The sequence below is a fragment of the Pinus tabuliformis genome, chromosome 9 (genome assembly GCF_031772625.1).
Source record: "Pinus tabuliformis cultivar Carrire ecotype Pingquan chromosome 9, CPIR1, whole genome shotgun sequence".
Classification (NCBI taxonomy): domain Eukaryota; kingdom Viridiplantae; phylum Streptophyta; class Pinopsida; order Pinales; family Pinaceae; genus Pinus; species Pinus tabuliformis.
Window position 1 is genome coordinate 807,653,470 of NC_142307.1, and position 72,089 is coordinate 807,725,558.

Consider the following 72,089-nt stretch of genomic DNA (forward strand, 5'->3'; position numbering starts at 1 on the left):
AACAGAGAACCTACTTGTAACTTCTGCCTGTTCCTTATCTCCCTTGACTGATTTCACTGCTCCTTCCCATACTTAAATCGCTTGAGAAGTACCTGGACAACTTACAGAAAAAAAAAACCCGTCAAAGCATAATGATCTATTGTTCATAAATAGCACGAAATCGAAAGCATGATACACACATGAATGCATTTAACATTAACACAAACATAAGGGAAAAATCTCGAAAACTTTATTGATAAGAGGAAAGATTACAACCAATGCAAGTTCGATCCAGCGTCATCCTTCCAATTCAATCCTTCTTTACCTCATGAAAAGCAAGACATTCCAACAATATCACGATACTTGTACTCAATCCTAATCTCATACCACCAACATCTCCTTGCAACTCAATATTTTTTAGCCCTGATCTCTTGGATGAGTGATCTATTTATAGATGAGTGAAGGAGGTTGTGTCATCAATGATGATGATGAATGCCTTTCTAGTTTTAGAAATTAGTTCCATGAAAGAGGGGATAGGAGGTTGATGTTTCCTAATTCCTTTTGTCATCCAAGGGTGAAATCAGAGGGGCAAGTGGCACTTGAGAAACTTCTAGAGGCTTCCAATGGATAAGGAATCTTCAAACCCTCATGGAAATTTTCCCAAGTTCTCTCATCATAGGCTAAATAGGGACTAAGTGTGATGGATAGCACTCAGTCATTGTAGCTCCTACAATGCATTGCAGCCTGATAGAAGGCTTCCTGCGCTGATCTCCTTAGGGGTAATTTTTGGATGTTTTCTGTGATGGAACTTCTTTGGGAGTAAGAAATTTTGATGACTAACTTCTTTAGGGCATGTAACAACTGTATTAGGGGTTGATGAACTCTAATAACATCGACCTGTAAGTTGGGGTTGATATGCCCAAATGAATTTGTAACACTTAGCTTCTCTAGCATTGGCATATGAGAGAAGATGCTTCTTTGAGGAGGAAGTGGTGACTTAATGCTCCACTATTGGGCCTATTGTGGCAGCATTGTAGTTGTATATCTTGGGACTTCCACTTAATATATGAATCTCGAAGAGCCAACACATTTTCATGCTTGTATCATGAATATAGTAAGATTATTCTTTATGTGCTTGCGGTGTATGTTTTGTTCACATGTACTAAGGAAATTGAACTATTTCGTGGCTTTGGTACTCATCTTTTTGAAGTTGTGTTGTATTTGGTATTATGATCCTGGTTTTCTTCTGAACTACCTTCCATACTAACTTGTGATCCTCTTATTCTCTTATGTCTCTCTTTAAATATGGTACTATTATTTTCTTCTAGAGGCTCACTTTCTTTCTCCTTGTCGTAAAAGTACCTTATATGCATCTCAATTATTTGCCCCACAGTGTCAACTTACTTGATTGTTTCAAATAATGTTTGTATAATTGATTATGTTAATAATGGTATTTAAGGGAGATCCCTGAGGACAATGGAAACTGGTTGCATTTCTAGCTGGGTCTCCTACTCCAAATGGTGCGAGGTCTAATTGGGACTTCACGTCAGGGAGACCCCCTTGGTTGATGAATTTCTAGCACCGTCAATAGTTGGCCCTAGAAGGAGGACCAGATGACAAGTTGTGCTCATCTCTGTGCAACAATTTGATGACTTATATCAATTCAGGTTTTATGGTGAGGGTGGTACATTCATAGCCAAAATATTTCTGATTTTATTGGTTTTTGTAAGTCTCGTGAAATTGATGATGAAGGTGTTGTTTTTATATTATTCACCCTCACTCTTGAATGTCAAGTTAAGAAGTGGTGTCAAACTTTACCATCCGCTTCCATCCATTCATTTGATCAATTTCTCAAGGAGCTTCATCAAGCCTTTGACTAGTATGATTATTAAGGTGTGTGTAATATGATTGATCTACTCATAATAAAATTTGGTGAATCTGTATAGGATTTTACTAATTGGTTTCTTCACCTGTTTTATGAATTTCCTGAGGGAGTGCTTGATTCAGATTTTATTAGTGAAAAGTTCTAGAACTTGATTCTACTCTCCGTGGAATATTTTGAATCCAAACCCCCAGATTATGTTTCTCTACCAACTTATGCTATTCATGAGACACCGCAAATTTGTGAGGAACCTACTATTCCATTTTTTTCTTTTTCCTCCTCCTTTTCCAATACCAATTTGGTTGCCTCTTGGTGATCATGTTAATGGTGGGAGATATGAAAATCAAATTTTTGATCCATCCATTCAACCTCCACCAATTTCAATTGTTCTGCATCCTATTGAGGAGAACTTAGAATGGTTTAGAATTTACATGAAACCTAAAGTAAAAGTTGATCCCTTAATTTTTCAAGATCACATTAATGTGCATAATCATAATCTTGAATCTGATCCAATTGTAAACATAATTTCTCAAGGGATACCTTTCAACCTTTACTATCCATGTCTCATGATTCCTTGTTTCATGATCTAATTGATCAATATACTTCAACTCTTAAGGATTTTTAGCCTCTTGTTTCAAGCAATGATTATATACAAGGTAGCTTCATTTCACAAGTAGAGGAGAAAAGTGGTGAAGATATGTTTCATATTTTTTCCCCTCTTCCAGGGTGACAATCTTGCATTTTTGGCTTATCACTAATCTCACAATCTTGATATTATGTCAAATGATTCCATATCCTTCATTCAAGTTGATACTTTAGGCAACCATCACCATGACATCCTTGTTTCCATTAACACATGATGATGGATATCCAAGTACATCGAATGATAGATTTCCTTCGTTTGAACACTTGGATCTCTATGGTATTGATTCAGAATCTACTTTTAATAGTTTGTAGTCTCCATTTTTGAAATGGTAGTCTCTTTCAATTTAGAATGGTTTTGAAAATTATTCGAGACGTGAATATTCAAATATTAAATTTAAAGAAACAAATTGTCAAGATTTTGAATCTTTGGTATACCATGTTGAGGAATTCAAAGATCAATCTAAATTTTACATTGGTATGACTATATTTTATCATTATGTTGATGAAAATAATCTCATGGAGCATAACATGCATGTTGATCCATTGTTCTCACAAGCTCAATTTGATTTAGTTACAACTAGTGTTTCTCCACCTTAATATTTTAATTTTTCCTCTCTTCTAGCACACTATTCATTGTACACATATATGTTGGATAAATTTGTTAGACCAACATCTATTATTAATTATATGGATCATTTCCCTTATGCGTTTGATTGTAATCAGGTACATGATGGTGTGGTCTTGCAATCAGAAAATGAAAAGCTTGAATCTACTATTCAATTGTAAATATTTCTTATGTCAAGAGGAAGATGTTACAACTCAAAATGATCAAGGGAGTTTTCAAATTGAAGTAACTCAATTCTCTATCCATAAATAATTTGATATGCTTCATCTTAAGGCTGATAAAACTAGTGTCATTAATAGTGTTTTCATTGATACATCCAAAGATAATGGTGCACATTTACCTACTGATTTTTCTATGCCACCCAAATTTGATGATCCACCATCAAAAAGTTCAGAAACCTGTCAGGAATTTGAGGCACTTCATCCCTTATTGATGGTTATGTCATGCCCTCACAGTCATGTAACTTGAGAGAACCAAACTAATTTGGATCTGAATTTTCATGCATAACTATGTCCTCAACTGTATTCCACTGGTTGTGAGTTCATTTGTAAAGGACATTCGATATTTTCAAGTTGATCTTCACAATATTCAAGATAGAATTTCTGATAAGGTGAAATATTATTGTTTGGTTAATCCTTATTCATCATATGAATCCCTTGCACCACACTCGCGGTTGGGAAACATATCTTATATAGATACACACAACTTGAAAGCTTGTCATTTTGATTGTCAAATATGTTGGTCATTTTGGGTTGAAAGATTCATCGCTATTAAACACTTTTGAGATCGATCACCTTCCTATCACTTTCACACACGTCATATATATAATTATATGTTTTGCACAATCTCTCTTCTTGAGTGATAGTAAATTCTTGAGTCATTTGGAAAATTAAATGTTGATACAAATACCTGGTTTGACTTAACCTTTGCTTCCAATATTTCACCAGCCTCGTTTCCTAATTCATTTCCTGAATTTACAATGTTAGTGATTGTTTTAAGTGTCTTAAGATTTCATATTGTTGGCATGGTGTCTAATCAGATACAAAGGGAACCAAAGGATAATTGAGGATCTTATAGTCACCAATCTGATCATGATACTGGTTCTAATAACTATCTCTCAATTAATCATAGTCCCATTAGTATATGTGATGATAGTTGTCTTACATTGATTGATTCTGTTAAAATTGGTGATCTTTGAGATTCATCATTTCATTATTTAGATGCTTTTCAAATAGTTGAGTCACTTCAACATGAGTTGATAGCTATTTTAATTTCTCACCATCTTGTGAACATTTTTGAACCATATCAGATCAAATTCCCCTCAGAATATTCTCTTTGTGATTTGATTGTGTTAGTTGAAAATTCATTTTCTCATGAGCATCAGGGTTTTCAAATCCTTTGTTCTAAATATCGTGATACCAATGCTATATGGTTAGAGAAATATTACCTGCCATGCTCTGTCACAAATAACAAGTTTCTATCTTTCTTGATGTTTGTAAAAACTCAAAACACGAATGAATGTGATTTTGCAAGAAGCCTGAAAGGCTTGTATGATCGTCATTCAAAACAACAAGGTAAAGCTAGTTAGTATGGCACATCTTTCTATTGATAAGAAAGACCTTCAATTCATTGTGAAATTTTTCCCAGTTGTTGTCTTTTCTTTTTCACGATGTTTTATATTGCTTCTAATTGTTTGTATCTTTGTGATTGTAGGTCAGGAGCGGTTATGGTGGCTACATTGGAAATTCCATTATACTTATCCCTAACTTTATAGCTCGTTAGGTTAGGAATAGGTTTAAGACAATTTAGTTCTCTAGTTGCATTGCATGATCTTGCATGTCACCCTACACTAGTCCTTGCATTTGGTGTGTTTGTTTTGTTTTCCTCTCATGCTGGTTAGTCAAGGTTTACTTCCACTCTATTTTTCATTTGTCTTCTTGTTATGCATTTTCTTGTCTTTCTTGCTTTTGTTTAATAAGAATTTGCATGAAAATTCTCTCGCTTGCCTCAAAAGGCAATGTGGAAAAACTTGAAAAGGGAAAATGTGATGACGAACAATGTTTGGCTTATTTGTCATCCTCTTTCGTATCTTGGGTTTACATATCTTTAAAGTCAATGGTGTTTGAATGGAGAATACAATTCATTCGAATGGAAAACCTTTGGTCAAACTATAAAGCATGTAACTATTCTAGTATCTTCTTTACTTGACTCAGTATTGTAATTAAATGGTGTTATTCTTGCCAATCCACTCAAATAAAATAAGGGAAAGGGGAAATAAATAGCGAGAAAACCAATATCATAGGTATATATATATAAACTTCTCTGGGTAACAACCTATTATACTCTCAATAAGTTAGGATCCCTCTTCTGACCCATTGAAATTAGTAATTGCCTAAGCACAATCCTGTAAATAAATAAATAAAGGGAGAAAGAAGAGAAAGGCTTCCTGTGTAGAGAGGTGAAGCAAGTAACTTTTCTAGGGTATTGTTCCAGCTCGTTGGCAGCAAATAAATTCTTTCATTCTCATAGTGACTCCACCAAGGTATTGTACATGCCTACTTGTAGTGTAGCAACACCAGAGATGAAAAACAAGACTTTGATCTTCTTAAAGTCGTAATTTTATATTACCCTTCTCCTGAATCGAAAAAATTATGATTTGGAAATATTTGTGAATGCATTTAGCTGAGAAAATGAATAGAGGAGACTATATCTTTAAGCAGGTCAATTCTAAGGTAATCCATGAGATGAATCAATACTTCTTGAAATAATGAGACCTTGAACTTAAGGATAAAATATTAGTAGAGAAGATGGAGTTCTAGCAGTGTGTCACCAAGTGTTGAAGCTGCTATTAATACCCTCCAAAAATTTTCCTACACATGAATTTTGGAGCCTACTCAAGATCTAACGATCTATAATTACATAATTGATTCATGATAGATGTTAAGCGTTGAAGTATTATTCTTAGTTTCTAAGTGTCGAAGTCACTTTCTCACACATGTTTAGTCCGTAATAAGTTCATGAGCGCATTCTTTACGCAATATTGAACAGACATAACAAAATCCATCAAGACAATGCATGTACAATGCTTAACCGATTGTTACATCCATATAATACTAATGTAGCCCCCTTATTGTTTTTGTTAGTGTAACCCCCTTATTTTTATTGTTGTGCCCATGTAGCCCCCATATTTTTATTGTTGACATGCCCCATAGAAGCCCACTATTGTTATCGTTGTGCCCTTACATTATTATTGTTATGTAGGCTCTAATTATAATGTGACACCTTAGACTCCTATATATACAAAGGAGGTATTTTCATTTGTATCATCCAATAATTGTTCATTTATGTAATGTACATGAGGTTCCCCCCTCAATGAGGATAATTTTTAAGTCATTTATCTATCTTTTCTGTGAGCTGGTTGCATAGAATTTGGTATCAGAGCTTTGGATTTTAGGGTTTTGCTTCTTCAAACATGTCATCTTGTAATTTTCGCTATAATTTTTGTTTTACGTGGCTTCATCAGCTGAAATTATTACCACGTTGAGAATAAATTGTGATGAGCTTCACGTAAAAATTTCAGAGCTTGGTTCGCTATATTTGCGGAGATAGGATCTGAGGAATTTAGGGTTTTTGCAGGCTCTAGAATTCAATCTCAAATAGGGGACATAGGGAAATTCATCATAACTTTCTCTCTGAGCACTGGAATTGAATTTGATAAAATGTGACTAAAATACATGGACTCTAGTTTCTTGTGTACAGTTTTAAGGACCGAAGATGGAAACAGTAACACGTGGAATGCCATACAAGTTTGCTCTACCGAACCAATATATAATTATTTCATTGTGGGAGATCGAAAATAACTCTTTCTTGAAGAATCCAATCTCGGTCAGACTTGTGGGGTTGGAAAGAAGACCCATAGGGCTACCACTGGACAAAATTTTAGACCTTGGAGATCCAAAATTGCAAAGATACAACAATTTCAATATCGAGCTCTTAAAAATAAAGAAAAAGGTGAGTATTTTTTAATTTTGTATAACGTTTGTTTCAAAAATCAATTTGAAGTGATTGAAAGGGCATATTGAAACATAGATATCAGTATTTTGTTCTAAAATCCCTCCCAAAAAAAAGAATTCTACACCCATTAAGCCCTCAGAAAGCTCTACTATGACACATGAAGAGGAAGAAGTGCAGCATGATATATCAAAATAAAGGGACCAAGTGCAACAAATTTCGCTCTCATAAAGAGCAAACCAAAGGTGAACTAAAAGGGGAAATTGATGGCTTAAAAGGGGACACAGATGGTATAAAAGGAAACATGGATGTTTTTAAAGTAGACATGGATGCGATGAATCTCAAGTTGGAAGGGTTGAAAAAGTTGTTGCAAGAAAATCTTCCCAGTGGTGACAAGGTAGTCCATGAAAATCATGATGAGGACAAAAGGAATATGAATTATGATTTTAGAGACTCCAATGTGGGGTTTAAGAACCACCACATTACAAAGATAGATATGAGTAATTTGGATGGAAAGGAACTGGTAACATGGATACTATAGATGGAGCAAAATTTTGATCTACAAGATGTGGAACCCTCACAAAAGGTACATATCACATATTTATATTTAGAAACCAATCAATTTGTATGGTATAGATGGATTTGCTCTCGTAAACCACTTGTAACCTAGTCAATTTTTACGAAGGAAATGATAGCACATTATGAATATACAAAGAGAAACACCTTCTCTAGCTAATTGATCAATCTCAAACAAAAGAGTTCAATGGCAAAGCACATTGAAGACTTCCAAAAATTGAATATTAGGGTAACTGATATTCCAGAGGAGCATATGATTGATGTCTTCATAGGGACTCTAAAGGACAACATCCAACATGAGGTTCTCCTTTGGGAACCTGATTCATTGGAGAAGGCATTCAGGGTGGCAAGAAAAGTTGAAAGAAAAATTATGGCAACAAGGATGTGTACCACTCACAACTAAAGGTGGAAGTGTTGTTGCTCCTAGTCTTCCACAACCTACAATGTTGACAACACAATAATTGGAGGAAAAAGGAGCAAAAGGGATTTATTTTAGTTGTGATAAAAAATACACTAAAGGTCATAAGTGTGCTAAGAAGAAATTATTCTACATAGATTGTGAAGTGGAGGAAGAAAAGGAATGAGAAACATCAAAAGAGGAGGATATACACTAGGAACCAACCACAAAGAAATAAGAAATGAATCCGAACATATCTTGTAATGCATTGGCATGAATTACCACTCCTCAAACTATAAAGATAGAAGGATATATCAAGAATAAAATTGCAATAGTGTTGATTGATTCGGGTATTACCTAATTTTATTCATTGTAAGATAGCCAAGGAATTGAATTGCTTCCTATATCCAGCACCAGAGTGTCAAGTGATGGTTGCAAATGGAGGAACTATAAATTGCTCGGGAAAGTGCCATAATATCAAGCTAACCATGGGGGAATATTTATTGAATAATCCAATGATTTCCATTCCAATGGGTGGTGTTGATGTTGTACTAGAAGTCTAATGGTTACAATCTTTGAGGACATTAGCTTTCAAATTTCAAGAATTTTTTTTGAATTTTTTTTGGGAAGGGAGGGAAATTGAATTAAGGGAAATCGCAAGGAAACCAGGAAAGATAATCATATTTAATGGCATGACAAATCTTGTGAAGAAATAAAAATGGGGTGTAATTTCAAAACAAACATTGAAATCATCTATTTCTCCAAATATCCAAAAGTCTTGGACAATCATTCTAAGGTGTTTGAGACTTCGAAAGGAATCCCACCTATTTGTGATCTTGATCATGCTATTCATTTGATTCCAGGAAGTATTCCTCCAAACATCAGGCCTTACATATATCCTTATTCCCAAAAGAGTGAAATTGAATGTATGGTTGCATAAATGCTAGAGGTCGGTATGATTCAACCTATTCAAAGTTCTTTCTCTACTCCAGTAGTATTGGTGCACAAGAAGGATGGATCATGGCATATGTGTCTGGATTATAGGGAGATCAACAAGGTCATTATTAAAGATAAATTTCCAATTCTTGTCATTGATGGATTGTTGGATGAATTACATGCAGTAATTTACTTCACCAAGATGGATCTTCGTTCAATATATCATTAAATTAGAATGAAGACTGAAGACATTCCTGAAAACAACATTTAGAACTTATGAGGGTCATTATGAATTTTTTTTCATGCTTTTTTGCCTTACTAATGCACCTTCCACTTTTCAAGTTTTGATGAATTCCATTTTCAAACCCTTCCTTAGAAAAATTTTATTAGTATTTTTTGATGATATACTAATCTACAAAAAGTCTTGGAAGGATCATGTTCAACATGGTGGTAGGGTGCTCAAATTATTGGAGGAGAAACAATTATATGAAATAACCTCCAAATGTTTCTTTGGAGTACAGGAGGTGGAATATTTGGGTTATATTGTATCTCATGAGGGTGTTAAGGTAGACCCTAACAAAATTAAAGTCATTAAGGAATGGAAAATCCCCACAACCATAAAGAAGCTTCGAGGATTTATAGGGTTAACAGGGTATTATTGCAAGTTTGTTAATAATTATGGGATAATAGCGGCACCTCTAACATCCTTACTGAAGAAAGATGCATTTTCTCAGACTCCATAAGAAACTAAGGCCTTTGAAACTCTTAAAGAGGCAATGTGCCAAGCACATCTTAGCTACGCTAGACTTCGTGAAATTTTTTATTGTGGAATGTGGTCCCCCAGGAAATGGAATTGGTGTTGTTTTAATGCAAGAAGGAAGACCCATTACTTTTGAAAGTAGTTCAATCAAAGGAAAGTATATACACAAACCTATTTATGAGAAGGAAATGTTAGCAATACTACATGCACTAAAGCAATGGTGACATTACCTATCTAAAGATACTTCAAGATAAAAAAATATCATGATAGTCTTAAATATTTTTTGAAACAAATATTATCTTTAGAAGAGCAGAAAAATGGGTGACAACGATGTTGGGTTATGACTTTGAAATCATCTACAAAAAAGGGAAGCAAAATGTTGTTGTAGTTTCACTCTCAAGAAAGGATGAGGATGTGGAATCATTTCTTTCTGCCATCTCTATTATCCAACCTGAGTCTATAACTAAAGCAAGGGATGAATGGAAGAATGATGAAGAGGTGTGGACACTCATTCAAAAGTTGCAGCAAGATCCTAGTACATATGATACATTTACCTGGAAAATTTATTCATTATGGTACAAACATCATTTAGATCTTTGTAAGAATTCCCAAATCAAAAAAAATATTCTTTTGGAATTGCAAACCTCTCCCTTGGGAGGGCACTCAAGATTTTTAAATACTTACCATAGGGTCAAGAAGGAATTTTTTTGGGATGACCTTAAATCTAATATTCAGAAGTTTGTGGAAAAATGTTTGATTTCCAACAAAATAAAGTTGAGACAATTAAGACCCCGAGTCTATTACAACCTTTATCCATTCCAAATCAGCCTTGGGGGAGGTCTTAATGGATTTTATCATAGGTTTACCCATCTGAAGGAACGAGTCTCATCATGGTGGTAGTTGATAAACTTACTAATTATGCACACTTTTTTGCATTATCTTATCCTTTTAAATCCAGTACAGTTGCAACTGCATTTTTGGAAACAACTCAAAAGCTTCATGGAAACCCAAAGATTATAGTAACTAATAGAGATCCCATTTTCACTGGAAATTTTTGGATGGAATTACTTTATTGTCTTGGTACTCAATTAGCTCATAGCTCATCTTATCATCCTCAATATGATGGGAAAACTAAGATAGTGAACAAATGTTTGGAAGGATATCTTCCTTGCTTTTTATCTGCTAAAAAAACAAAATGGGTCAACTGGTTACCTCTACCTGAATGGCAGTATGACATTTCCTTCCATACTGCAACAAAAATGACCCCATTTATGGCACTTTATGGATATCGTCCACCATCCATCACATCATATTTAAGATAAAATTCTAAGGTTCAAGCAGTTGAATATCACATCGAGCATCAACAACAAGTTCTCCAACTCTTAAAGGATAACCTCACTCTGGCACATAATCGAATGAAATAATAGGCAGATCAAGATCACAATGAAATAAGTTTTGATGTAGGTGATTGGGTATTCTTATGGCTACAACCATACAAACAAATGTATCTCAAGCAAGCTAAGAAGGATAATAAATTATCACCCAAGTATTACGGTCCTTACAAGGTGTTGCAAAATTTTGGTACTATGGCATACAAATTAGAGTTGCCTACATCTTCCAAAGTACAACCAGTTTTCCATGTTTCATGCTTAAACAAAGTTGTCGGTGACAAGCTTCCAGTTCAAATAGTGTTGCTAGAACTTGGCAAAGAAGGAAAAATATTTTTTGAACCTGAAGTAGTCACAAAAGCAAGAACTCGATAGCTATAGAAGTGATCGATTTCAAAGTATCTCATTAAGTGGAAGAACTTATCCACTGAAGATTCCACATGGGAGGATGAGAATTTTATACAAAAGCATCAAGAACTACTCAAGCTTTGATGACAAATTTTTTTTTAAGGAGAGGGGCATGCTAGGTCCCTATAATACTAGTGTGGCCTTATTGTAGCATCTATAACCACCCTCCAAAATTTTACCTATGCTTTGATTTTGAGGCATTCCTTCTAAACCACTACAACTCATCTTGCATTGATTCAGGTATCCATGCTTCGAATGAGACTTATACTTTTCATTTTGGCTTGTGTTTTCTCACTTAGTTGATTCATTGACCCACAAGCTAATCTCCTTACTTGGTCCCACAACAGTTTTGGGCTTACCTTAGAAAACTGCATAATTATTCGGGATAATTGACCTTGCTGTTGGAAATTATGCAGTTTTGACTGCTAGTGAGACTTGAGATCTGGAAATACGCAGTCATGGAGGGGAAGCCCAGAAACTACAATGATCTCACTATGCTCAAAAACTGCGTAGTGCATGAGCCAGAGAGTTTCCCAGTCCTTCCGAGAGCTGTGCAATCTTTCCAGGTGATGCATTGCAATTTTATTGAAAAAAAGAAAAAAAGCAAAAAGTATCCCTAAAAAATAGGGACCTATTTTTAGTATCCCGAAGGAGACACTTGCGATATTTTTAGAAACTTCCGCCAAGTGTCCCTTTTTCCTTGATTTTAGGCATGCACGTCATAAACCCTAAATTGACCAAATCTATTTAATCAGCATTGCTAGAGCTCATTTGCACACTCGATATTCAAGCTCTATCATTCCCGAGGAGATCAAGGAGCATTCAGTGTGATCATAGTCGCCTTTCCGGGTGAGTTTTTCTTTTGTCGTCTTTTGCCACTTTTTATGTCACTTTTTATATTTTAGCTTGTGTGAGTGTTGTTTCACTAGTTTCTTTGCATTATTTCTGGTGTTTTAACTTGTTTTAGCTTGTAGAAGTGTTGTTTGAAGTTATAAATTGCCTTTCACAAGTGTCGCATGAGTTCTCTTGTTTTTGCACCAACAATAATCATTGCGTCGACTCTCCTCACATGCTTCGCTTTCCTTCAGTTTGATCAATTTTTGCACTTGTTTCACATGCATGCATCAACACTTAGTTATATTTTCACTCGGCTACACACCATCTTTCAGATCCACTTTTTTTTCACACTCCCCTTGCGAAGATCTGGGTCCCCTTGCCCAAATATCACTTTGTATAGCTTGCATTGCGCAATCGGGAGACTCAGGCCTCTTGCTTGGCTTCTGGAATTGTGCATATCATAGCTTGGCCTCACTCCAATTGTGCACTATGCAGTTCCAGGAGCCAATCTTCCAACTTGGCCACCAAGATTGCACAATGAGCAATCTCTCCCAAACCTTGGCCTAGACTAAACTATACATTACGCAGTTCAAGTCATCAAGCTCCCACACTGATTGTTGGGACTGCGTAGTGCGTAGTTCCCATAATCATTTAGTCACCCTTGTCAGACAAAACTATGCAGTCCTTTCCATCATGTGCTTGACTTGCTGCTTGAACTTGCCTTGAAGTTGTCTTGGTTTCTAACTAACATTTTCTTGCCATGAGTGTCCTCTCTGTCCCATGAGTACAACAGTTGTTGAGCATCTCTCTAGCAGTCACAATTAACATGGCATACAAGATATTTGCATCAAAGGAAACCACTAAGAGAATTATTGGAGAAGTTGTTGAGCAGACATCAGTTGATTCACTAATGTATGCAGATACTTAGTTGTTTATTGAGAAAGGAACAGCACTAACATGGAAGCAGATGATAGACACTTTTATATGAGACTTTAAGGTAGACTTAGAAGACCGATAGGTTTATCTTAGCATCCAAAAGTCAGGGTTATACAAGGTTGCATGCAGGTACCCCGCCTTACCATGTGCGGACATCATCGGTTGGATTGTCTTACATAAATATGAACAGACTATGACATTGAGCAGTGCCATGGGAGGAAGCTTGCCCCCTTCAGGGCAGAAGACTTTTAACAAATGTATCACTTTCCTGAGCCGGTAAAGTGCATGGGATCACTCTTCTATGCCACCCATAGGTATGTCAACACGATATACATTGTCAAGAATTCGGTGAAAGAGTCATCGAAGTTTAGATAGACACCCACCCATGTTTACAAGATGAAGTACCTCAGGAATGCTTACCAGTCCTTGATCATCTTTTCCTACAGAATATATGGTCAAGAGAGCACAAAAACCTTTCCTAAAGGGTGGGTAGTCTTACTAGAGCAGTTGGTGAATGATGGGAGGCCATTCAACTCATCAAATTTGTTGGATCATTAATTGAAGTCCCATGTGGCTAAGGCTCAGAATCCTCCCAAGAATGAGAAAGCAATGTTTTACATGAATTCATACTTTCTAGATGCAATTTGTGCCTAGCAGCAGTTCCCTGGCATGAGCTAGACATGGACACCACAAGAGATTGCCATGAACATCTATTGCAAGTTTCTTTCTGACTGGAGCTATTGAGGACTGATGGAAAGGCTAATTGGCCACTTTATCATCCCATTATACAAACTTATATTTAAGCAAGATCCACCTTGCATGTCCCAAGAAGCAATGGAGGCAATAATAAATATTTGGAGATTGGTATGCCTCACTAAGTGGAACCTTCATCAGAGTGTTTGGCGGAGAGAAGCCTCTGCATGTCCTATCAATGTATCCCACTGACAAACGGATCATTCAAAAAGTTTCATACCACCTCGCTATATGGTTGTCATTAGGACTGCATAGGAAGAAGAAAGAGCCATGGCATGCTCTTCATTTTCAAATTGGATTATACAATATTAAGAGCTCGAAGGATGCAGATGTCAAAGCTAAGGAAATAGTGAAATTCAAGTTCAGCACCAAGTATTTTAATCCATATGATCCCCATGGTATTTGCAAGGACCCTTGTACGAGAGTTTAATTTCCATGGATCCACGGGACATTTCATTGGCCAGAGGAGTATAGAATGAACTTGGAAGGTCATTCTATAGACAACAACATCTCTAGAAGAAATAGCAATGGCAACGAAAGGAAGCAATCTAGTGCAAGACAAAGGAAGACTGATAATGATCCAGAGGAAGATAAAAGCTGCAAAATGATGGAAGATCATATTATAGAAAAGGTAGATTTTTCAACGGAATCAAAGAGGGACAAACAGATGAAGAGATCAGAGTGGAGGAAGAGAGAAAAGCATAGGTTGCATGAAGAAAAACTGAAGTTGTAGGAGAGAGAGAAGAAGTTGAAGGGAGAAAAAGAGTTTAGGAGGAAAGAAAGAGAAGAGAAGTAGAAGCAAAAAGAATAACAAATTCAAGGCACAATGATAAAGGAAACAACACACATACAAGTTGATGAGGCGAAATAACCAGCAGTTGAGGAAGAGGGTGAACAGATGTAGGATTGGGAGCTTGCTCAATAGATTGAGCAATTGATTGAAGTGAAAGACATGGATTTGGAATAGGATTCGCAGTGGGAAGACACTGACCTAATGCTGAAAGAACCACAGGTCATCTCTCAGTCTCCACCACCTCCAGTAGCAGAGCCGAACCTAACCACACAAGGAGATTATGTTCTCCTTGATGATGATCTAGTCATGGATGTGTACAATCTATCATTTGACGACTTCCAGAAGAGGATTGTACAAGCACAAAGGAAGCACTTTTTGGATGATCACGCATCACTTGCATTCATCAAGGAAAGGGTGATAGTGTCAAACACAAGGAAGCATCCAACTGCCATTGCCTAATCCATCTTGGCATATGTAGGAGGAACAAGATCAAATGTTTAGTATCTAACAGCTAAGAATGAACAACTAGCAAAGAACTTGTAGGTTTCGAAGAAAGAGGCAAAACAACTTCAAGCATTAGCGCAAAATGTAGTTTCTACAATGGGGGAGATGAGGACAGTGATGCTTGTTGAAGTATCAACACTTTGTCATATCATGTGAAATCTTTATGACGGATTTGTCATCATACATAAAGTAGTTTTCCATTTGCATGGCCTACATCGAAGGAGCTAAGAGTTTTTTTAAACTATCAAGAACATATATGATTCCATCACCCTTGTACAAGAGTGGACAATGCAGTACAAATGGGTCCCACTTGACTTGGAAAAGAAGATGAATCCACAGGCAGAGTTGGAGAAAGCAAAGGTTCAAATGTTGATTCATAACAACGAGCAACTCACCTCATTCATTGGAAGCACACCGGCCTCATATGTGCGGTTGTATAGTAGTGTTGATGGTGTTGGACCCGTCAACATTCAAGGGGAACTTCCCAATAAGATCTCCCAACTAGACTTCAGACCGTTTGGAGTAGGAGTCCCAACAGTGGGTGGTAATGTAGTGCCTTGACCACAGTAGCGCGTAGAGGTAAGTGTGATAAGTTTTTTCGGAAGTAAGTGTGTGACCTTGCAACGAGTCCAGTGGGATGCATGGGAGTTCTAACACACAAAGGGGAAAAGGAAGTGTGTCCCTTAGAAGGCTGTAATAGTACGAAGCCTGAAGGGAACACACTAGCAGAATGACATCACAATTTGGAAGCAAAATAGTCTACAAACCAAAGTGACGGGTTAATCCAACAACACACCTTCAACAATATTCATATAATTGCATACAAAATAATTCATAAGAAAATGCATAAGTTAAACAACATGCATTTCTAAAGAGACCAGAATAGTCGAAATACAATAACAACATATGCATGAAAATGTGTCTACTCAGTTATATTATTAAGTGAGTTCCAACCATACATACACCATTGACAGCTACTAGCCCCAATAGTGGAACTTTACTGTCAACACCTCCTTCTCCTCCAAATACGTGTACTCGCTCTACACTGTGGAGAAGCCAAGGCTCATCACAATACTCCCAAGCCTTCTCTAAGCCTAAGCCTAGCCAAAATCTTGGCTCCCAAAAGCTTGTTCTATGAGTTATGATGTTCTATTTATAACAAAGGGTGGGTTGACCCTTGACATTCCCCTTTGACTCTCTGACTACCCTCATGACTCTTCAACTTCTTTACAAATAACTCATTACATTACATAGTGATTGCACTAATGACACTTGGAATTTCACTTACAACATATTCACAAATAATATACATTTTCCACATGTACCCATGTGAGACAAAATAGGCTAGAGATAGCCTAACAAGATAAAACACTATGATTCTGAAGCTTGGGGAAATACCAACTTGGCAACCTCCACTTGGTTCTTCTCGGTCACATGCTCATGCCAAGCATGGTACTATTTGATGATGTCTCCAAATTGCTTGATGGTGTCTTCCTAATAGCAAACTCTTGCCTCCATAGCATCTGGGTATATGGTATTAGAGCCTGTATCCAACTCATCCTGAAGCATGTGAAACATGTTCTTCACTACAACAGGACCAACGATGTACCTTTGCATGTTTTTTACACTCAGCTCTAAGTCATCGTTGATGGCCTCTCGCCTTAGCTGCTCCATGTACATGTCGATCTCTAGTTGGACTTAATTTTGTGCTTAGCTTCGGTGACGGAACCTATTGACGAGATCCTATGCATTCTCACCATGACATCCAAGATCTTATACAACCATGCATATGAAGCATGTATTCTATTAAAAAAAATGGAAAGATGCTCATAGTTCTGGATCAACATCCAAACCTTTTCTTTCTCTAGCTTTGCTTGTAGCTTCATCATCTTTGGAAAGTGAATTGGGGCCCCTTTGTACCGAATTGTCCACTCTTGCACATGGGTGATGGCAGCGTGTATGTTCCTAAGAGTTTAAACAAATTCCTTGCTCCACTACTGAAAGCCATGCACATGGACAACTTATTTGTGCACGATGACAAATTCATCATAGAGTTTCCACATGGTGGTCTCAAGTGTTGATACTATAGCAAGTATCACTTTCCTCATCTCTGTCGTTCTATAAACTATGTTACGCTCTCGATATTTTTCTGCCTCTTGCTTGGCTACCTATAAGTTCTCTGTCATTTTTTCATTCTTAGCCAACAAGTACTTGGAATTGGAGCTTGTTGCTATAACATAGGCCAAGGTGGTTTTGGCAAGGGTGGCTAGATGCTTCCTGCGGTTAGACACTATCACCCTTTCCTTTATGAATGTAGGTGACGCATGATCATCTAGAAGGTGATTCCTTCGCGCCTGTACAATATTCTTCTACGAATCATCAAATGACAAATTGTACACATCCATGATCAGATCATCATCAAGGAGGACAACATATCCTTATTTTCTTGGGACTGGCTATGACACTGGAGGTAGCGAAGACTGAGAGGTGGCCTCAGTTTCTCTAACTCCATGTCCATCTGCTAGATCAATTTCTAAATCTAATGAGCCATTTCCCGATACTACATATGTTCACTGTCTACCTCAACGGCTAGTTGTCCTGACTCCTCAACATGTATGGGAATTGTTTTCTCTATCATTGTGCCTTTCCTTTCTTCTTCCTCCTGTTTCTTCTTTTCTTATCTTTCTCCTCTTCTCATCTCTTGTTCCTCCTTCAGCTTCTTCTCCATCTCCTGCAACTTCAATTCTGCTACCTGCAAGCTCTCCTTTTCCTCTTCCTCCGCTCTATTGTCGGTGTCCTTTGCTTCCTTTTGCTTCTGCTACCAAAGCTGCCTGCATGAAGATTGAATGCACTTTTACTTTGCATATTTGTTCCCTATATTATGTCAACAAATTCCTCTTTACGTGATCTTGTACTGGATTGTTGCCTTCTTCTACTACTGTTGTACATGATTCCATGTTAGTATCAACTCCTTTTCTATGTATATTTGAGTGTCTGCATATATTGGTAAGTTAACTAGCGCTTGCTCAACTGCTTCCCCAGTACTTATTTCAGTGGTCTCTCTGAAAGTACCTCTCTTTGGTTCTATGGTACAATTACTATTGGAGAGAAGTGCTTCATGAGTGTGGTACCTGTGGGACAAAAAGGACACTCATGGAAAGCAAACATTAGCTCTTACAAATCTAACTTCACAACATGATCAAGCAACAATCAGGACATCTGATGAGAGGAATTGTGTAATTTTGTCTAACAGGGGTGACTGACTGACCATGGGAACCATGCATTGTGCAGTCCCAACAATCATTGTAAAAGCTTGATGACTGGAACTGTGCAATGCGCAGTTTAGTTTGGGGCAGAGCCTGGGGGAGACTGCGCATTGCACAGTCTCAGTGACCAAGCTAGGAGACTATCTCGTGGAACTATGCAATTCATAGTTGGAGCCATGCCAAGACAATATTTGTGCAATTCCAGAAGCCAAGGCAGAGGCCTTGAGCTTCCAGATTGTTCATGCAAGTGAATGTGTGATTCAGGCAAGGGTAGCCCAGAACTTCCTAAGGGGAGTGTGAAATCAAAAAGATCTGAAGGGTGGTGTGATGATGAGTGCAGATCTGATTGAGTGATGATGCATGCAAGTAAAAAAAGTGTAGGGATCAATCAAACAGAAGAAGAATGAACCATGTGGAGAGAGATGCCGCAATGATGACCATTAGTGCAAAAACAGGGTAATGCATGTGACACTTAGGAAAGGCAATGAAAAACTTGAAACAACACTTCTACAAGAAAAAACAAGTTAAAACTCCAGTAGGCATTTAACAAAACAAGTGAAAAAACACTCTCACAAGTTAAACAAGAAAGAGTGACAAAAAAGGCGACAAAATATGATGAAAGCAAAGCTCATCCGAAACAGTGACAATGATGCTCCAAAGGTTCCTTGATCTCCTCAGGCATGCTAGAGCTTGATGATTGAATATAAAAATGAGCTCTAGAGGTATCTATTACATCGAATTGAGAAAAATTGGAATTCATGACACGCATGCCTGAGATCAAGGTCAAAAGCGACATCTGGCATAAACTTCTAAAGATAGCATTGTGCCACCTTCGGAAAACTAATAATAGATCCCTACTTCCTAGGGATGATTTTTATTTTCCGTGAAAAGTTGTCATGCATTGCCCAGAGATATTGTGCAGTTATAAGAAGGACTCTGCAATCCTATGGCTTATGCACTAAGCAGTTGTTGAGCAGAAATATTTCTGCGCAATTTCTGGTTTAAGTGGCTTTGGGCTGTGTCTCATGCTCTGTGCAGTTTCCTAGCTGAAGGCTAGCTGTTAGTTGGCTCTATGCAATTATGGAGTTGAAGGCTCACTGCTGGATTGGACTGCGCAATTCTCGAGAGCAAGGCTAGTTTCCCTCAAGGATTGTGCAGTTCATTAAGGAAAACCCAAACGAAACTAGGTTGAAACAAATTCAAGAGATCGGCTTGTAGGTTAGACATTAAAGAAAGTAAGACAACACAAGCTATAAAGAAAAAGATAAAACTTAATGAAAGCACAAGTACCTAGGTCAGTGCAAGATAAGTTGCAGGGATTTTAGTAGGGAGGCTCCAAAACAAAGCGTAGGAAAAATTTTGGAGGGTGGTTGTAGCCACTACAACATTGGCAACACATTGGTAGAACTCTAGCTCTTTGTATGGACCTTGTCTCGTACAAAGTGAGTCTAACGCTTCTGGAAGTATTGTTCGATTCTTTGTTTATCATGGTTCCTTCACTAGCTTAAGTTAAAGATGTAGTCCCTACCATTCTCTTGATCGGAAATGATCCAGATTTAAACAGGAACGCAACAAATTACAGAGATAACCATATACACAAAGATGCAGCGGAAATAATACTTCATTTCATTAATGGAAAATACTGGCATATGCTTACAAACAGAAATGGCAATAAACTAGCTAGGGCGATGGTAGCTTATCTCTGAGAAGAGATGTGATGGCTACATGCCTCTGAACTGTTCTGAACTGTATTACAATGAGGCTCGAAGGCCTATTTATTGTTGAGAAACAATGGAAAACCCTTCACATACCGAAACCTAACCCTAGAAGATGAAACGCCAAATTGTGGGCCCCGTTTGGGTAAATTGGTACATCAATTTCCCGGGGTCGTAACTTTGGCATACGATCTCCGTTTGACGCGTACGATAGCTCGTTAGAAAGATCTATCCAAGTACTACCACTTTGGGAGGCAACATAGGGCTCGATCGCCCCAGAATTCCAAAAAAAACGTCGTTTAGGGCCTCAAAACGGCTCCGGAAGTTCAGGACCCGAAAAACTGCTAAAAATAGTAAACTGTGCTACAATTAAGGAAACTGAAAATGCTGAGAAAGGCAATGGTGGGGGTCCAGGTGGACCTGGCAGGTGGCCACCAATATCCACCTGGATCATTCCTCCCCCCTTAGGAAGCAATGGTCCCCATTGCGTTGAGCTCCTCCATGAGATGAGGAAACCTCTGCTGAACTTGTTCCCTGGTGAGCCACTTGCCCTGCTGAAGGAGTTGGCCTGCTTTGACAACTCGATACAGTTGGATATGTTGTTGGCGAGTGTTCTTCATCTGTGTGTCCATGATCCGATCAGTTGCAGCTTGTTCCATGCAATCTGGATTTAATTCTGTGGGTTTGAGCTGTTCTGCAATGTCGGATGTGTCTAGCAATGGTGGAAAGTATGGCCGAAGGCGGCCCACATTGAACACTGGGTGCAGGCCAAGGAATGGGGGAATGCTGAGCTCAAATGCATTGTCTCCCATAGCCTTAGTAATGGTGTAAGGACCATATCGAAGTGGTCTCAATTTCCAATAGGCTCCAGTAAGGCGTTCCTTTTGCAAATGCAACCAGACTTTGTCGCCCACCTAAAACTTGTGTGGCACCCGGTGTTGATCATGTCGCTGCTTGTACTTGGCATTTGATTTCTCAAGAATGTCATGGACCTGCTGGCGAATATGTTGGATGCGCTCAATGAAGCTGGTGGCCTTATCTGTTTCGGACTGGACATGAGCTAAATTCATGTGAGTAGCTACAAGTGGCATGGCCACATCAATGGGGCATAGTGGCTGGAATCCTAAACCCACCTGAAAAGGGCTATGGCCAGTGGAGCTGTGAAGAGCTCGGTTGTAGCTGTGCTGAACATAGGGGAGGCTCTCGTCCCATGTGCGTGGATGCTTTGAGTTATACATGCGCAGAATGTGCACAATCATCCTGTTGACAACCTCTGTCTGGCCATCAGTTTGAGGATGGAAGGCTGTGGACTTCGTGAGTTTGGTGTCCAGCATTGACCAGAGACTGGACCAAAATGTGCTGAGAAACCGACTGTCCCGATCTGAGATGATAGACTGTGGGATCCCAAAGTGCACCCACACTCGTTCAAAGAAGAGTTTAGCAGTGGCTTCTGCTGTGATATTCTTCTTGCAGGCCATCATAATGGCCATCTTTGAGAACCTGTCGACGACCACAAAAACACAGTCATTTCCATGCTTAGTGGAAGGAAGGCCTGACATGTAATCCATGGAGATGGATTCCCAAGGTCGACTAGGGGTAGGCAATGGGGTATAGAGGCCTTGCTTCTTAATGGTCGGTTTGGCAATGGCACAGGCAGTACATGATCGGATGTACTTCCCAACATCCTGTCGAAGATTCGGCCAATAGAAATAGTTTTGCAGTACTGCCACTGTTTTCTCGACCCCGAAATGCCCAGCAGCCCGACTGTAGTGTGCTTCCCAAATCATCTTGGCACGCTCGCTTGAAGGAACACAAAGGTGACCGAGGTGGCATAATAGGGCATCCTGGAGGTGAAAATCTGCAACCTGTCGACCCTCCAAGAGTGTCTGGTATGTGTGGCCGAATTCTGGGTCGCTTTTGTAGAGAAGTGGCCAATCAGAAGTCTCGTGCCCGCAAGAGTTGAGCACGGTGGTTAGCGCCATGATCGGTGGTCGACTGAGGCAATCTGCAACATTATTGGTGCTGCCCTTTTTATACTTGATATTCAAGTGAAACTGTTGCAGGTATGTAGACCACTTCTGATGGCGATCATTCTGCAATTTCCCTTGGGTCTGTATGAATTGCAGAGGTCGGTGGTCTGTGTGGATGACCGTTTCCTTCCCCAAAATGTAATGCTTCCATTGTCGGCAGGCCTGTACAATGGAATACATCTCTTTATCATAAGTGGGGTACTTCCGGACTGTGTCTGAAAGTGTTTCACTGTGATATGCCACTGGATGTCCATGTTGAGTAAGGACTGCCCCAATAGCATAGTCAGAGGCATCTGTCTCGACCTCAAATGGTTGTTGTAAATCTGGTAACGCGAGCACTGGTGCCGTGCAGAGGCGATCCTTCAACTCCCTGAATGCCTTCTGTTGAGATTCAGACCAAAAGAATTTTGCTTTCGCCCCGCCCTTGGTGACTTGACTCAAGGGCCAAGAAATATGAGAAAATCCCAACACAAACCTGCGGTAGAAGTTGGCAAGACTTAGAAAGCTGCGGAGCTCTGTTAGAGTGGTTGGAGAGGGCCAATCCCGAATGACTTGGACCTTGGCTGGATCGACATGCACCCCCTGTTCATCAATGATGTATCCCAGATACTGGACCTCGGTCATGCCAAAAGTGCATTTCTCCAAATTGGCACATAGCTTGTGTTGCCGCAGTGTTTGGAGAACCTGTCGGATGTGGTGGAGGTGCTCTTCCCAACTCTGGCTGAAGATCAGAATGTCATCCAAGTATACTACTACAAAGGAGTTGGTGAATGGCCGCAAGATGTCATCCATTAGCCTCATAAAGGTTGCAGGAGCATTCGTCAATCCGAAAGGCATGACCAACCATTCGAAGAGGCCCTCCTTGGATTTGAAGGCAGTCTTCCACACATCTGAGGGTTCAATTGGTACCTGGTGATATCCTGACTTCAGATCGATCTTGCTGAAATATTTCGCCCCCTTTAGTTGGTCTAGGAGGTCATCAATCCGCGGGATCGGGTACCTATTACGGACAGTGATCTTGTTCAGCGCCCGATAGTCAATACAGAGTCTCCACGTCCCATCCTTCTTCTGTACCAACACTATCGGGCTCCCACAGGGCGAAGAACTCGGACGGATGTGACCTTTCTGTAGGAGCTCCTGAATCTGCCTCTTGATTTCATTGTTCTCCAGAACGGAGCGCCGATAAATTGGTCCATTGGGTAGCGGCGCACCTGGGGTCAGATCAATGGAGTGCTTGACTTGACAGTGCAGAGGAACCCCTGCCGGGGAGGTGAAGATGTCTTTGTACTCCTCCACAATCTTGTCCATTTGTAGCTGCCGTGCAGAGGGACCTCGTTTGGAGGCCGCGGCCACTGTCTTCTTCTTCCCTTGAGGGCGTATCATCAGGAAAACAAATTTCCTGGTTTTGGAAATGATCTTACTGCATTGTTTTGCAGTAATCAAAGAGATGGCGGCAGGTGGTGGTACCTCTGGTATCCTGAACAACTTATTTCCCAATGTAATAATAACAGCACGGGGCCTTGATTCATACACAGCATGTCGCTTCCACAAGTATGGTTGTCCTAGTAATACATCACAAACTTCAAGGGGAGCAATGTCACACAATACCTCATCCGTGAAGGGCTTGATGTTGTATGGAAGGCGACACTGCTGGCTCACGCGAAGATCTCGCCCTTGGTAAAGCCACCCAATGGTGTATGGTTGTGGATGTGCTGTGGTCGGTAAGCCCAACCGCTTCACGACCTCTGCCGAAATGAGGTTCTTTTGACTCCCGCTATCAACAATGAACTGTATCGGGGAGCCCTTGACCACATCTGGGAGTGGAAGAGACGCTCCTCCTCCTCTGGATCTTCGGGTTCATTTTTCTGGATCTTTGCGGTAGCAACAGTGGCACTGGGATCCGCATCAATGATCTGCTTCCCTTTTTCATACCCCTTATCGGGTTCTGACTCAGAGTCGGAACATGCATCTGATTCTGAAACCTTTAGCTCAGCCACCAGTGACTGTTTGGCCCGACACTCACTTGTGTTGTGAGTGGAGCTCTTATGGAACTCGCACCATTTTCCAGTGTCCTTTCTCGGCTTCGCGGCGTTGCTCTTTGCTTGCAGCTTCAGCTGGTTGTCTTGGGCTGTCCCGCCTTGGCTTTGTCCTTTGTTCTGTGGTTTAGGGGCACCTTTCCCCTGCTTTGGATTCACAGATCCAAAGTCTCGCTTCTTTTGTTTAAACTTCTGCTCGACTTTGACGGCATACCGGTATGCTGCGCCGAGCGAGGGGATGTTTAGGAACTGTATTTCTTCCTGGATGTACTTGTGCAGGCAGCCACGGTATTTGAGTATCAAATGTTGCTCCGAATCCTTGATACCCAACTTTGTGCGAAGGGTATGGAAAAGATTGGTGAACTCCGGCACATCTTGGTCCCTTCCCTGCCGCAGCGTGGTCCACTTTATGTATTCATCCTCATAGCTTCTGACAGGGTAGTACTGCTCCTTGATGGCATCCCGGAACGAATCCCAGGTGGGTGCGGCTGAAAATAGTGAGCCAGTACTTTCATCCTTCTGCTCGCAGTAGGTTTCCCACCAGTCCTTGACGTGGGGGGCTGCTTTGAGAAGAGCAAAAACAATCTTTTCCCGACTCGAAAATTCATGAACAGAAAAATAACCCTCTAGCAGATTTAACCATTTATCTACGGCATCGGCGTCTATCTGACCCTCGAATATGGGGATTTCAAAATTAACTTGTACCTTAAAGGGTGTGGCGTTTCCAGAGGAGCTGCTGGAAGCCGATGCGCCGCTTCTGGGTAGCCGCTGAAGGATCTGCGCAAAGCTGTCCATCATCGCGTTCCGTTGTCGCTCGAGCGCTTCTTCGAGCAAGATTTTGATGGGATCTCCTGCCCCCTCGTCTTTCTTCTCGTCCGCCATGGGAGGCAGTCGGGATTTGCGAGGCTGGTCTTGCAAAGGTTCAACCAGTTCAAGCCCTAACTCCCTATATCCCGACCTTGTTGGGGACATGCAAAGAAAAACAGAGAAAAAGCAGACCGCTCTGATACCACTGATCCAGATTTAAACAGGAACGCAACAAATTACAGAGATAACCATATACACAAAGATGCAGCGGAAATAATACTTCATTTCATTAATGGAAAATACTGACATCAATTGGGTAAATTGGTACATCAATTTCCCGGGGTCGTAACTTTGGCATACGATCTCCGTTTGACGCGTACGATAGCTCGTTAGAAAGATCTATCCGAGTACTACCACTTTGGGAGGCAACATAGGGCTCGGTCACCCCAGAATTCCAAAAAAACGTCGTTTAGGGCCTCAAAACGGCTCCGGAAGTTCAGGACCCGAAAAACTGCTAAAAATAGTAAACTGTGCTACAATTAAGGAAACTGAAAATGCTGAGAAAGGCAATGGTGGGGGTCCAGGTGGACCTGGCAGGTGGCCACCAATATCCACCTGGATCAGGAAAGCACACATACCAAGTGAAGTCAACTGATTTGTTTCGATTATGGATGAGGGGTATATTGATGCACAAATAATATAGACTGTCAGAGTTTTAGTTTCATCTCTAGTGTTGCTCCACTACCAGTAGGCCTGGACAGTACCCCTTTGGAGTCACTTCAAGAACACAAGCATCACTCTGTTGCCATCGATCCTAGACAGTACCCCGACAGAGTTGCTTGCTTCACCTCTATACGCAGGAAGCCTTTCTCTTCTTTTGCCTTTATTTTATTTTTTTCATTTTTCATTTTTCAAAGAACTGTGCATAGGTACTTATTTATTTCATGAGGCGAAAGAGGGATCTCGACTTATTAAGAGAAGAAGAGGTTGTCCCTTCAGAGAAGGATGTTTATATATACCACTAACATACTTGTTAAGGTTTTCCCCCTCACCTTACTCTACCTGACTAAGTTGACAAGGGTTGACCAAAAATAGAAAACCAATTAGAGTAGGTGTATTAGTTAAAAGTTCAAGCATTGTGATTTCACCAAGACTCACTCCAAAAGGAACGTATTTTCCATCAGGGTATCATCAACTAAAGAAACGAAATATCTTCATAAGGAGAGAGAATAAATAAACAACCAAATGTTGGTAGTTGTACAAATCCTCTCGTATTTCACCCTACTTGTCTTAAGAATCCAAACATAGATTCATGGGAAGCTAATCCTATGGGTGCGTAAACAAACAAACAAGAAAAGGAAAGCAACGAATGAAAGAAAAATAAAACAGGAAAGAAAACACTACTCCTACTCCTAAGATAAACAATTCATGGGCCTTCTCACATGAAGTGATATTTCCAATGTAGCCATTGATGCATTGGTTGGCCCATGTGAATGATGGCATGGTTAACAAGAAAGATATTCAAGCAAACCAACAAACAAGAAAGATAAAGCAATGTAAACCAACACATCCGATGTATGAATTCGTCCACAGAAAAGAATAGAGTAAAATCACATGAAAGGAACTCTACGGATGTATCCTATTGTTGTATCACACTATGCGCAGATGACAAGCATGTACACACTTTCGATCTTGACTAACGAGAAAACATGCAGAAAGAAGAAAATTTTGTTTCGCAATAGAGCTTGCTACGTATGACTCCTCCAATGCATGAGCGATAGGATCATGTGATTCTGGTGGATGATGTGAAAATTGTAGATCATATTGATTTTCAATGTGAACAAGAGAATGATGAGGAGCTTGGGATTATTCAACAGTTTTTTGATCAAAAGTGGAACTAACCTCAAGACTACAAGAACCTAACATAACCATCAACTCAGGCTGAAGTGCCTCAAAAACTTGAGGGGTTTCCACTTCATCAGAAGATAGATCATCAAAGATCAGTGGTTTAGAAAGATCAACAGTAATTGAATCATAATCATGATCAAATGAATGAGCAAAAAGATTATGACAGCCACGACCAGAAAATTCAAGATGTACATCAACATCCTCATGATCTAACAAATCATACTGAGGGGTTGATGAGAAACAAAAATTTTCACCCTCTGAATTTCTGGAAATGAAAGATGAAATATTGGATGGATTCAAGGAGAAATATTTTTCCTCTCCATGATCAAATGATGGAATGACATCTTGTGTGTTCTGTGAATGATTGGAAGCAGAAAAATCTAGGGATAAACTTTCACAAGAACAATAAGAAGTGGAAGGATCACAGAATATGTCAGGATAGAGTGGATGAGGTGCGGACATAAGGAGTTCATCATTCACCACAACTTCTTCTTTAGATTCCCACACATACTCATAAAAAATGATAACGCAAGTTGGCTGCTCAACACCAACTTTGTCGATAACTTGATCCTAGTGAACATCACATGTGGAATCTAGAATGGATGAACATAAGACATTGAAATCTAAAGGATCAAAGGAACCAGAGGATGGAGGTTGAGAAAATGAGATCATGTGAAAACCGACAAACTCACAGTAAAAATATGCATAGAAGTATAGAGAAGGTGGGGTGGGAGGAGGTGATAGATCAACAGGTCGTTTTGAAACTTCTACCGCCTCGTCCTGCAGAGCTAGAGCTGTTTGATGAGCAGAGAATGGAGAGTCGCTTGTGACAATAACCTTGTCTTTCTTAGATTTGGAAGCTCTAACACCGAGGTATGCTGGGAGGGGTTTGAATGATTCTAACTCATTTGGATTGTTAGATATGTGAAGAAGATACTGAAATATTTCAGACATAAATTTCCAATCAAATTCATCTTTCAGGAATTGAAAAATGATATTATGGAAGTGTTACCAAAATTATCCAACAGATTCATAAGGTGCTTTAAGTAATTCCAAGATTTTGCGATTAAGTGCTTTATGGTCATAATGAAATAAAGAACTACCTAACTCTCTTATCATGTGATTGAAAGAGTGAATAGAGGTTGTTGGCAATGTGAGACACAATTGCTTAATGTGTCATCTGAATGTGTGAGTGAACAACCCATGGGCAATGTCATCTGAAGGGACTTCATTCCTATCACAGAAACTTTAAAAGGCAACTTCATGTCTTAACAAGTTTATTTTTCCTTCACCATTTTATTTCATTTGTGACAAGTCATCAATGACATCCTCCGACACTTCGAAATCATGAGCATGAGAAAAACATGTCAAAGTTGAGATTGTGATGTAAGTCATGAATGACGTGCAAAGATTCAAAATAGACTTTGAGGACTCAGATTGTAATTTTTCCCTCCTTCTAGCGCCAAAAATGTTGATGGTGCTAGACCTGCCAACATTCAAGGGGATCCCCCTTGTAAGAAGTCACAACTAGACTTCAGACCGTTTGGAGTAGGAATCCCAGCAATGGGTGGTAATGCAATGCCTTGACCATGGTAGTGCGTAGAGGTAATTATGATGACTTTGGTCAAAAGCAAGTGTGTGACCTTGCAACGAGTCAAGTGAGATGCATGGGGGTTCTAACACAGAGGGGAAATTAACTGTGTCCCTTAGAAGCCTGTAATAGTACCAGCCTGAAAGGAACACATGAGATGAATGACATCACAAGTTGGCTACATAATAGTCCACAAACCAAAGTGATGGGCTCATCCAACAATACGCCTTCAACAAGATTCATATAATTACATACAAAATAGTTCATAAGCAAATTCATAAGATAAACAACATACATTTCTAAAGAGACTAGAATAGTTGAACTACAATAACAACATATACATGAAAATGTGTTGGCTCAATTATGTTATTAAGTGAAAGTTCCATCCATACATACACCATTAACAGCTACTAGCCCCAATAGTGGAACATTATAGTCAGCACCACCTGCTCCTCCAAAGAATTGTACCCTCTCTACGATGTGGAGAAGCCAAGGCTAATCACAATACTCCCAAGCCTTCTCTAAGTCTAAGCCTAGCCAAAATATTGGCTCCCAAAAGCCTGTTCTATGAGTTATGACATTCTATTTTAAATAAAGGGTGGGGTGACCCTTAACATTCCCCTTTGACTCTTTGACTACCCTCATGACTCTTCAACTTCTTTACAAATAACTCATTACATTACATAATGACTATTCACATTCCACTAATGACACTTGGAATTTCACTTACAACATATTCACAAATAATATACATTTTCCACATGTACCCATGTGAGACAAAATAGTCTAGATACAGCCTAACAAGACAAAACACTATGATTCTGAAGCTTGGGGAAAGACCAACTTGGAAACCTCCACTTGGTGCTTCTCGATCATGTGCTCATGCACAACTTGGTATTGTGTGATGGTTTACCCAAACTTCTTGATGGTTTATTCCTGCTAGCGGACTATTGCCTCCATAGAATCTGGTTAGATGGTCTTAGAGCGTGTATCCAACTCATCTTGAATCATGTGCAACATGGTTTTGACTACGGTGGGACCACCGGTGTACCTCTGCATGTTTTCTGTGCTCAGCTCCAAGTCATCATTGATGGCCACTTGCCTTAGCTACACCATGTACCTGTTGATCTCTAGATGGACTTGATTCATGTGCTTAGCTTCGATGAAGGAACCAATTGATGGGATCTTGTGTGTTCTCACCATGACATCTAAGCTCTTGTAAAATTGTGCATATGTAGCCTATATGCTGGTGACGAATGGGGTGAGTTGCTCATAGTTCTGGATCAACATTGGAACATTTGCTTTTTCTAGCTCTGCCGGTAGCTTCATCATCTTTGGCAAGTGAAGCGGGGCCCCTTTGTACTGCACTGTCCACTCTTGCACATGGGTGATGGAACCATGTATGTTCCTAATATTTTAAACAAAATACTTGCTCCATTGCTGCAAGCCATGCACACAAAAAACTTCTTTGTGCACGGTGAAAAATTCATCATAGAGTTTTTGCATGGTTATCTCAAGTGTTAATACTACATCGAGTAGCACTTTCCTCATCTCTGCCTTTGCGAAAACTGTTCTATGATCTCGGGATTTTTCTACCTCTTGCCTAGCTACCTGTAAATTATTCGTCAGTTTTTCATTCTCGACCAACAAGTACTAGACATTAGAGCTTGTTGCTTTGGCATAGGCCAAGGTGGTTTTCGCAAGGGCAGTTGGATGCTTACTGTGGTCAAGCACTATCGCCCTTTCCTTTATGAATGTAGGTGATGCATGATCATCCAGAAGGTGCTTCCTTCGTTACTGTATAAGTTTCTTCTGCAACTCATCAAATGACAGATTGTACACATCCATGACCAGATCATCATCAAAGACGATAACATCTCCTTCAGGGAAAATTTTAAGAACCCCCCCTAAATTTATAAATATAATAAATGGGCGAATCTCCATGATATATAGGAAAAATGGAAGGCGATTTTATCAATAATATAATATGTATATATAATTTTTTGGCGAATCTCTCACTAGGCATGGCGAATATTTTACTCAATTATAAAATCTTGTAAGATCTTGGCGAGTCTTTCACTAAATAATAAAACTTTGTAAAGTCCTAGTGAATCTTAGCATAGGCTACATGCTGGTTTAATTCCCCCATTTAAATAGGCTACATTCCAGGTGAATACCATGGTTCAATACCATGTGCCATTATGGTGAATACCATGGGTCAATACCATGTGCCACTTTTATTTTTATTAATTCTAATATTAGGGTTAATAATGGTTTTTTGCATGGTATTAATAACAATCTAGTCCATGGTATTTGTCCCATAGTATTTTGGCCATAGGTTTCACCTAAATATAACCCATTTTTTGAGTGTTTGTAAATATAAGGTGACTCATGGAGTAAATATAAAAAAATGTTTTATTTGTTTACCATACCTCTCGTTTATTTATATTTTTATTAATTTACCATACCTCTTTTACAAATTGGTATTTGGCCCATAGGATTCACTTAAATAAAACCTCTTTCTTGAGCCTTCATAAATAGAACGAGGGTTATGGACTAAATATAAAAGGAGGTTTTATTTATTTACGATACGTCTAGTTTATTTATATTTTTATTTATTTACCATACCTTTTGAGTAAGTATAAAAAGACGTTTTATTTATTTACCATACCTCCACTTTACTTATATTTTTATTTGTTTACACCCTTACATGTATATAAGGTGACTTATGGAGTAAATATAAAAAATGTTTTATCTATTTACCATACCTCTCATTTATTTATATTTTTATTAATTTACCATACCTCTTTTATAAATATGGTATTTGGCCCATAGGATTCACTTAAATAAAATCCATTCTTGAAAATGGGCGAATGGATTCACTTAAATAAAACCTATTCTTGAAAATGGGCGAACGGAAGGTTGTAAGTCCTAATTTCAAGGGCTAAATTTACCTTTTTTACCCTCTCCCTTAAAATAAGGTGGGCTATTTGAGGTGATTTATAAAAATGTACTATGATGCAAAATATTCGCCCACTAAAAATTTAAAACCCCTTAATTTCGCCAAAGGGCGAACATTCGCCCCTAAAATTATCCTTGATCTCCTTGTTTGCTCGGGACTGACTCTGACACTGGAGGTGGTAGATATTGAGATGTGGCCTTAGGTGCTATCGGCATGAGGTTAGTTTCTTCATTTTGTAGCTTCTGTTCTAAATCCATTTCCATCTACTCAGCTCAATCCGTTGAACCATTTCTCGATCATGCATCTATTCACCGTCTACCTTAGTTGCTGGTTGTTTTGACTCCTCAACCTGTATGGGTGCTATTTTCTCTATCATTGCACCTTGCCTTTCTTATTACTCTTGTTTTTTCTTTTCTTCTCTTGCTCTTCTTCTCAGCTCTTTTTCCTCCTTCATCTTCTTCTCTGTCTCCTACAACTTCAGTTCTGTTACCTGCAAGCTCTGCTTTTCCTCTTCCTCTGCTATGTTGTCGATGTCCTCTGCTTCCTTTTGCTTCTACTGTCAAAGCTGCCTGCATGAATATTGAATGCACTTTTACTCTAAAACTTTCTTCTCCATGTATTATGTTAGCAAATTCCTCTTTTCGTGATCTTGTACTGGACTGTTGCCTTCCACTATTGCTAATGTACTTGCTTCCATGTTAGTGTTGACTCCTTTTCTATCGATAGTTGAGTGTCTGCATATATTGGCAAGTTAACTGGCACTTTCTCAATTGCTTCCCCAGTACTTTTTCCAGTGATATTTCTAGAAGCATCTCTCTTTGGTTCCATGGTACAATTAATGTTGGAGAGAAGTTCTTCACAAGTATAGTACTTATGGGACAAAAAGGACACTCGTGGAAAGAAAACACTAGTTGTTACAAATCTAACTTCATAACATGATCAAGCAGAAATTAGGACATATGATGAGAGGAATTGCACAACTTTGGCTGACAGGGGTGACTATCTAACTGTGGGAACTGTGCAATGCGCAGTCCCAACAGTCAGTGTGAAAGCTTAGTCACTGGAACTACACAATGCGTAGTTCATTCAGGGGCAGAGCCTAAGAGAGACTACGCATTGCGCAATCTCAGTGACCAAGATGGGAGACTGGCTCCTGGAACTACATACTGTGCAGTTGGAGCTAGGCCAAGACAGGCTCTACGTAATTCTAGAAGCCAAGTTAGATTCCTTGAGCTACTAGATTGTGTAGTGCATGCAAGTGAATGTGAGATCCGAGCAAGGGGAGCCCATATTTGCCCAAGGGGAGTGTGAAATCAAGCAGATCTCAACGATAGTGTGATACAAAGTATAGATTTGATTGAGTGATGATGCATGCAAGTAAAATAAGTGTAGGGATCAATCAAATAGAAGGAGAACGAAGCATGTGGAGAGAGAGTCACCACAACAACAACCGTTAGTGCAAAAACAGGGTAATGCAAGCAACAATTGGGAAAGGAAATGAAAAACATGAAACAAAACTTCTACAATCTAAACCAAGTTAAAACACGAGTAGTTGTTCAAAAAAACAAGTGAAACAATGCTTTCAAAATCTAAACAAGCAAGAGCGACAGAAAATGCGGCAAAAGACGACGAAAGAAAAACTCACTCGAAAAAGTGGCAATGATGCTCCGAAGGTTCCTTGATCTCCTCAGGCATGCTAGAGATTGATGACTGAGTATACAAATGAGCTCTATAGGCATATATTACATCGAATTAAGCAAAACTAGAATTCATGACGCTCATGCCTAAGGTTAAGGACAAAAGCGACACCTGGCAGAAACTTCTAAAGATAGCATTGTTCCACCTTCGGAAAACTAATAATATATCCCTACTTCCTAGGGATGCTTTTAATTTTTCGGGAAAAGATGTCATGCATTTCCTGAAGAGATTGCGCAGTTATGGGAAGGACTGTGAAACCCTCTGGCTTATGCAATGAGCAACTAATGAGGAGAAAGAATTCTGCGCAATTTCTAGGTTAAGTCACTCTAGGTTGGCTCTCATGCTCTGCGAAGTTTCCCAGCTGAAGGTTGGTTGTCAGTTGGCTCTGTATAATTCTAGAGCTAAAGACTTACTACTAGATTGGACTGCGCAATTCCCGTGTGCAAGGTTGGTTGCCCTCAGGGATTGCGTAGTTCACTGAGGCAAGCCTAGAACCTGGTTGAAACCAAGTCAAGAGATCATCTTATGGGTTAGATAGCAAAGCAAGTAATAAAACAAAATCTATAAAGAAAAAGATAAAACTCAATGAAAGAACAAGTACTTGGGTCAGTGTGAGATAAGTTACTGGGATTTTAGCAGGGAGGCTCCAAAACGAAGTGTGGGAAAAATTTGGAGGGTGGTTGTAGTTGCTAGAAAAAGTAGCTTGGATGTCATAGTGAGGAAACACCAGATCCCATCAATCGGTTCCCTCACCGATGCTAAACCCAAGAGCCAAGTCTAGCAGGAGATTGAGGAATACTTGGAATAGCCACCAGGGAATACTTGGAGCTGAACACACACAACACACAGAAGGATATCGGTGGTCCTGTCAAGGTCAAGACCATGCTCCTCATGCTTCAGAACGAGTTGGATACAGGTTCCAAGACCATATACCCTAATTTCATGGATGCTAGAGTTTGCTTCCAAAAATACACTGTCGAATAGTTTGGGGACACCATCACACAAAACCAAGCTTTGCACCAATATGTGACTAAGAAGTAGCAAGTGGAGGTTGCTGAGCTGGACTTTCCCCAAACTCTAGAAACATAGTGGGGTGTCTTGTTAGGATGTCTTATATGGGTACATGTGGAAAATGTAATATTTTTAATTATGTTGTAAGTGAAATTCCAATCGTCAATATTGGAATATGAAAAGTCATCATGTAACGTAATGTGTCATTTAGTGAAGAAGTTGAAGAGTTGTCAGGGAAGTAAAAGAGTCACAAAGGGGAATGTCAAGGGTCACCCAATCCTTTGTTATAAAGAGAACCTCATAACTCATAGAACAGGATTTTGGGAGCCAATCTTTTGGCTAGGCTAAGGCTTAGAGAAGGATTGGGAGTATTGTGAAGAGCCTTGGATTCTCCATAGCATAGAGTGAGTATACTTCTTTGTGGGAGCAGGTGTTCTTGACTGTAATGTTCCACTATTGAGGCTAGTGTTCATCGATGGTGTATGTATGGATGGAACTTTCACTTATAATAATAAAATCAGAGCCAACATGCTTTCATGCATATGTTGTTAATATAGTAGGACTATTCTTGTTGTATTGGAAATGTATGTTATTTAACTTACGCATATTCTTATGAACTACTTTGTATGAATTTGTATGAATCTTGTTGAATGTGTGTTGTTGGATTAACTCATCACTTTAACTTGTGGACTATTCTTCATTTTAGCTTGTGATGTCATTTCACTCGTGTGTTCCTTTCAAGCTATGTACTATTATAGGATTCTAAGGGGTGCACTTCCTTTTCCCGTCCATGTGTCAAAATCCTCATGCATTGCACTTGACTCTCTACAGGGTCACACACTTGCTCTCACCCAAAGTTATCACACTTTCCTCTGCGCAGTACTGCGTTCAAGGCATTACACTACCACCCACTGCTGCTGGGACTCCTACTCCAAACAGTGTGAGGTCTAGTTGGGACTTCATGTCAAGGAGATCCATTGAATGTTGGTGGGTCCAAGACCGTAAAAAAATTTGGCGCTAGAAGGAGGGCCATAAGACAAGCTAAGCCCTTGAAATCTATCTCGTATTTCTTCACACATTTCATAATTTCTTCCAAAATCAAAACCTTGACATGTTTTTCTAACTTTTCACATTTTGAAGTGCCAGCGAGCATCGTAAATGGATTTTCCAAAATTAAGTTTAATGGTGAGGGTGGAATAACCTTGCTTAGGCACACAATTTCTTTTGCTCGTTTCTGTGATAGGCATGATGTCCTATCTGATGATATTTCCTTGGGTTGTTCACTTTCACGTTGAAAGGGCACACAAATCAATGGTATCAAACATTGCCCATAGCCTTTATACACTCTTTCCAACAATTTTTTAGTGAATCATGTCGTGCTTTTGTTCTTTATGATTGTAGAGCCCTTAATAGTAAAATTCTGAAATTCTAAAAATCACATAATGAATTTCTTCAAGATTTTCATGAACATTTTCTTAACTACTGTTTTGAATTTCCTGAAGATGATGTTGACTGGGAATTCCTAGATGAAAGATTTCAATATCTTGTTCACATTTCTAAGAATCCACATGAGTTAGAATCTTTCAAACTTCTACCAACATACCTCGATGTTAGAGCTTCTAAATCTGAGACAGACAAGGTTGTTGTCCCAAGTGGCCCCCATACCCTTCTCAAATACTCTAGCTCCGCAGGTTGAGGTGGGAGAAGTTGGGAATCCACCTATTGATTCATCACCATCTCCTCTACCCCACCTGCTTAGAAGTTTTTCCCATATTTGGATTGTAACTCCGATGACTGTGTTGAAGTGCTATCTCCTCACCCTCCATCCTTCGGTCCCTTTGATCTTCCAGATTTTGGTTGTTGTGTTCATCTGTCTCAAATCTTACTTTTGATGTTCATGAGGATCAAGTTCTGGACAGATCCGTTGTTGAACAACCAACCTACGACATCATTTTTTATGAGTATGTGTGGGAATCTGAACAAGAATCTATGGTGAAGGATGACCTCCTTTTGTCCGCACCACGTCCAATTTATCCTAGCATCTTCCATGATTATGTTATTTTTGTTCAATGTTGTGAAAATTCATTTTCAAAGGTTTCTACTCTCGATCATTCGCAGAACACGTCAAATGCCATTTTTTCATTTCAATGTGGAGAGGAAAAATCTCTCTTCCAAAATCCACCCAATCTCTTATCTTCCCTTTCCAAAAACATAGAGGATGAAATTTCTCATTTTTTGTTATCCCCTCTGTATGATTTGTTAGATCACGAGAATGCCCCTATTTGTCATCTTGAACTTTATAATTGTGATTGTCACGATCTTTCTATTCATTCATCCAATCAAGATTATGATTTTCCTACTGTTGATCTTTCTAAGCCACCCGTCTTTTATGATCCATCTTCTGATGAATTGGAAACTCCTCAAGCTATCGAGGCACTTCAACTCGAGCTGATGGTTATGTCAAGTTCTCGTAGCCTTGAGTTCAGTTCCACTTCTGATAAAAAATGTGTTGAATCTCTCCGGGATCCTCATCACTCTATTGTTCACATTGAAAATCAATCTATCTTACAATTTTCACATCCTCCACCGAAATCACACGATCCTATTACTCAAGCATTGGAGGAGTGGTACATTGCAAGCACTATTACAAAATGGAAGTTTTCTTCTTTCTTCATGTTTGATCATTTTTCAAGTTTGAAAGTGTGTACATGCTTGTCTTCCACTCATAATGTGTCAGGAAATCATGGTACATCCGCAAAATGCCTCTCTTGTGCTTTCCATTCTTACTTTTCTGTGGATGCTTTCAAGCTTTGAACGTTATGGTTTGCATTGTCTTATATTTCTTGTTTGTTGGTTTACTTGTATATCCTTCTTGTCAGCCGCTCTCTTGCCTTCATGGGCCAACCAATGCGCCGATGGATACATTGGAAATATCACTTTAAGTGAGTTGAACCATGTTCTGCTTAGGTTAGGAGTAGGATTAGTTTTTCTTTTATTGTTTGTTTCTTGATTTTCTTACTTTTTCTTGATTTACCCCGCTTCTTTCCTATGTTTCTTTTTTTTTGCACCTATAGGTTAGTTTTCGCATGAAACCATGTTTGGCTTCTTAGACAAGAAAGATGAAGTTCAAGAGGAACTTGTACAACTATCAACACTCGGTTATTTGTCTATTCCCTCTTTCTATGTGAGTCTTGCATTTATTTTAGTCGATGATGCCCTGATAGAAAATACATTCCTTTTAAAGAGAGACATGGTGGAATCATGATGCTTGCACTCTTAAGTAGTACCACCTACTCTAATAAGTTTTTTATTCTTAATTAACCCTTGTCAACTCAGTCATCTAGAGTAAGGAGAGGGAGAAAACCTTAACAAGTATGTCATAGGTATACATAAATATCCTTCTCTGAAGGGACAAACTCTTCTGCTCTCAATAAGTCAGGATCCCTCTTCCACCTAATGAAATAAATAAGTGCCTATGCACAGTTCTTTGAAAAATTAAAATAAAAAACAAAAATACAATAAAGGGTGAAAGAAGAGAAAGGCTTCATGCGCAGAGAGGTGAAGCAAGTAACTCCACCGAGGTACTGTCCAAGCTCACTGACATTGGAGAAATGCATGTATTCCTGAAGTGACTCTTTCGAGGTACTATCTAAGCCTTCTAGCAGCGGAGCAACACCAGAGATGAAACTAAAACTCTAACAAACGATTTTACTTGTGAATATATATACCCCTCATCCCCAATCAAAACAACTCAGTTTGACTTGGCTTGGTATGTGTGTTGCTGATTAAGTGAATGGTAGGGACTACATCTTTAACGCAAGGTAAGTGAAGAAGCTATGATAATCAAAGAACTAAATAATACTTCCGAAAGATTTAGACTCGCTTTATATGAGACAAAGTTCATACAGAGAGCTGGAGTTCCACCAGTGTGTCGCCAATGTTGTAGCGACTACAACCACCCTCTAAAACTTTTCCTATGCTTCGATTTTTGAGCCTTCCGTCTAAACCACAACAACTCATCTTACACTAATCTAGGTATCCATGCTTCGACTAAGCCTTATCATTTTCCTTTTGGCTTGTGTTTGCTCACTTAGTTGATTCATTGACCCACAAGTTAATCTCCTTACTTGGCCCCACAACAATTTCGAGCTTGCCTTAGAAAACTACGCAATTCTGAGGGAAGTTGGCCTTACTATTGGTAATTGCAAAGTCCTAACTACCAATGAGCCTTGAGCTCTAGAAATGCGCAATCATGGAGGGGTCGCCCAGCACTAAGCCAAAAAACTACGCAAAACTCACTATGCTTAGAAACCGCACAGTGCATGAAGCAGAGAGTTACCAGTCCTTCCCAGAACTACACAATCTTTCTGGGTAATGCATGGCAGTTTTTCTAGAAGAAAAAAAAGAAAAAAAAATCATCCCTAAAAAATAGGGATCTATTTTTAGTATCTCAAAGGAGACACTTGTGTTATTTTTAGAAACTTCCACCAAGTGTCGCTTTTTCCTTGATTTCAGGCATGCACGCCATAAACCCTAACTTGACCAAATATATTTAATTGACACTGTTAGAGCTCATTTTCACACTCAATCTTGGAGCTCTAGCATTCCTGAGGAGATCGAGGAACCTTCGGTGCAATCATTGTCTCTTTTCTGGGTAAGTTTTGATTTTGTCATTTTTTGCTTCTTTTTTGTCACTTTTTGTTGTTTAACTTGTGTGAGTGTTATTTCAATGGTTTCTTTGCACGAATGTTGATGCTTTAACTTGTTTTAGCTTGTAGAAGTGGTGTTTCAAGTTATAGATTTCATTTCCCAAGTGTCGCATGAGTTCTCCTATTTTGGCACCAATGGTCGTTGTTGCGGCAATTCTCCTCACATGCTTAATTTTCCTTTAGTTTAATCAATTAGTGCACTTCTTTCACATTGCATGGGCTAGATCCAACTGCACACCACATAGTTCCAGGAGCCAATATTTGATCTTGGCTACTGAGACTGCGCAATGTGCGATCTCTCCTAGGCATTGACCCAGACTAAACTGCGCATTACACAGATCCAGCCATCAAGTTCCCACATTGAATGTTGGGACTGCACAGTGCACAGTTCCTAGATTCAATCACTCACCCCTATAAGAAAAAAGTACACAATCCTTCTCATCATGTGTCCGGCTTGCTTCTTGAACTTTCCTTGAATTTGTCTTGGTTTTTAACTAACATTTTCTTTCCATGAGTGTCCTCTTTGTCCCACAAGTACAACAGTTGTTCATAATCTCTCTAGTAGTAACAATTAACATGGTATCCAAGAGAGCTACATCATAGGAAACCACCAAGGGAGGTATTGGGGAAGCAATTGAGAAGACATCAGTGGATTTTCCAGTGTATGCAGATACTCAGTTATTTTTTGAGAAGGGAACAACACTAACATGGCAACATATCAAAGACACTTTTTCAAGGGACTTTAAGGTAGACTTAGAAGACCGATAGGTTTATCTTGGCATCCAGCAGTTAGCATTATACAAGGTTGCATGCAGGTACCCCTCCTTCATGTGTGTGGACATCATCAGCTGGATTGTCTCACATACTTGAGGAAGCTTTCCACCTTCAGGGAAGAAGACTTTCAACAGATGTATCACTTTCCTGAGTTGAAGAAGTGCATGGACTCTCTTCTATGCCACCCATTTCTATGTGGACATGAGATACATTGTCAACCGCTAGGTGAAAGAGCCATCGAAGTTTAGACAGACACCCACCCATGTTTAAATGATCAAGAGAGCACAGAAACCTTTCCTGAAGGGTGGGAAGTCTTACTAGACTAGTTGGCGAATGACGGGAGGCCATTCAACTGGTCAAATCCATTGGCTCATCAATTGAAGTCCCATGTGGCAAAGGCTCAAAATCTACCCAAGAACGAGCAAGCAAGATTTTACATGTCCGCATACTTACAGGATGAAATTTGTGCCCAACAGAAGTTCCCTGGCATGAGCTGGACATGGAAACCATAAGGGATTGCCGTGAACATCTATTGCAAGTTTCTTTTCAACTCCAGCTGTCGAGGAGTGAAGGAAAGGCTAGCTGACCACTTTATCATCCTGTTATACAAGCTTATATTTAAGCAAGATCCACCTTGTGTGTTCCTAGAAGCAATGGAGGCGATAATAAACATTGCAGATTGGTATGCCTCACCAAGTGGCACCTTCATCAAAGTGTTTAACGGAGAGAAGCCTTTGCATGTCCTACCAAGGTATTCCACTAACAAACTAATCATGCAAGAAGTTTCATACCACCTCACTACAGGGTTTTTAGAAGGACTTCATATGAAGAAGAAAGCGTCATGGCCCGCTCTTCCTTTGCGGATCCGATTATATGAGATTAAGAGATTGAAATATGCATATTTCAAAGTTAAGGACATAGTGAAATTCAAGTTCTAAACCAAGGATTTTAATCTGTATCATCCCCACAGTATTTTCAAAGACCATTACACGAGAGTTTACTTTTCTTGGATCCACAGGACATTTCATTGGCCAGAGGAGGACCCTTGAAGGTACTACTACAATGCCTCCATACTTAATGAGCTAGCCAATATAGCAAGAATTTGGAAGGATTCTCTACAGACAACAACATATTCAGAAGCAACAACAACAACAACAAAATAAGGCAGTAATCTAGTGCAGGACAAGGGAAAGAGGAAGATTGTTGATGATCCAGAGGGAGAGAAAAGCTAAAAAATGATGGCAGATCCTATTATAGAAAAGGTAGCTTTGGCAACAGAAGAAAAGAGGGAGAAATAGATGAAGAGAGCAGAGTAGAGGAAGAGAAAAAAGAAAAGGTTGCAGGAAGTAGAACTGATGTTGCATGAGACAGAGAAGAAGTTGAAGGAAGAATAGGAGTTGAGGAGGAGAGAAAGAGAAGAGAAACAGAAGAGAGAATAAGAACAGAGGCAGGAACAATGATAGAGGAAACAACTTTGATACATGATGATGAGATGGAATAACCAACAACTGAGGAAGAGGGTGAACATATGCAGTATCGGCGGCTTGCTTAGCAGATTGAGCAATTTATTGAAGTGAAAAACAACGACTCGGAACAAGAGTCGTAGTAGGAAGACACTGACCTGATTTCGAAAGCACCATAGGTCATATCTCAATCTCACCACCTCCAGTAGCAGATCCAACCTCGAGTGAGAAAGGAGATTTTATTCTCTGTGATGATGGTTCAGTCATGGATGTGTACAGTCTATCATTTGACAAGTTCTAGAAGAGGATTATACAGGCATGTAGGAATAACTTTCCGGATGATCATGCATCACCTACATTCATCAAGGAAAGGGTGATAGTGTCAAACACTAGAAAACATCCAACTACCATTTCCCAAGCCATCTTGGCCTATGCAGAAGCAACAAGCTCAAATGTTTAGTATCTTACAGTCGAGAATGAACAACTGACAAAGAAATTGCGCGCTTCCAGGCAAGATGTTGAACAACTCTGAGCATCAACACAAAATGCATTTTCTACATTGGGGGAGATGATGAAAATGATACTTGCTGAAGTATCAACACTTGGTGATACCATGCAGAATCTCCATGACAAATTTGTCACCATGCATAAAGAAGTTTTTCATTTTCATGGCCTATAGTAGCGGAGAAAAGAATTTGTTCAAACTCTCAAGAACATACATGCTGCCATAGCCCATGTACAAGAGTGGACAGTGTGGTACAAAGGGGCCCTACTCAACTTAGCAAAGAAAATGAAGCCACAAGTAGAGCTAGAGAAAGCGAAGGTCCAGATGTTGATTCAGAACAATGAGCAGCTCGCCTCATTCATCGGCAACACACAAGCCTCATATGTGTGGTTGTACAGTAGCTTGGATGTCCTAAAGAGAAAACACCAGATCCAATCAATCGGTTCCCTCACTGATGCTAAACCCAAGAACCAAGTCTGGCTAGAGATCGATGAGGAGTTGGAGTAGCTAAGACAAGAAGCCACCAAGGAAGACTTGGAGTTGAACACACAACATGAAGAAGTACATCAGTGGTCCTTTCAAGTTCAATACCATGTTGATCATGCTTCAGAATGAGTTGGATATAGGTTCCAAGACCATATACCTTAATGCCATGGAGGCTAGAGTCTGCTTCTAGAAAGACACCATAAAACAGTTTAGGGACACCACCACACAATACCAAGATTGCACCGATATGTGACCGAGAAGCAGCAAGTGGAGGTTACTGAGATGGACTTTCCCTAAACTCCAAAACATAGTGTTGTGTCTTGTTAGGCTGACTCTACCATATTTTTTCTTATATGGATACATGTGGAAAATGTAATATTTGTAATTATGTTGCAAGTGAAATTCCAAATGTCAATATTGGAATATGAAAAGTCATCATGTAATGTAATGTTTCATTTAGTGAAGAAGTTGAAGAGTCATGAGGGAAGTCAAAGAGCCACAAAGGGGAATGTTAAGGGTCACCCAACCCTTTGTTATAAATAGAACCTCATAACTCATACAACAAGCTTTTGGGAGCCAAGATTTTGGCTAGGCTAAGGCTCAGAGAAGGCTTGGGGGTATTTTGAAAAGCCTTGGCTTATCCATAATGTAGAGTGAGTATACTTCTTTGGAGGAGTAGGTGTTCTTGACTGTAATGTTCCACTATTGGGGCTAGTGGTCATCGATGGTGTATGTATGGATGGAACTTTCACTTATAATAATAAAATCAAAGCTAGCACGCTTTCATGCATATGTTGTTAATATAGTAGGACTATTTTTCTTGTATTGGAAATGTATGTTATTTAACTTACGCATATTCTTATGAACTACTTTGTATGCATTTGTACGAATATTTTTGAATGTGTGTTGTTGGATTAACTCATCACTTTAACTTTTGGACTATTCTGCATTTTAGCTTGTGGTGTCATTTCACTTGTGTGTTCCTTTCAAGCTATGCACTATTATATGCTTCTAAGGGGCACAATGACTTTTCCCCTCCATGTGTCATAACCTTCATGCATCACACTTGATTCTCTGTAGGGTCACACACTTTCTCTCACCCAAAGTTATCATATTTTCCTCTGCATGCTCTGGCGGTCAAGTCCTTACACTACCACCCATTGCTAGGACTCCTACTCCAAATTGTTAGGTACTTATAATACTAGTGATTCCCCCATTACTATTGTCATTCTAGCCCTTATTGTTATTTTTGTGCCCCTATTGTCCCCATATTGCTATTATTGTGCCCCATAGAAGCCCACTATTGTTATTTTTCTACCCTTATATTATTATTGTTATGTTGGCTTTCATTATATTGTGACCCCTTAGACTCCTATATAGAAAGGAGGTTTTGTCATTTGTATCATCCAAGAATTGTTCATTTTTGTAATGTAAAGGAGGTTTCCCCTTCGAAGAGGCTGATTTTAAAGTCGTTTACCTATCTTTTCTTCTATTTTTTGAACTTCTTGCATAAAATTTGGTATCAGAGCTTTGGATTATAGTGTTTCGTTGCTCCAAACAAGTCATCGTGGCATTTTCGCTATAAATTTTTCTCTACGAAATTTCAGAAGCTAAACAAAAAACCCATTTGAGCCAAAATCGTTCAAAACCTCGGGTCAGAATTTCAAATATTGTCTTGCTATATTTTCAGAGATATGATTTGAGGAAGTTGGGGTGTTTGCAAGCTCTAGAATTTCATCTCAAATAGGTCATCGTGGAATTTTTGGTATAATTGTTTTTCTATGAAGGTTCAAACTCTAAAATTAAAACCCATTTGAACCGAACACTTGGCTAAGCTTGGGATCACATTTTAGATCTTGTTTCATTGTATTTTCGTAGATACGATCCAAGACATTTAGGGTTTCTGCAGGATCTTGAATTACATCTCAAACAGGTGAACTTGGGAAAATCGACATAACTCTCTCTGAGCATTAGATTGAAATTTCGTCAGAAGTTACAGAAAGAGGATGGACTGTAATTTTCTATGTGTTGTTTGTAGGTTCGAATGCTAAACCCGTGACACGTGGAACTTCGTACAAGTTCGCTCTACTCAAAAAGTGTATAATTAGGTCATCTTGGGAGATAGGGTATAACTCTTTTTTGGAGAATCCAATTTTGATCAAACTGGTGGAGTTGGAAAGAGGACATAGAGGGCTACCACAATTTGTAATTTTATACCTTTGAGATCTGAAATTTCATAGATACATCAGATTCAGTATCAAGCTCCTACTAAAATAAAAAGGTGTGTATTCTTTCTAAAAATTTGCATGTCTTGTTTGAAAACTTAGTTTGAAGTGATTAAAAGGGAATAGTGAAGAAAATTATCATTATTTAATGCCCCGAAGAAAGAAAATGGAAACACCTAGTAATCAACCCGAAATATCTACTATGACACATGAAGAAGAGGAAGAAATTCAACATGATATATCAAAATTACGAGGCCGAGTGCAACAAATTTATCTCTCACAAAAAGTAACAGAAGCTAAGATGGATGGTTTGAAAGACAACATTGAATATTGGAAGAAAGATATGGATAGTTGGAAGGAAGGTTTGACAAATTTGCTACAAGAAAGGCTTCCTAAAGATGAAAAGGTAGTAGAGAAAACTCATAATGAGAGTAGAAGAAGTGTTAATCATGATTCGAAGAAGGCCAACATTGAAGATTTGAAGAAATATGTGGAAGGTTTGAAGGAATGTTTGACAAAGTTGCTACAAGAAAGGCTTCCTAATGGTGAAAAAACTCATGATGTGAACAAAAGAAATGTTAATCATGATTTCATGGACTCTAACTTTGGAATAAAGACCCATCATGTTCCAAAGATCGATATGAGGAAGTTTGATGGCAAGAATGTTGGAACATGGATACTACAGATGGAGAATTATTTCGATCTCCATAATGTGAAAAACACATAAAAGGCACACATTGCAACTTTATATTTGGAACCAAATTAGCTTGTATGGTATCGATGGCTTTTATCTCGTAAACAAATTGTCACTTGGGCAATTTTTATGGAAGAAATGATAGCACATTATGAGAAGACAAAAAGCAACACTTTTTTTAGCCAATTGATAAACTTCAAACAAAAGGATTCAATGATGGAGCACATTGAGGACTTCCAAAAATTGAATATAAGGGTAAAAAATATTTCAGAGGAGCATAGGATTGATGTGTTCATAGCACGGGTGCTTCATTAGGGGAGAAATATCATAGCACGTGGGTTCATATTGGGGGATATATATTGAGGTAAAAATGACATAACATATTGGGGGATATATAGGGGGTAAAGGGTTTTTATATTGGCAGGTATCAAAAATGGAGCTCAAAGTTAATGAAAACAAATAAAGGGGTATAAAAAATATTAATGAAAAAATGGATACCTGCAATATTTAGTGAAAGTAGGCTTTTTTTTAATTGGGAAGGTATATTGGGTACATATTAGTAGGGGGTAAATTATGTGATTTTTAGAGGTATTTTCCAATATGTATTCAAATTATGGGTATTATTTAATATGACACAAACACACGTGATATGTCAGAGGTTCATTGAGTGAAGCCCCTGTGGTTCATAGGGACTTTAAAGGATAACATCCAGCATGAGGTTCGCCTTTGGAAACCTGACTCATTGGAGAAGGCATTCAAGTCGGAAAGAAAAATGGAAAGCAAAATTATGGCAACAAGGAAGCCTACCACTCACAATTATAAGGATGGAATTGTTGTTTCCCCTAGCCTTCCAACACCTACAAGGTTGACACCCCAACAATTGGAAGAAAAAAGAGAAAAAGGGCTTTGTTATAGCTATGATAGAAAATACACTAAAGGTCATACCTACACTCAGAAGAAATTATTTTACATAGACTATGAAGAGGAGGAAGAAAAGGAACAAGAAACATCAAAAGAAGAGGATATACACCAGGAAAACACCCTAGAGAAAGAAGAAATAGATCCGACCATATCTTGTAATGCATTGGCCGGAATTACCACTCCTCAAACTATCAAGATAGAAGGACATATCAATAAGAAAAAGGTAATAGTGTTGATTGATTCGGGAAGTACTCATAATTTTATTCATTGTAAGGTAGCCAAGGAATTGAATTGCTTCATATATCCAGCACCAGAGTGTCAAGTGATGGTTGCAAGTGGAGGAACCATAAATTTCTCTAGAAAGTGCCATAATATTAAGCTATCCATGGGAGAATATGTATTGAATAGCTAGTATAGTTTCTACTGCATTTATGGAAACAATTCAAAAGCTACCTGGAAACCTAAAGATTATTGTAAGTGACAGAGATCCTATTTTCACTGGAAATTTTTGGACATAATTATTTCTTGCCTTGGTACTCAGTTAGCTCATAGCACATCTTATCATCCCCAATCTAATGGGCAAACTAAGATAGTAAACAAATGTTTGGAAGGATATCTTCGTTGCTTAATATTTGATAAATAGACACAATGGGTCAAATGGTTTCCTCTGGCTGAATGGTGGTATAACACTTCCTTCCATATTGTAGAAAAAATTACCCCATTTATGGCACTTTATGGATGTCACCCACCATCCATCACATCATATTTAAGAGAAAATTCGAAGGTTCAAGCAGTGGAAGATCACATCGATCATCAACAACAAGTTCTCCAACTCTTAAAGGATAACCTAACTTTGGCACATAATAGAATGAAACAACAAGCAGATCAACATCGCAGCGAAAGAAGTTTTGATGTAGGTGACTGGGTATTTCTATGGCTACAACCATATAAAAAAATGTCCCTTGAGCAAGCTAAGAATGATAATAAAGTATCACCAAGGTATTATGTTTCGTACAAGGTGTTGCAAAATATTGGTACTATGGCATACCAATTGGAGCTTCCTGCAGCTTCCTGAGTGCACCCAATTTTCCATGTTTCACGCTTAAAGAAGGTTATTGGTGAAAAACTCCCATTTCAAACAATATTGCCATAAATTGACAAGGAAGGAAAAATCATATTGGAACCTTAAGCAGTCACAGAAACAAGAACTCGACAACTACAAAATTGATCAATTTCAGAGTATCTCGTCAAGTGGAAGAACTTACCCATTGAAGATTCCACATGGGAGGATGAGAATTTTATACAGAAGCATCCAAAACTACTCAAGCATTGAGGAAAACACTTTTTTGAAGGAGAGGGGCATGTTAGGTCCCTATAATAATAGTTATTCCCCCATTACTATTGTCATTGTAGCCCTTATTGTTATTGTTGTGCTCCTATGGTCCCCATATTGTTATTATTGTGCCCCATAGAAGCCCACTATTGTTATTGTTGTGCCCTTATATTATTATTTTTATGTCGGATTTGATTATATTGTGACCCCTTATAATCCTATATATAGAAAGGAGGTTTTGTCATTTGTATCATCCAAGAATTGTTCATTTGTGTAATGTAAAGGAGGTTTCCCCCTCAAAGAGGCTGATTTTGAAGTCGTTTACCTATCTTTTCTTCTATTTTGTGAACTGGATGCATAACACAAACAGTGTGAGGTCTATTTGGGACTTCATATCAGGGAGATCCCCTTAACGTTGGTGGGTCAAACACCATCAACAAGCCCCCTTATTGTCATTGTTTTTCCCCTATAGCCCCCATATTGTTGTTGTTATGCCCCATAGAAGCCCACTATTGTTATTTTTGTGCCCTTACATTATTATTTTTATGTAGGCTCTAATTATATTGTGACTCCCTACACTCCTATATATACAAAGGAGGCATTTTCATTTATATCATCCAAGAATTGTTCATTTATGTACTGTAAAGGACGTTTCCCCCTCGAAGAGGATAATTTTTAAGTTGTTAATCTATCTTTTTTGTGATTTGGTTGCATAACACCTATGTTGATAGCTATTGTGCACTTCCATTGACAGTATCTCACTTTTGGTTGCGGTTTCACTTCTATTTCGGTGAATTTTTCCAACTGTTTCTTTTGCATACCTTCACTTTCGCAAGTGTCTCTTTCATGTTTACAACTTTCACTTTTTCTTGTTTTTACTTCAATAAGTGTTGTTCTCAATATATCTTCACTCTGGCATGTGCCTCTTTCAATGTCTTTCACACTTTGCAAAGTTCATTTGCAATTTTCTCTTACTGTTGCAAGTGTCGTCTTTTGGGCATAAGTGTTGGAAATAATACTGAGAGGGGGGGTGAATCAGTATTATCAAATTCTTTTCACTATACCTTCCAGATTTATAATTCAATTTATTCTTCAGATATTGACCATTAATTTGTATGTTAGTACCATATAATAATGAACAAGAACAAGAAAAATAGATAGTCACACCAAAGAGCACCAGATATAAGGTGGAAACCCAATGTGGGTGAAAACCACCTGTTGCAATATGTCTCTATCTTCTTTCAATTAGAAACCTCTTTGTACAATGAATCTCTACTGGTGCAGCCCTTTACCAGTACGCAGATTGTAACCTGCAGAGAGCTACAACCCTCTCTCGTTTTCCAGTCTCTCTTGGAAGGGAGCTACAACCCCCTTAGCTCTTGTACTAGCTGAGCTACTAGTACGTAGGTGCTGACCTACTTCCTTTCTTCCAAGGACCACGTTTCATCAATTTTCAGACTAAACCCAGAACTCTGCAGCAATAGACAAAAGGCAGCCAACAAATATTTCAAGAAAGTACGCAACTTCACCAATAGAAACCTGCAAATATCCGCACTTCTGTTGTGCCTAGCTTGCGCAGCACCGCACCTGCTCTGTCTACTGGACTGCGGACCAGGGAAAATTTTAAGAACCCCCTAAATTTACATGTATAATAAATGGGCGAATCTCCATGGTATATAGGAAAAATGGAAGGCTATTTTATCAGTAATATGATATGTATATATAATTTTTTGGCGAATCTCTCACCAGGAATGGCGAATATTTTACTCAATTATAAAATCTTGTGTTTATTGAATATACAAATGAAATCATTGCATTTCTTTAAAATATCTTTTGAAATCAAAATTACTGAAATTACATATCGATAACCTAGTGGGTGTAGGATAAAATTCACCCGCGCCATTCACAGAAAGCATGAGAAAAAACCTAATACTATATATAAAACCAAGAAAAATTCAAATTCATCACTTCTAGAGACCTCGTAAAATTACCCAAATTACAATCTGTTTACTCCAGCATATGTTGGAAAGTTATAGAAGGATGACTAGTGCAATCAATCCATTCCTTTTAGCCCTAGATTTGTTTCAGTTTAAAACAGAAGTATACAACTATACTTGTCCAATGTCTACGCTTTAACCATTCACCTTAAGATGTTTTTACAATATAATTTCCTAAGTCTATTTAATATCTTCATTATCATAAAAACCAACCTATATCCATCTTAACTCCACATCTACCACTCTTAGGGGGGATGAAATCTATTTATCCCTCTGAGCACTTGGTAGACCCAGAATTAAGATGGATCTAAGATGATAGAATTTCCCCTTTAAATAGTTTATGCTCACATGAATACCATGGTATTACCATGGGTTATCATAAACCTGGAGCTTAAAAATTACTATTAGTAATTTATAAAAATTAATAAAATTAATAGTTGATTTTTATTTTATTTTTTATTTTAACCAACCTAAAATGTTTAACCATACATTAAATTACAACATCCATTTTTACTCTTGATCAGATCAAATATTTTTTCACTCTATGCTAATTTGCATATCACGATATTTGATACCTCTCGAGGGTTAGTAGATCCAGAGTAAAGATGGATCTATGCTGGTTTAATTCCCCCATTTAAATAGGCTACATTCCAGGTGAATACCATGGGTCAATACCATGTGCCATTTTTATTTTTATTAATACTAATATTAGGGTTAATAATGTTTTTTTGCATGGTATTAATAAAAATCTAGTCCATGGTATTTGTCCCATAGGATTTTTCCCATAGGTTTCACCTAAATATAACACATTTTTTGAGTGTTTGTAAATATAAGGTGACTTATGGAGTAAATATAAAAAATGTTTTATTTGTTTACCATACCTCTCTTTTATTTATACTTTTATTAATTTACCATACCTCTTTTACAAATATGGTATTTGGCCCATAGGATTCACTTAAATAAAACCTCTTTCTTGACCCTTCATATATAGAACAAGGGTTATGGACTAAATATAAAAGAGGTTTTATTTATTTACCATGCGTCTAGTTTATTTATATTTTTATTTATTTACCATACCTTTTGAGTAAGTACAAAAAGACGTTTTATTTACTTACCATACCTCCACTTTACTTATATTTTTATTTGTTCACACCCTTGCACTACTTATATTTTTATTTGTTTACACCCTTGCATGTATATAAGGTGACTTATGGATTAAATATAAAAAATGTTTTATTTATTTACCATACCTCTCATTTATTTATATTTTTATTAATTTACCATACCTCTTTTATAAATATGGTATTTTGGCCTTTGGCCCATAGGATTCACTTAAATAAAACCTATTCTTGAAAATGGGCGAATGGATTCACTTAAATAAAACCTATTATTGAAAATGGGCGAACGGAAGGTTGTAACTCCTAATTTCAAGGGCTAAATTTACCTTTTTTACCCTCTCCCTTAAAATAAGGTGGACTATTTGAGGTGACTTGTAAAAATGTACTATGATACAAAATATTCGCCCACTAAAAATTTAAAACCCCTTAATTTCGCCAAAGGTCGAACATTCGCCCCTAAAATTTTCTATGCTGCGGACCTCCGCACCTGCGCCGTCTACTGGACTGCACACCTCCGCACCTGCGCCGTCTTCTGGTCTGTGGATCTCCGCACCTGCTCCGTCTACTGGACTGCACACCTCCGCACCTGCGTTGTCTTCTGGTCTGCGGATCTTTGCACCTGATCCGTCTTCTGGATTGCGGACCTCCACACCTGCGCCATCTTCTGGACTGCGGACCTCCGCACCTGCACCTTATTCTGGACTGCGGACCTCTAGATATAAACACTTTATCAGTCCTCAATTGTACCCCAGTCTGTCGAATTCACAGATCTAATCATGCGCCAAAGAGACCTCGACCTATCAGTAGATCTGCCTTATAATTCACGGTTTTCCTCTTGATTTAGATCTAGCTTCACAAACCAATCACCAAAATTTCAGATCTTAAGATATTCAATATTCACAAGTGTCTAGGCCAAATGATCTCCTTCCCTTTTTATAGTCTAAGCCTTTCTCAAACCATGGACCAAAACCATTGAGAAACAATACCAAGGACTCAATACTTGGGTTCAACTCTTTTGAATGCAATACCACGGACCAAAACCATAGGATCAAAAACATCGGACTAAATACCAGGGATCAATCATAAACATTCCCACGTGCGCGCGCTTCTCTGCATGAAAGTGAGTGAATTTGACATATGCACCTTTTGTTTGGAGAACCTACGGGTATGTCTGCACTTCTTGTTCGGGGCACCTGCGGGTCCACAGCTTTTATTAGGCTCACCTACGAGTATCTCATTTTATATCATTTTGAGAGCCTGAACAGAGATTTGCCACTTGAGTGAGTTGCCATCAAGGACAACACCTGTGCCATAGCGCCAAACATGAGTCATAATGCCAACAATCTCCCCCTTTGGACTTGATGGCAACCCCAAGATCCTCAAAGTCATTCTCCCCCTTTGTCATCAAGGGCAAAGGGTTATGCTCCCCCTGAGAACATGCTGAAAACTCTGTTCTGCTGTGCTAATCGTGCTCCCCTTGACTGTAGGCCAGATCTGCAAAAGAAATTTTCTTCAAGAAGAACCATAATCCACCATACACCATAAATGACCTTCCTATCACCAAAAGTCTCTATACATACATTCATCACCCAACCAAGTGGGGATCATCCTCCCAACCAAGTGGGGTTACATCAGAAATTTACATATGACAACCAAGTACATTATATCATTCATCCCAGACATAGGTCGTTACATGACCTTGACAAAAGAAATATAAGACATAGAGACAAAACATTAGCAGCAATATTCAGATCAGCATCCATGTTCTCCTTCTGTACTTGCTCCTCCAAGATCTTCTACAATAATGCCAACAATGCATTATTAGAAGAATATATGCTCCCCCTGAACCTGTGCCATTTGGTCTTTGACCAATCCATAAACCAACGAATGTACACGTATACTCCATATGAAACTCATGTACAACCAATAATCTCTAAAACAGACAAGATTCAACAACAAGATGATACATCAACTACCCCCAGCTTTTGCCTGAGGTATTCAAAGGTCTCCCTAGGCAGAGGTTTGGTGAGAATATCCGCAACTTGTTCCTTCGAGGGAACATACTCCAACTTGACCCTTTGTTCAAGCACTTGTTCCCGAAGAAAATGATACTTGATTGGTATGTGCTTGGTCTTTGAGTGCATGATAGGATTCTTTGAAATACTAATTGCACTTGTATTATCAAAGAAGATGGAGATAGGTAGAGTACAAGTGATTTGCATGTCTTGCAATGTTTGCATCATCCAAAGGAGTTGTGTGCAGCAAGATGCAGCAACTACATATTCTGCTTCAGCTGTAGATAATGCAATAGAGCTTTGTTTCTTGCTGAACCAAGATACTACTCTAGGACCCATGAAGAATGTACCACCACTAGTGCTTTTCCTGTCATCCACGTTCCCTGCCCAATCCGCATCTGTTTATGCATGAAGTGTGAGGTCTGTACCTTTAGGATACCATCATCCATAGTTTTGAGTTCCTTGAAGATACTTGAAGATTCTCTTAACTGCCTGAAGATGAGTTTCCTTTGGATTTGCCTGAAACCTTCCAACTATTCCTACTACATGCATAATGTCTGGTCGGGTACCTGTCAAATAAAGCAGACTTCCAATCATGGATATATAGGTTGGCTGATGCACTGCTAGTGATTCATCATTTTCACTGAGGCTGCACCCTGTAACCATAGGGGTACATACTGGTTTCGAATCTTCCATGTTGTATTTCTTCAAGATCTGCTTGAGGTACTTGGTTTGAGATAAAAAGATACCACCTTCATTTTGTTGGATTTGTAGACCAAGAAAATATGTCAGTTCTCCAAGCAATGACATTTCGAATTCTTTCTGCATCACCAAGGCAAAGTTTTGACTCATAGCTTCTTCATTGTTGCCAAAGATAATATCATCTACATACACAACAAGTATTAGCAATTTGTCATTTTCAACTTTTATATAAATATTGCTATCTGCTGATCCTTTTGAAAAACCTTGTTGATGAAGGTATTTGTCCAAGCAATAGTACCAAGCCCTTGGAGCATGTTTAAGACCATAGAGAGCCTTTTTTAGTCTGCATACAAGATTTGGATCATTCCTAAGGATGAAACCATCTAGTTGCTCAATGTACACTTCTTCTTCTAAGTCTCCATTCAGAAAGGCTGATTTCACATCCATTTGAAATACTTTGAACTTCTGAAAGCTAGAGAAAGCAAGGAACATTCTAATGGCCTCAAGTCTAGCAACAGGAGCAAAAGTTTCTTCAAAGTCTATTCCTTCTTGTTTGGCGTACCCTTTACAAAAAAGTCTGGCCTTGTTTCTAATTACTTCCCCATTTTCATTCAACTTGTTTTTGAAGATCCATTTTGTCCCTATGACGTTCTTATCTATTGGTCTAGGAACCAACTCCCAAGTGTTGTTCTTTTCAATCTGCTCAAGTTCTTCATCCATTTCCTTGACCCAGCATTCATATTTTCATGCCTCTCTTACATTTTGTGGTTCAGTGGAGGAGAGTAATGTCAAATAGCTTGAAGCTTCTGCAATTGTTCTTCTTGTTTGTATGCCTGCCTCCTTTTGCCCCAAAATTTGAGATTCTGGATGATTCATTTGAACATACCTGGATGGAGTCTTTTCTTCTATCCTTATCTGTTCCTCATGGGTTTCTTCTTCATCATGAATCTGATTTGATGTTGATGGATAGTCCTCATCATCTTTGAAGTCTTCAGATCTTACCTACCTGGGAGTGTTTTCTTTTTCATCCACCACTACATCAATGTTGTCGATAATTCTTCCAAGCTTTTTATTGTAACATTTGTATGCTTTGTTGTGAGGAGAATAACCAAGGAGAATTCCTTCATCTGCTCTAGATTCAAACTTGCCAAGATTTTCATCATTATTTTTGATATAGCATTTGCTTCCAAAAATTTTGAAATGTTTTACCGAAGGAGTCTCACCATACCAGAGCTCATGAGGAGTTTGAGTGCTGTTCACCCGGATATTTGTCTTGTTGAGAATAACAACTGTAGCAAATGCGGCTTCACCCCAGAAGGTTGTGGGAGTTCCAGACTCATCAAGCATAGCACGAGTCATTTGTTGAACCATTTTTTTCATCCTTTCCACTACAACATTTTGCTGAGGATTCCTAGCTGTAGAGAATTCCCTTCTTATTCTGTGTTCTTCACAAAAGTCGAAAAATTCATTCGAGGTAAACTCCCCACCTCTATCAGACCTAAGGCATTTGATTATGTGATCTGATTCGTTCTCCACCAAGGCTTTGAATGATTTGAACTTTTCAAAGGCTTCGTCTTTGTGCTTCATAAGTCTTATCCAACACATCTTGGAAAAGTCGTCAATGAATAATATGAAATATTCTTCTCCTCGAGGTGACCTTTTCCTAGATGGGCCACATACATCAGTATGGACAAGTTCAAGTGGCATGCTAGCTGATCCTTCCTTCTCAGGGAAGTTAGTTCTGGTTTGCTTACCAAAGTGACATGATTTGCAAATTGTATTGTCTGGAATTCCGATGTCTGGAAGACCACGAACTACCTGGTATTTACATGCTTTCCTTATCTGTGAGAAGCTAAGATGCCCCAATCTTCTATGCCATAACCAATGTTCATCGTTCTTGCTTAGATAGCATTGATGTTGTCCTTCTTTGAATATGTATAAATTATTTGGAGTCCTTATGCCTTTGATCACTGTTTTTCCTATATCAAGATCACGAACACTACATCCATTTGATCTAAATATTACCTCCGTTCCTTGATCACACATCTGACTGACACTTAATAAATTATGCTTTAACCCATCAACATACATAACATTTCTAGCTTTGACCTTTTCTTTCAACTGAACAGAACCTTTACCTTTTATGAGCACAGGGGTGTCATTTCCAAAAGAGACCTTCTTCTCCTTCTCTAAGGAACTATATGATTGAAGTTTTTCCTTATCACCCATCATGTGTTTCGAATAGCCACTGTCAATGTACCATTGATTTTCTTTCCCTTCCGCATATAAAGCTATACCACATCTCTCTGGTTGTGGTTCCTTCATTCTCCATGTTTTGACACTTGAGGATTGCTCCTTCTGAGTTGTCTGCCGAAACCTGCTCCTGCATTCAGAATCTTCATGACCGAAGTTGTTACAAATAGAGAATTCTATTTCATTTTCAAGAGCAGAAAAGTTATTGTAGGTTCTTTTCACGATCCCAGTCATACTCCTTTGTTTTTGAGCTTCTCTAGTCATGATTGTCTTATAGGAAACGCATTGAGTTGCTTTGTGGCCAAAGTTAAGACAAGAGAAACATTGGCCATTGAAGAAACTCTTGTGATTATCAAATCTACCAGCCAAATGATTGTAGTTTCTATTGACATCCATTCTTGAGGCAAATTGAGAAGGTTTTACCTGAGGCTAGTTGTAGCTTCTATTTGTCCTTAAAGTAGATTGCCCCCGATTTACCTGATAGTCTTTGTTCATTCTTGAGGTAAACTGTCCCTAATTTCCATGATGATTTCTATTAGGCCTTTGCTCGCTCCTCCTTGTTGCATCAAGATAACTTTTGGAGGTGGATGGTTGCTGCACTTGAGATGCTTCTTCATTATATCCCAAACCTATCTTGATTAGTGGAGAACGCTGCACATTGATAATCTCATCTAGCGTTTCAGATCCTTTAACAAATCTAAGCTTAAGAGCTTTTGTTTTCTCAATCTCTTTTCTAAGACCAACAATTTCACATTCTAATTTTTCATGAAGTTTTTCTTTTTCAGCCAATTGGAATTGCAGAGTATCAATAATCATATTTTTCTCTTGTAAACAAATTTTGAGTTTAGAAATCTCTTCATACAAACCTTCTTCATCTATAGCATCCATGAAATAATCATCTTCAAAGGCCATTAAAAGTCTATAATTGTTACCTTGTTCATCTTCATCACTATTTGAAAGTCCATCACTATCTTCATGAGTGTAATAGCTTTTCTTATTTACATTCTGTTTCTTGTTCCATCTGACAGGTTCCTTACCTTTATCAAGCTTATCTTTATGAGGACACTTTGCAGCATAGTGACCGACTCTTCCACAAGAAAATCATTTGAAAGGTAACTTACCTCTGAATCTTCCAGCACCCCGTTGAAGGTTCTTGACAAAATTTGATTCTTCGTCTTCTTCTGATAGATGTCCTGACTCATAGTAATCTCCTTTGCCTAAAGCCTTCAATGCAGCTTCTCTTCTGTCTAATGGTCCTCCTTTCCTCATTTCATAAGCAGTCAGAATTTCGTGCAGCCGTGACATGGTAAGGTTTCGTAGATTCTCTTTTTCCTGTATTGCAGAAACTTTAGATTCAAACCTAGGGGACAAAGATCTTAGAACCTTTTCAACCACAACAACCTATTTTATTTCTTCACCCAAGTTTTTCATACAATTAACAATCTCATCTACACGAAGGAAATAGTTAGCCACACTTTCATCATTGTGAATTTTGAGATTTTCACACTGAATTCTGAGGGTTTGAAGTTTTGCTCGTTTTACCTGTTCATCTCCTTCATAGCTCAGAACAATCTTATCCCATATTTCTTTTGCAAATTTATATTGCATAACTTTGACGAATTCTGATTGAGATAAACATCCCAATAGAGTATTGATAGCCTTTGCATTTGTTTCATATTGCTTCTTACCAGCCGAATCTGTAGGAGTTGTGGATGGAAAAGTGTACCTTGTATCTATGATATCCCAGACTTTTATACCAAGAGATTGAAGATATGTTGTGACTCTTACCTTCCAATAGACGAAGTTGGTCCCATCAAAAATTGGTGGTCTGATCGATGCTTCTCTCTCGTAGTTGCTCATGATGATGGATCTTCCTTCAAGTGATCAAGCTTCTTCAGAAGGACCTGCTCTGATACCAATTGTTGGAAATAATACTAAGAGGGGGGTGAATCAGTATTATCAAATTCTTTTCACTATACCTTCCAGATTTATAATTCAATTTATTCTTCAGATGTTGACCATTAATTTGTATGTCAGTACCATATAATAATGAACAAGAACAAGAAAAATAGATAGTCACACCAAAGAGCACCAGATATAAGGTGGAAACCCAATGTGGGTGAAAACCACCTGCTGCAATATGTCTCTATCTTCTTTCAATTAGAAACTTATTTTTACAATGAATCTGTACTGGTGCAGTCCTTTACCAGTACGCAGGCTGCAACCTGCAGAGAGCTACAACCCTCTCTCGTTTTCCAGTCTCTCCTGGAAGGGAGCTACAACCCCCTTAGCTCTTGTACTAGCTGAGCTACTAGTACATAGGTGCTGACCTACTTCCTTTCTTCCAAGGACCACGTTTCATCAATTTTCAGACTGGATCCATGAACATCAAATATTCATCAAGTAGATGTGAATCAACCAATCTCCTTTTACAATCAACTAATGAATCAACCAATAACTTCTCAAAATGCAGTAACCAGAAAAGCAATACCAGTAATCTAAACCCAGAACTCTGCAGCAATAGACAAAAGGTAGCCAACAAATATTTCAAGAAAAGTACGCAACTTCACCAATAGAAACCTACGAATATCCGCACTTCTACTGTGCCTAGCTTGCGCAGCACCACACCTGCTCTGTCTACTGGACTGCAGACCTCGCACCTGCGCCATCTACTGGAATGCACACCTCCGCACCTGCACCGTCTTCTGATCTGCGGATCTCCGCACCTACTCCATCTACTGGACTGCGCACCTCCACACCTGCGCTATCTTCTGGGCTGCGGATCTCGCACCTGATCTGTCTTTTGGACTGCGGACCTCCAAACTTGCGCCGTCTTCTGGACTGCGAACCTCCACACCTACACCTTCTTCTGGACTGCGGACCTCTAGATATAAACACTTTATCAGTCCTCAATTGTACCCCAGTTTGTCGAATTCATAGATCTGATCATACGCCAAAGAGACCTCGACCTATCAGTAGATCCGCCTTATAATTCACGGTTTTCCCCTTGATTTAGATCTAGCTTCACAAACCAATCACCAAAATTTCAGATCTTAAGATATTCAATATTCACAAGTGTCTAGGCCAAATGATCTCCTTCCCTTTTTATAGTCTAGGCCTTTCTCAAACCATGGACCAAAACCATTGAGAAACAATACCAAGGACTCAATACTTGGGTTCAAATCTTTTGAATGCAATACCACGGACCAAAACCATAGGATCAAAAACGTCGGACTAAATACCAGGGATCAATCATAAATATTCCCACGTGCGCGCGCTTCTCTGCATGAAAGTGAGTGAATTTGATGTCTGCACCTTTTGTTCGGAGAACCTGCGGGTATGTCCGCACTTCTTGTTCGGGGCACCTGTGGGTCCGCAGCTTTTGTTAGGCGCACCTGCGGGTATCTCATTTTCTATCATTTTGAGAGCCTGAACAGAGATTTTCCACTTGAGTGAGTTGACATCAAGGACAACACATGTGCCATAGCGCCAAACCTGAGTCATAATGCCAACAATAAGAAGTGTCGCACATTGTAAAAGTAGATTTTTGTTTCATTATGAGAGGCAAATTTGGTACCAGTGGGTCATATCTATCATATATACATGTATTAGACTCATTTCCAAAGTTTCGTGCATTATCACACTAGTGTCGTCATTGTTGTCGCAAAGTGTATCTTAAGTGTCGCATCTAGTCAAAGGGAGTCCATTGTACATTCTTAAAGGGACGTTCTGATGCATTCTCTTGTACTATTGTGTCCTATTCATCATAAGGAAATACATTAGACATATTCCCCAACTATTGAGCATTGTCGCACAAGTGTTGTCATTGTCATCGCAAAGAGTACCCTAAGTGTTGCACTTGGAGGAGTTTGTTGTATTGTCATCACATTAAGGGGATCATGTTGTTCTTGTGTACTGAGAGTTAAATGTTGTGTCATAAATTATTTTGGTAGTGTGTGACCATTCATAAGTTTAATCTTGGTCTTTCCTTACGGATCCTACACTTAGACAAATCCCGAAAAGCTTTTTGCCTGACCAACTTGACCCAAATTAGGCTTCTTGAAATGTGCATTGCATAGTGGCAAGGCTCAAGTCCCCCCTTACCTCCTGGAACTGTGCAATGTGTAGTTCCTTCCTCCAAGGACTGTGCATTGGTAAGTCACAGTGCCCAAGGATTTCCTCCTTGCCCTTAGAAACTATGCAATCTTACCTCCTAACCAGTCTCTTGTTGTGCATTGTGTAGTCTCAGTCATCAAGCTATCTCCATGAGTCCTTGAGCTATGAAACTTCTTAATCCATTGATTAGTCTTCCTCTAGAACTGTGCATTGTGTAGTCTCAGTGCTCAACCTTGATTCCTTGACCTCAACCACTGTATAGGTTACCCTTCCAGTTAATCTCCTTCTATGCATTACGTAGTGGAAAGCCTCAAGTTGTCTCCCTGCCTCTCTAAGCTATGCAATTGTGTAATCCATAGACCTCTCTCTCTTTGTACTGTGCATTAGGAAACTTCAAGGCTCAAGACTGCCTCCCAAGCTCCTCAACTGTGCAATCATCTTGCCCACGTCTCCTGAACTACACATTGCGTAGTCTCAAGCTTCAATCAATCACTCATGGCCCCTAGTACTATGCACTATGCAATCCCAGAGTATTCCTCCCTATCCAGTGCTCAATCCCAGCTTAATTAGTGATTTTCATGAAGCAAGATAGATTAGGATATTAATAAACTAATGTCGTCTTTCCATGAGAGGATTCCACTTGCAGGTACTACATCTTAACATGACAGGATAATTCTTGGAGAGGAAGAGAAGGCGATCATATGAGCAGACACTTGTGAAGCTGGAACCATTATTAAGTCATCGATCAAGAAGATGAAGCGAAACTAGCTTACCATAGAAGATCAAAGATCTAAATCACATGAAGACTCCATATTAATTAGTCCCCCGGAGGATGAAGATGACACACATGCTAGATCCATCATGAAGATGTAAAGAAAACAATAAAAGGAGCAACTTGGAAATGTCACATTATCATGAAGTTCCATGTCATCATTGTCAAGAGTCATCTCAAGACCCACATGTGTCATAGTGTCTTGCCACATCATTTATGGAATGTAGTAATGTAATTCCTCTAAATGAGAAAATGTAAATACCATGTAAGACCAAGGGTCCCACATGGCTATGACATTAGAGAAATTTTCAGGTCTAAAATGGCCTCAAAACAAAAATTTACAACCAAAATGAACTTTATAAGAACCAATAGGATTCAAGATGATGATGTCAACCATGGGGGACGATTCACCATTTTTGGAGTAATAAAGTAAAAATATTAGAAAATAGAAAAATTAAAAAACTACTTTATCAACTTATCTCCCTACAAATTTACTCAAATTTTGAGCAGGAGCACTCGTTGGATGCAGAATTTAATTCCTCATCCAATGAGTACCCATTTTGCATACTATCGATGGACGTTATTGCACGAAAAATGAGGAATACCTGAAAATGTGATTGCAATCACATTTTTCATGTATTTCTAATTTTTCATGCAACAGAGTCCATCAAAAGTATGCAACATGGGTACTCCTTGGATGAGGAATTAAATTCAGCATCCAATGAGTGCTCTCGCTCAAAATTTGAGTAAAATTGTAGGGAGATAAGTTGAAAAGTATTTTTTTCTTTTTTCCCTCTAAAATTTGATGATGTAATCTAACCTTATTTTATTATTTCCATTATTATTTTATAATATTCCTTAGGAGGCCCATTTTAGACCTCAAAATTTATTTAATGAAGAGTCACTATCGAATTCAAAAAGTAATTGTAGGAGCTCAAGAGTCATGAGGGAGCTCAAAAGTCATATGGGAGGTGGATAGTCACCTCATTTGTTATAAATGCACCCACATAACTCAAGTAAAGGACTTTTGGGGACTTGAACTTCCCACCTTGGCTTCTCTAGCATTGACATAGGAGAGATCTTTCTTTGAGGAGCAAGTGGTAACTTAATGTTCCACTATTAGGACTAGTGTGGCAACATTATACTTGTATATATTGGCACTTCGACTTAATATATGAAGCTCTATGAGCCAACACATTTCCATGCATGTATCATGAATATAGTAAAACTATTATTTACATGTTTGTTGTATATGTTTAATTCAGATGTACTAAGGAAATTGAACTATTTTGGTGGCTTTGGTACTCATCTTGTTGAAGGTGTGTTGTATTTGGTTTTATGATCATGGTTGTCTTATGAACTACTTTGCAGACTAACTTGTGATCCTATTATGCTCTTGCATGTCTCTTTTAGGATGGTACTATTAATTCTCTTCTAGAGGCTCACTTTCTTTCTTGTTGTCGTGAAAGTACCTCATATGCATCACAATTGTTTTCCCTATAATGTCAACTTACTTAATTGTTTCAAAGAATTTTCTTATAACCTCTTATGTTAATAACGACTGCTAAGGAAAATCCCTAAGGACAATGGCAACCAACCACATTTCTAGTTGGTCTCCTACTCCAAACGGTGTAAGGTCTAATTGGGACTTCACATCGAGGAGACCCCCTGGTTGATGGATTTCCAACACTGTCAACATCTTCTTATGTCAATTTATGAAATCTTTCACCCTTTGACATAAATAGAAAAGGTATATGGTTTCATACTCATGCTTCCATGATGGTATGTGGACCTGATCATGTTTATAAGCCAATTCTCCCCCTAAAATCATGTTGTCTAAGTGTCTGTTATATCTATTATCCTGCAATTTCCTGATGGAGTCTCCCCTTCAAATCATGCTTCTTTTCAATGTTCTCCAGCTTTTGAGATCTTTCTTGTGGATCAAATGGAGTCTCCATGGGATCATTCTCTTGTTATTCAACTGTAAATTCCCGGTTGGGCTCCTTCTCCAAACAGTGTGAGGTCTAATTGGGACTTCACATCGAGGAGACCCCCTTGGTTGATGGATTTCTAGCACTATCAACATCTTCTTATGTCAATTTATGAAATCCTTCCCCCTTTGAAATAAATAGAAAAGGTATATGGTTGCCTACTAATGCTCCCATGACTGTATGTGGACCTGATCATGTTTATAATCCAATTCTCCCCCTAAAATCATGTTGTCTATAAGTGTCTATTATATCTGTTTATCCTGCAATTTCCTGATGGAGTCTCCCCTTCAAATCATGCTTCTTTTCAATGTTCTCCAGCTTTTGAGATATTTCTTGTGAATCAAATGGAGTCTCCTTGGGACCATTCTCTTGTTCTTCATCTGTAAATTCCTACCTATCTTCTTAAAATATTCCTATATTTTGTAAATTAATTAACAAACAATGGAATGAAAAAAATATTTGCGAAAGGAAAACACAGAAAAGCATAAAACAAGAGAGACATAGATATACATGGTTCACCCAATTTGGGCAATGTCCATGGAGATACAAAAAGTCCTTCCTTTTCTATTATCTAGCAAAATGAAGAGATACATCCTACAACAAATCTGTTGTAATTTCCTCTTCGCTCTCACACAATCTCCACTCTAGTTCTTGTAGAGAATAATAATACACGTCCATAATACAATTCCCTCAAATAAATAGAGGGTTTCCTTATAGGGAAAAAACCTAAATTAATATAACTTCTACTATCAGATCTTTCACCTAATGAATGGCCCAGATTGACTATGAAATTACAATATTTTACAAGGAAATTTTTCATCTAATATTTTCATCAGGGGCGTTGCCCCTGAACCCTTGCCAAGGGGGGCTCCAAATAATTGCATCGAGACCCACTTGCCATCAATAGTGGAGGAGAAAGCCTCCCCACACCCCCCCATTAGGGACTGGTATCTAACAAAGATTGAAACAAATACCTCTAAACAATCAGGAAGATAATCAAGCTCCACACCAAACAATCTCCCATTTGTAGAATGATTACATCAACTCCATCGTTCCTTCACTTGCTGGAAAATGCTTCCACTTGGACCTGGTTTTTTCTCATCTTCACCATCATACTTGAAGGCCAATTGAAACTAAACAAAAACTTAGTTTCTCCCTGGTTACCACCTTTGTTAACATATCTACAGGATTCTAGCTAGTGTGTCTCTTTTCCAGCTTCAATTGTCCATCTTCCAAAACTAACCGTATGATATGGTACCTGAGCTGTCTATGCTTAGCCTTGGAATGAAATTCTTGTAGGTTTTAACCCCGTGCAGAAATACCTACATACGAATTCTAAAAATAAAAAATAAACAATGACGAGAGAATAAAACATGAAACAAATATACACAAATATTTTCCCCTAGATCCCAAAACCAGGGTTTCCTGATTGATTTTTCATTATATTCCTTTCAATCTTACAATACATATATATACATGCCAAAGAATCTAGAAACCTCAATCCATTAACCTTGGATTAGAACATAACCATAGTTCCCTTGACCGAATCTACAAAATACCATGGCCAGAAAACCACTATGCCCAAAACCATGTACGAAAACCATGCACAAAACCATAGGTAGGTCCACCCACCTAATATAGGGTCCAAAAAAAATGTCCCTAGGGTGTTGCCTCAGACCCCGTAGACGGGGGATATCGCCCACCTCAAATCCCATGACAAGGGGGGCTATCACTCACTCTGTGACCCCCCTGCTACACCCGAAACAACAAACAGTGGGGGCTATCACCCCGCCGCATGTGGGGCTAGTTGTGGAAAGAATATAACACACACCCAACAATGTTGAGTTCTTTGCAAGATGAATGAAACTTTGATTGTCATTTTATAACCTTCCAATCTCCTGCTTCTTTCCCAATTCATCCATAAACCTTTGTAACCAAATCATTTCTTTACTAGCCTATGTAGCAGCAACATACTACGCTTTCGTTGTTGAAAGCGCAACAATGTTTTACAAATTTGAAACCTAACTAACATTTATTCCACCTACAGTAAACACATACCCTGTGGTTCTCCTCCTATTAACTCTATCACCTACTATATATGCATCAACATATCCATGTAAAAAGTGTTTGAGCCTCCAAAACATAACGCTTGATTTGTGTTACCTCTCAAATACATGAGAATCCATGTCACTACCATCCAATGTTATTTTCATAGATTGTTCATATACCTACTCATAACTCCCATTGCATGTTCAATATCCAGCCTTATGCACACCATTACATACATTAAGCTTTCAACTGTTGATGCATATGGAACTTTAGACATATAATCACTCTCTTCCTGGGTCTTGGGACACATCTCCTTACTTACTTTGAATTGGCTAGCCAAAGGTGTATTAACTAGTTTTTCATTCTGCATATTAAATATTTCCAACACCTTTTCTATGTAATCACTTTGAGACAATGTTAATTTGTGATTTTTCATGTCTCTAGTTATTCTCATACTAATGATTTTCTTTGCAGCACCCAAATCCTTCGTTGCAAATGAATTAGCCAATTTTCCTTTGAGTGCATTTATTTCCTACATGTTACACCCTGCAACAAGCATGTCATCTACATACAGTAGCAGTATAATATAACTTCCATCATTTTCTTTTTAAGATAAACACAGTGATCAGATTGACATCTAATATAATCTGGTTCACACATAAACCTGTCAATTTTTAAATACCACTGCATTGGAGCCTGTTTTAAGCCATACAAGCTCTTATTCAATTTTCACACTAATTTCTCCTTCCCTTTTACCTCATACACTTTTGGTTGCTACATATATATATCTTCCTCCAAGTACCCATGTAGAAAGGTTGTCTTTACATCTAATGGTTCAAGATGAAAATCGTCTGCTTCCACTAGACTTAAAATAGTTTTGATTGAAGTCATTTTAGCAATAGGAGAAAATATTTCATCAAAGTCTATACCTTTCTTTTGTGAAAACCCATTCACCACAAGTCTAGCCTTATACCTCTATTTTCATCCACCTTCTTCCTTCAACCTATAAACCCATTTATTCAGTAATGTTGTTTTACCTGTAGGAAACCTAACTAAGTCCCAAGTCTAGTTATTTACCAAGGAGGACATCTCTTCTTTCATGGCTTTCTCCCACTTCTTCCTATTTTCTACTTGCATTGCTTCTTCATATCCTTCTAGTTCACCATAATTAGTCAGCAATACATAATATAATGAAGGGGAATATCATTTAGGGAGTCTACTTAACTTGGTAGATCTTCTAACAACACTAGCAGGAGTTTGAGATGCATGTTGTTGTTGTTGCTAATTTTTTTCTTACTGTTGATGTTTTTGTTGATCATTATGATTTCCTTGAACCGTTGAATTTAATTTTCTTGTGGTCTCATCAAGCACTGTGTACTATGTGTTTTCTTTTTCCTGTTTCTTTCACTACAACTAATATTTATACAAAACCATTTCATTAAATACCACATCTCTACTCCTGATGAATTTATGGTTCTCATAATCATAGAAGCGATAACCAAAATCATTAACACCATATCCAATGAAGGTACACTTATTTGATTTTGCCTCAAGGTTTGTTCTATTTTCTTTATTAATGTGGAAAAATGCTTCACAACGGAAATTATTTAGAAATGAGTAGTTTACCTTTTTACCTATCCGTCCCTCCTTTGGAATACCACCATCCAAGGAACTTGAAGGCCCTTTGTTTATTATATAAACAAAAATATCTACATCATCTGCCCAAAATTGTAAGGGAAATCCAACATGCAATATCACACACCTTACACGCTCCATGATTTTCGTGTTCATCCTTTCTTACACACCATTTTCTTGTGTTGTTCCTGGAACTATTTTATCTCTACAAATTCCATGCTTTGAACAATAATTATCAAACTCCTTGCCACAATATTCACCTTCATTATCTAATCTGATACACTTCAACTTATTTCCTATCTCATTCTCAACCAAATCTTTCTATTTCTTAAAAGTATCAAAGACATCATATTTATTTCAAACACAATATAACCAAGTATTCTTAGTTGCATCATCAATAAAAGTAACATAATCATGAGAGCCAATGAGATATGATACCTGAGAAGGTCCCCATACATCTGTATGAACAAGCTCTATTTTTTCAATGTTCTTTTCTTTCCCAAATCTGAGAAATATGACTCTCCTATGTTTTACATAAACAAAATTCTCACAAATATCCAAATCAACATTCTTCAAACCCGGAAACAAATTTCTTGAGTGAAGAATTTGCATCCCCTTCTCACTCTGTGCCAAAGCCTATGATGCCACAATATCGTATATGCTCCTGTGGAGGTAAACGATTAGAAAAATTAGAAATACCATTTCTTAAATACAATGTACCAACATTTTCTATTTTTCTATTAGCAAGGCTCCTTTAATGACCGTCAAGGTTTTGTCTGTAAAAGTAGTTACACAAACTTTACCTCCAAAATGCCCTGTTGAAATTATATTTTTTTTAACATCTGGAACATATCTTACCTCCTTTAATAGCCATTGGTTTCCATTTTATTTCTTTATACAAACCTTACCCATTCTAATTATTTTACAGGGTTTATCATCACCCAAACGAACCTGTCCAAAATTTCCTTGAACATAGTCATGAAAATGTTTCCTATCAGGTGTGGCATGGAATGAAGCCCCTAATCTACCACCTAGGAATCAATAATATTTTCTAATGAAATAATCAAATCATCTTGCAACACATAACATGTTACGTTCTCGTCATGATTATTATGTTTTTGTCAATCTCCTTCTTTTCCCTTTCGAGATTTACAATCTTTCTTCAGGTGTCCTTTCTTCCCACATTTCCAACACACTATCCCTAATCTAGATTTGGCTCTACCTTTCCTTGACTTACTGTGATGGCTCTTTCCTCTCTCTATCTTTCTTCCCCTAGTCTCTGTAGTCAAAACATTACCAATCATCTCACCTAAGATTTTCCATCTCATTTCCTTGCCGAGGATAGCACCAACAACATCATCAAAATTTAAAGTACTAGATCTAGAGACAAAATTACTGATGGCCACGACTAATCCAATCCAACTTTCTGGCAATGAGCACAACAATAATAGATCCCTATATTAATCATCAAAATTTACCCCTACAAAATTTAATTGATTAATAACAATGTTAAATTCATTTAAATGATCAACAAAAAATCCACTTTCTAACATCTTCATATTAAATAAAGGCTTTATAATAAATACCTTGTTTGAAACTGAGGGTTTTTCATATAGTTTGGTTAATGCCATCATTATACCACTATTATCATTTCCTTTGAAATGTTGAAGGCCATTGACACTGCCAAGCATAACCGTATTGTTCCTAGTGCCTTTCTATCAAGAATCTCCTATTCTTCATTCATCATACTTGTCATATTCTTTTCTTTTTCGCTCAATGGTAGGTAAAGATATTTATGATACAAATAATCCTCTATTTGTATCTTCCATAGCTTGTAGTTTCGGCCATTGAATTTCTCAACCCTAAATCTATCATCTTTCACCATTGCTCCCACTCGAACCAAGAACACTTATTTCCTACAATTTTGTCAACCAAATAAACCTTCAAATCTGATACCAACTGTTAGAAATTAATTAACAGAGCAACGGAATGAATAAAATATTACGGAAAAACAAACACACAAAAGCATAAAACAAGAGATACACAGATATACACAGCTCACCAAATTTTGGCTATGTCCATGGAGAGACAACCATTCCTTCCTTTTCTATTATCCATTAAAATGAAGAGATGCAACCTACAACAAATCCGTTATAATTTCCTCTTCTCTCTCACACAATCTCTTGATGATTTCTAACACAGAATAATAATGCACAGTCATAATACAATTCCCTCATGTAAACTGAGGGTTGGCTTCTAGGCCAAAAAACCTTAAATTAACATAACTTCTCCCATCAAATCATTCGCCTAATGAATTACCCATATTTACTATGAAATTACAATATTTTATAAAACAAATTTTCATCTGGGGGGGAGGCTCCAAAGAATTGCAGTCGGACCCCCCTGGCAGCAATAATGGGGGGAAATCCCCCCCACACCCCTACGTTAGGGACTGGGATCCAACCATGACTAAAACAAAGACATCTGAACAATCAGGAAAATAATCAAGCTCCACACCCATGACTGTACTTTCTTGTGGACATGATATAATCTCAACCTGAAACTATGCTGTTAATGCTTTTCCAACTCTTTCTATACTTTATTGTGGATATGATAAGGTATTCGACTGAGACCATACTATCATCTACTAATATATATCTTCCTCCTGGCATAGGCAGGAGTACAACCCTTTGTAACCTTGGTTAAGATTGGAGAGATAAATCTTCTAGTGAGGAAGGGACCACTCCCATCCTTTGTCTGAGATATTTGAAACTTTTCCTTGGCAAAGGTTTAGTAAAAATATCAACAATCGATTCTTTTCTTGGAACATATTCCAATCTAATTGATTGATGCACAATTTTTTCTCGCAAAAATGTGATACTTGATGGGAATATGCTTTGTTTTTTAGTGCATGACAAGATTTTTTAAAATATTAATTGCACTGGCACATGATAGAAACAGGTTGATCATAATGTTCTTGAAGATCCTAAAAAATTTGTTTTGTCTATAGTACTTGAGTACAACATGCAACTGCCACAATATACACAACTTCAATGGTATATAGAGAAATAGAGGATTTCTTTTTGTTGAGCGAGGAGACTAGGCATTTTCCAAGAAATAATGCTCCTCCACTTGTGCTCTTCTTGTCATGATTCCATCCCAACATACATCAATCTAGGCCTTAAGAGTAGGGTTCGTCCCCCTGGGATACCATAATTCATAATCTATGGTTCCCTACAAATACTTGAATATTATTTTAACAACATTTACATAATATTATTTGGGACATGATTGAAACCTTCCTACCAGTCCCATATCTTGCATGATATATAGACTTAATGTTGTTAAATAGAGAAGGCTACTAATCATTGGCTAGTACATAATTTGATCTACTTCAAGAGATTAATCATATTTTCTAATTTTACAACCTATAGTCATAGAGTGCTTACAAAGGCATAATTTTCCATCCAAAATGTTTTCAACATTTGTTTAAGGTATTTGGACTGAGATATGAAAATACCTTTTTTAGATTGATTGAATTGTAGTCCAAGGAAAAAGGGTAATTCACCCAACGTGGATATTTCAAATAATTTATGCATACTACCCGTAAAGTTCTTGAATACTTTATGCATACCCAACATGGATAGTTTATGCATACTTCCCGCAAAGTTCTTGCTCATGGAATCATCATCACTACCAAAAATAATATCATCCACATAGACAACAATGATCAATATTTTACCTCTTTTAATTATGATATAAATATTATTCTCAGTCAAGCCTTTGTTGAAAACATGTTGATGAAGATAACCATCCAATCTGGAGTACCGATCCCTGGGAGCTTGTTTCAAACAATATAATTCTTTCTTTAACCTACACACATAATATTTGTCTTTTTTTAATTGAAATCCCTCTTGTTTTTCAACATATACTTCCTCCTTGAGTTTTCCATTAAAGAATGTTGACTTTAAGTCCAATTGATATACTTTGAATCCTTTGAAACAACCAAAATCTAGGAACATTCTGATAGCTTCTAGTCGAGCCACTAGAGAAAATGTCTCATAAATAACAATTCCTTCAACATGTGCATAAATTTTACATACAAGTATTACTTTATTCCTCACAACATGTCCATCTTCAATGAGCTTGTTTCTGTAAATACATTTGGTTCCAACTAAATTTTTATCTTTTTTTCTTGGAACATATTCCCAGATATGATTCTTCTCAATTTGATTCAACTCCTCATTCATGGCTTTAACCCAATGCCCATCCTTGCTAGCATTATTGGGGCTCCATAAGAGACAAAAAAGTTTATGTTCTCTTGAGATGATGTATTGACAAGTTTCCTTCTAGTTTCAATATGTGAATCTTTGTTTCCTAGAATTTGATCATCTAGATGATTTTTCTATACATATATAGATGGAGTTTTTATGTGCAAAGGTTCATCTTCCCTTCTTTGACCACCTTCAAATTCTTCATCTTCTTGTTCTTCTGATTTTCATACTTAGAATATGGTAGGATTAGGTTGAGCTTGAGGCAGAACTTCATTATGTGGTAGTGCTTCATCTACTTTCACATCAATTCTTTCAATAGCTTCTCATATTCTTTTGTTATAGCACATGTACCCATTGCTTCAATAGGAATATCCTAGGAATATTCCTTCATTGACCCTAGTGTTGAGCCTCCAAATTTGTCCTATTTTTTATAGTATATCCCTCCTTTTTTACTTATTTTGTTACCTATTCCAACTCCATTTCATATTCTCCATGGGTTAAGAGTCATATGGGCTATGAAAATACATCAATGAGGTAAATGTCCATTATCAGCTCAAGTATATATGTTTTACTTTGTAAAATTGGTATAACTAGACAATAGCTACCTAATTGTGCATTTACTGCAACTAATCTAGTATTCTGCAGCTGGATCCAAGGTTATATAGGTTCCTGAGTATTAAAAATCATATGGATTACACGGGAAGCTTCCAAATGTCCTCAAGATGGAAATTCACCTATTGGCCTCATGTGAGATATCACAGGTTCAACGAAACTCTCAAGACCAACCTATAGTCAAAATAGCCATGGCGCACCTCTGATACGTAGAATATCCAGAGAATTAGTTATACAATTAAGTGAGCAAGATTTATCATCAAACAAACAAGGTTTGAAGATTAAATTGAAAATTTATGTTGTGCAAGGATGTGTCTTCTCATGATTCACTCTATTAGTAGTGAATCGTGAGAAGAAATATTGCTATTTTAATTTAGATATCGAAATGTCAATCTCGATTCTAGTTATTAGGAAACAAACACTCAAGTTGTTTTATTTGATGCTATATATAAACACTTCCCCTTTAAGAGAAACATAGTTCAAAAGTTGATGTTATTTTTTAGACTTATTATTATGAAGAAGACTTTTTTTACACCTTTTATATAATACAAAACTCTGTTATGGTGTTGATATAATTGTTGCTAGTGATTTCAATTTCGTGATCTGAAATCCCTTTCACCTTGTACATCTTAGGAGGGTCACCTATAGAAGTATGAGTTCAATAGTATTGATTCTCTTTATCCTTTTCAATTTATTTTTTATGTTTTGTCTTTCCTACGCTTAGATTAATACTCTGTCTTATTTAGATGCATTTTTTCATAGTTAGGATTTCATCTCGCCTTTTTAATTACTTGCTTTAGTTTCCCACAAATAAAGTGCTTGAGAAAAAGATCAAAAACAACCAAAAACATTTACTTCATTATTATTTTATTGCTTAGTCTCATATTTATAAATTGACAGTTATGATTGGCTCTGGTTTAGTACGCAGACAATAGTAATCTCCTAGGATTCTTGCACTTTAATTCTTGTCATTTTCCTTTCACTTTAGAGT